The sequence below is a fragment of the Ananas comosus genome, linkage group 3 (genome assembly GCF_001540865.1).
Source record: "Ananas comosus cultivar F153 linkage group 3, ASM154086v1, whole genome shotgun sequence".
Taxonomy (NCBI): domain Eukaryota; kingdom Viridiplantae; phylum Streptophyta; class Magnoliopsida; order Poales; family Bromeliaceae; genus Ananas; species Ananas comosus.
The window spans coordinates 4,308,951-4,381,039 of NC_033623.1; the positions used below are offsets into that span (position 1 = coordinate 4,308,951).

Consider the following 72,089-nt stretch of genomic DNA (forward strand, 5'->3'; position numbering starts at 1 on the left):
AGAAGAAACCTGTATCAAGCATTGGGTTCGCGCTCCCTTATGGTAGCATCGCTAGATCCACCTCCGAAAGCCACAGCGGCGCGATCTATGGGAAAGGTCTATTCGGGTATTGGGTTCGTACTCCCTCACTGTAGCGCCCAAACCCGAATCTGCATTCAGCAACGGAGGCGGGTTGAAGTTGTGCGCGGACCAGCTCAAGCGAAGACCCAGTCCGAGACAGAATTGAGCCCACGATGGCCCATATAGTTTAAATGTAATTACATTCTTACCTCTGCCCATTGTAACTCTTACAATTTGGTCCTCACGATTAGTAGAGTATAAATAGCAAACTCACGCTGTAATGGAGTAAGCAGAACATTAATAAAACCCCTATTCCCCAAATTCTCTTCTCTCTTCTCTTATCCTCTTCTCTCCCCTTCTCTTCTCCTCTCCTCTACTCTATCTCTATCTTCTCCCTCTCCTTCTATTCTTTCTATATTCTCATCCCTCACAAGGTTGGTGCTCAATTGAATTGGATTCGTGGAAGTTTCCCATCATCTCCAATTCTACTCTCCCTCGGCATCATCCTGCTTCATTTAGGGAGTAACTGGATCAGGTATTCCAAATACATCATCCCCAATAGTCGTCCATACTATTCCAGTGGTTGCTAGTGGGTCAGTTTATTACATCCTCCAAAGAGGCAAAAACCCTCGACATGCGGATTGGGGAGATCTCTCTGGGTTAGGGACTTGCTGGGGGTGTTAACGAAGGAGAGGAATCTAAGAGAGAGAGAGAGAGAGGAGCTGTGAATGGTAAATGACTGGAGCGACACGGAGACGAAGGGAAATGGACGGGTCGAACCGGTCGAACTGGTCCGGTCAGAGTCGGGCCCGAAACTTAGGCTTGTAGATTTTGTGCCGAATATGGACCGAAAAATTAATTACCCCAAAGGCCTGGATTTTTCGAGTCTCCATTTTGTCTATAATCATATCCACGCAATTTTTATTTAGAAAAACTTTAAATATCAACCTTATAATTTCGGACTTTTTTACTTTAATACTCTATAATTTAAAATGTATCACTTTTGTATTCTTTGGTTTATTTTTTTTTCTTTCCGTTACCCCCTTCGTTAATTTTTTCGTTAAATCAATAGAAAGTTAAAACCACATCGTACTAAACTAAAAATTTAGTAAATCATAAGGGGAATATCTAAAGTTTTTTTTGTATATAATTTAATGTAGAGTTAACAAAACGTTGACGTAAAATAAAAATAAAACCACAGGATGCTCAAGTGATANTTCTCTTTTTCTTATCAATTTCATTATTTTTTTTTCCTTAAATCAGTAATAAAGTTAAAATTAAAGGTATTAAAGTGAATATTTGATAAATCATAGGTGGAATATCTAAAGTTTTTTTTGTATATAATTTAATGTAGAGTTAACAAAACGTTGACGTAAAATAAAAATAAAACCACAGGATGCTCAAGTGATACACTTTAAAGCACAGGGTAGTAAAATGAGAAAGCACGAAATCACAGGATAGTATTTGAAGTTTATCCTTTTTATTTTGGTAAAAATGTATAGATGCCCCTCAACTATAGGAAATTTTGGAAAGACCTCTCAGAGTTTATTTTTTCATTTATACTCCTCATCTGTTGATTTTTTTTGGAATTAAATAATTTTAGTTGAAAAAATTGTAGATTTTTAAAGCTAATTTGCTGACGATTTCACTAAATTTAATAACTTTAAGCACTTTATAGTAAATAAAATTATTAATCGTTGATAACTAATAGAGTTATTAACTATATACGGTATAGGGGAAATCTTGTCCGTTCGGCGCTGTCGACTTGCCCGAACCCGACCAAATAAGCGGCGCACGGGGCATGACAGTGATAACACAAGTGCCATAAATATTTCCAAAAATCCTGTTTTACACTCTAGAACAAAACATAGTGAACTGCAATATCACTTTTTAAGAGATTTAGTTGAGTCTAATGTTTCTCAACTTGAATATATTTCTACAGATAATCAACTTGCTGATATTTTAACAAAGCCCTTAGATCAAAAACGTTTTCTACATTTACGAAAGGGTATTGGTATGAATCTCGAGATCTAGAAAATTTATTTGGGCCATGGTATATGCACAAACATTTTGTTTCCTTACATTTTTTGAAAGTGGTTTTGACATGATTATTTTTCATTTCTTGTGACTCTCATGATATGGCTTTGATTGATTCATGATATGTTTTACTTAGTCATTTTCTATTCTTTTCTCATATGTCATTTTTTTTGAACGAATTTACTATTTAAATTCTGTTTTGGCATACTTTGTTAAATTCGACACCTCATGCATTGAACTTTAAATATTGTATCTGTCTTGTTTGATTATTTGCTACAATATGAAGAGGGACTTCTCTATTTCTTGAATTCTTAATACTATTTTCAACTTGAGGGTTGCACTAATTTAGGGAAAGTTTTTTCAGTATTTGACATTGAAAATTAAAAGATGTGGAAAGAGTTACATCCCTTCAGGGAGTGTGAAAACTACCATCACATGTAGGAAAGGGCTACCACCCCGGTCGTCCGGTTAGTGTGTGCAGCTACCACATGTTTTTGCATCTCTAAATAAAAAAAAAAAATTGATGAATGAATCAAAGAAGAAACGTGAAAATGTATGGAGATGTTTCGGAGATGATAAAATTCAAGCATTTCTTAAATACATCTCTGAGGTGATATAAGATGGATTATTATAAGATGCTCAAAGAGCCACTCCCTTATTTAAACATTGTGCTTAACTCAATTTGATAATATTATTTTGATTTCAATTTTTGGGATATTTTTATTCATTATTTTAGTAGATTTGATAATAGAAAGATCCTTTTTTTTTTATAGATCTTGGTTTGATGTGTTAAATTCAACATTATACCCATCTAGAATTTATTAGGTTTTTTCTTTCAATTCATTTTTGACATTTTTGAATTTTTCTGAAATTGACTTTGTTTGACGTATTCTTGAAATTTTTGTTCAAAAGTCATTGGGATTTCATGTATATTAAAATTGAAGTTGGGATTTTTATTTCAGATTAAATAAAAAAAATTTTGGATTTGAATGCTACGGGGACCGGTCCCTTGCTGGAAGGACCGGTCCCTCCGCCCGACTTCAAATATGTGATTTCATTAGATCTTTCTCAAACTTTTTCTTTTCCTCTCAAACTTCTCCTACGCGCTCCTTAGGGTTCCATAGTGATTTTGCCTCGATTCTTCTTGGTTTTCCACTCATTTTCGGTAAGATTTTCCAATCTTTCGTATTTCTTCGTAAATATTCTGAAAATGTGGATATTTTTGTGATTTTTGGCATTTGATCTATAAATCTCGTTGGAACTCTTGCTTTTTTTTTTGCTTGATCTTATATCTGGACTTGTTAGGGCATATCATATTGCATTTTTACATGATTTTATCCATCTATTTGCTCGGATTTGTTCTGTCTCAAAACATCGAACACATTATGCCTATTTTCTAGAAAATGTTTGATTTTTGACTGATATTTTGTATTGTTTAGCATTGTTTTGTGCTAGAATGTGTTCATTCTTGGATATATATGGCCCTAGGATTTTCTAGATATTTTCTGCAATTTTTGTGAAAATTCATGAATAAGTGTTTTTAAATGATATATTTGTTTCAAAATTGGTATGAAACTGGGGCTTTCTTCCAAAATGTATTCTCTCCTATTGGTTCTTGTGTTTATGATGGTTGGTAGTGACCGTGGAAGTAAACGCCGCCGCTCTTCTGCTCAGCAACCTGCTGAGGATGTGGGCAGTGAGTATGGCCCTGGAGAGGAGTCAGAGACTGAGTCAACTGACTAGGAGGCTCTGGCTCCTGAGGTTATGTCAAAGAAAAAGGGAAAAGAACTGACGACTCATGAAAAACAAAAAGGAAAAGGAAAAGGAAATGAGAAATTGCCTTCGATTCGTGGTAAGAAGAAAACTAGCGGAGTTGAGATTCGTGAACCGACTTCCGACTCTCCGCGTCGCAGTGTTCAACAAAAAGCTCCAGTTGACCCGAAACGGCATTCCATGTATTCGTCGAAACAGTGTGTTGGTGAGCATGATGTTGGGGCTCAAAACTTGATTGAGCACGTGCTCGCTTTTGAAGCTCTTTTTAACAACGACGATCTTTATGAGATTTGCAATTTTCTCGAACAGACAGGTTATTGTTTGGAGTTGATACGGGAATTCTACATACGGGCGGGTTATTTGGAAGATTCTGACGATGGCCCGTATGCTTTCAAGATGTCTGTTCGTGGCGTGGCTTTGAATATTACGCCGGATGTTGTGGCTTCTGTTCTTAACATGGAGGCTAGAACTGATGGTGTAGATTACTTGTATATTGGTTTTGATTCAACTCTGGACTGGCGACGGATCGTGAATGGTGTTTGTGTGCCCGGTACGGCCTCCACTGGTGTTTCTGTTATGTCCAAGGAGTTGAAAGTGGAGTACAGATTTTTGAATTTTGTTGTCTGTTACAACATCTTGCCTTTGATGAATACGAAGGTGGTTAGATGGGAGCGACTGTTATATATGTATCTGCTGGGACAACCGGATGAGGTACGTGCCTAGGGAATTAATCTGAATGTCCCTTTCTTGGTTTGGCGACGAATGGCGAAGGACATCAAGACTTCTAGTCAGAATGAACGGTTGCCTTATCCGATGATCATTATGCGCATTTTGCGAAGTCATGGGGTGGACACTAGATGTGCTTCATATGAGCATAGTCTCGGTGTGATCAGTGAGACTACATTCATCAAGTCCTCGGTTGTCACGCCTCGAGCCCGGCCTATTTGGTCGGTTCGGATACGTCGAACAGACGCCGAACAGACAGCACCTCCCCTGCCAGCCTAAGGCTCAACAACAAGTACAGAGGAAGTATATAAATTTGCACCGCGGAAATATAAATATGCTTGGCTTGCATGAGGGCAAGCGATAGCCAAAGTGAGAGTACTAAACTAACAATATACAAGTACAATGATCAACTTTTAATCACATACATGCATACAACTTATACATGTACATTCTTTTCTATAGAATCATTTCTTCTCTTTTACATCACATGATATCTCAAAATATAACTTTTTTGCATTCAAATATAAATTCTTTTACATCATTCATGTTCTTTCATTTAATCATCTATAATCGTCAAAATACGAAAGATAATATAAAAGGGTATGTAACTAAACCAAAATATAAATCCACTCAGGTGGTCCCTGTCTATGGCGCGATACCCTTACCGCGATCGTCGGCCGGCTCACTTGGTCCCGGCTCTGTAGAAAAATAGGGGGTGAGAATTACAACAAAGTTCCCAGTGGGTTCGGCCGCCGACCTCGCCAACTTTCCCACTAGGTCTAAATCAGGCATAATAGAGAAAAGAATAGATATTAACCAACTAAACAAATACAGCTAATATGCCTGAACAAGATATAATCAATAGTATGCTCAACTAGAATGCTCATGATGTATGCAAAATCACAATACCATTGCTCAATCTCTTGGCTAACCCGTAGGCTTCGCCCTCAACAAACCTACCAACTCAAATCTCTACTATCGGGGAGATGCTCGCTACGACCCGACTGGACCGTCCTCTGGGGAGATACTCGCTACAACCCAGTGATGACTACTCCGAAGCTTATCGCTCGAGGGGATGCGACCGCCCTTAAGCCAAGACTTATAGGTGAGTATGATCAATCCTTAACTTTAAGGATTTCGAACCCAATCCATTCCTCACTACGAGGATGCAATGCTCATATGACCCTTAACTTCAAGGTTGTTATTTCATAATGTCACTATCTCTCTTTACTTGCATTCTTTAACTTTCACTAGTGTCATATACACTACTTTGTTTTTTGTACTCATTCACTAATGCCACACACTCTAAGTGTTCAACTCTAGCATTCAAACTCTTTGATGCTACACTCTACATTTATGTCATAATGTCATTTGTTCTCTATGTCACTAAGTCCTTTGCCCTTTGCTAGGTTATTGTCATCATACATGCATACATAGGGTTTTACAAGTTCTTACTATTTTACTATCATTTTCCATGCATTTGTCCTCACAACATGCAACATGTGCTCTCAAATCAATCCTACTATGCACAATGCTCAATACATACGCATGCTCAAAAATTACACTTTAGACATAAAAGAAAATTCATCGATTTCGGAATGCACCACCCACCTTGTATGGTTGCAAGGGTGTTACGGTTCAATTCTTGAAATTTTTGGGCGCCTATTCTCTCGCCTGCGGCAAAACGAAGCCAAATTAGGCTTTTTACCCAAAATCATTACTTAGACTCGTCGTATCTCCGAACCGAGTTCATATATTAGCTAGAAATATTCCGAATTTGGTTTCTACAAGGTCAACTTGCCTTTAAACCACTCTAGGGTAAAAGCCTCAATTTCGGTGCCCTAACAATGTTATTTGTCCAATCTTTGGGTTTGATCTCTAAAACAAGCAAAAGCAAGATTGTTGAACTTCTAGGAACTTATCTAGAACTTTTTCTAAGCCTTTCAAACCATTTCTAGGGCATACAAACCGAGCCTTAGAAATCCACCATGAGAGCACATGAAGAAAGCTTGGTTTTCATGTGTTCCATGGCCTCTAGAAGGTTTCTACTCTTGTAAGAAGCTCAAATCCAAAGATCTAGGGTATAAAATCCAAGCCCTAACCATAATCTTACAAGAAGACCTCACATTTGCCCACTCCAAGGTCCACCTTATAGGAGAGACCTAAACCTTCAAAAGCTTCAAATCTCCTCCACAATCCTTCTCCAATCTTTCCTCTTAGCTCCTTGAGGTGATCTCTAGAGAGAGAAAGAGAGAAATGAGAGAGGAGATGGGTTTTGCTGTTGTGAACAGGTGGGAGGGGTGTTGGGGTAATTTATAAGGTGCTACAATAGTAGCTAGACCCCTCATCTTTTCATATTTGCAGCACACCAAAGTCTGTTGCGAAGCAGACTTGGTATCGGTACAAGCCGGGTTTGTTACCGGTTATACGATTTCGCAGAACCAAACCCGAGAGCTACTGTCTCGGGTTTTACATATGGTATCGGTACAAGATATTTTTGTCACCGATTCAACAGCCTTTTTCTTCTTTTTTTTTTCTCAAACCCGAGAGCTGTTTCTCTCGGTCTGCCTATTGGTACCGGTACCAGTTCAATGTTAAACCGGTAACAAAAGTTCCAGAATTCCAATTTCGCTTCGTTTCGATTCCATTTCGCACCGATCGATGCTAAAACCTTTCTAACTCTTCTAGGACTCACTTTTAACCCTTCCAACATTGTTGGAATATTAATTTGACTTTGTTCAACTATTACTTTCGCATACTTTAGTCAATTTGGCTAAAGTCCGGCATACTCTACCGAAGTTTCGGTATATTACATCGGTTCAGCTTCGCTCTCCAACCCGGGGTTCTCCTCCACGTCGTTCTGCTCAACAGCGCTCCACTCCACCTCCTGTTGCTCCAAGTCCTTCCGGGCCTTCTGAGGACGTTTCTGAGGATATGTCGGTTTCTTCCGTGTATCGTGAGCAACAACGGTTATCTACTGAACAGGAAAGAATTTCAGCTGAGTTGCAGCGGATTACTACTGAGCAAGCAAGGATTACAAAGAAACTCGGCAAACTCTCCAGGCTCATGAAAGCTATATTTGACAAGATGGGGTGTTGCAGTGCGGATATCCCTCCGCCGGGTGCCGACTAAGATTGAGTACTTTGGGTTTCCCTCCTTTTGTCGTTTTGGCGTTTTCTGACAAAAAAAGGGAGACGATGTGCATTGTTTGCATTGCTTAGTTCTTACTTGATACTTGATTTATCTTGACTTTGTTATGATGTGACTTGCTTATCTTGACTTTGGCTTAGGATGCGAATGTGAATGCTAGATTCTTGTTTAGGTCTTGATAATAACTGTGACTATCTGGTTATCTATTATCTATTACATTATCTTGATTGTATATTCTGGAGAAATTTTTTGCAGAATTTTCAAGACTTCAAGACTCCATGCCTTGCCTAAGTCATAGAGTTTGTATTAGAATGTGAAAAATGTAATTTTTATTTTGTTGGATCGATCATGCAGGAGATTGTCGTTGGGTGATTACGATAATCTTCCATTTCTTATTTTTGAGATTTGTATGGGCATTGTATTGAGTTTTGTCGCGAAATCGCCAAAGGGGGAGATTGTTAAGGATTTTTCTAAGTTGGCGGATTTCGTAATGTCGAATGGAGTCTTGAAGAGTTGAAGACAAAGGCTGAAGAGGCGATTTGAGTAATTTAAGATCAAAGACTCGTTCGTGATGCTCGGAATCTCAGATATGAATATTAATAATTTGTGGTGAGATTCATTGTTCATAAATGTGTTTGGAAGACTTATGATGGTTTTAAAATGTAATATCTGGACAAAACTGAGCTTTCCAATGTTCAGGGTCCGGTCCCTGGACTGAGAGACCCTGTAGGTCCTCTCTGCGTGAAGACTACGAGGGACCGGTCCCCTGGAGCAGAGGGACCGGACCCCGTAAGTTGAAATTTCTGATACGCAGAAAGGGACCGGTCCTTGGAGCGAGGGACCGGTACCCGTAACTTAGTTTCTCTGATACGCAGAGAGGGACCGGTCCCCTGGAGCGAGGGATCGGAACCCGTAGCTTGGTTCTTCTGATACGCAGGGAGGGACTGGTCCCTGACTTCGACGACCGGACCTTGGAGGACCGGACCCTTCGGGAGGACTGGACCCGGAGACCGTCGTTTGTTTTTAAAACCGTGTTTTTGAAAACCTAATCTATCTAGAAGTCTTCTAAACCTATAAATATGTTATGAGGAGCATCATATGTGATAAGCTTAGAAAGAAAACCTTTTAGAAACCCTAAAACTTGTTTCTATGAGTTTCGATCTATGTTTTGAAAAACAAGTTTTTCGTCCTTGATCGCCGATTCGATTCTTTGATTCTAAATCTTATGGTTCTTTGGGAATCGACTCGGTGATGAATTAAAAGGGTTCTGCTCGTTTCATATGATCTTTCTAAGTGTTTGAATCACCACATATCATTAATCTCTACGAGCTTCGAATGGAGCGTGTGCACGTGGATTTCGCGTGAAACCGAGGATTCGGTGGACGCATCGTGGATTCGAGGCATTGTTGCTGCGAGGACTTGCGGCGTGATCGGTTGGAGGACTACGATCGATTGAGGACCGGTGCAGACGATCTACAACGAGGATTTTCGGTAAATTAGGTCGTGTATTTTGGTAAATCACTTGTACTCAATTTTTAATAGTGGATTGTTTCGTGTGATCGGTCCCGTGGGTTTTTTACTCCGAATTGGAGTTTTCCTACGTTAAATCTCGATGTGTAGGTTTTATTTTTCCTCAATTAGTTTAAATTTGCATCGAGGATTTTGGTTTTATCGTTTATTACACCTATTCACCCCTCTCTAGATGTTATTTATCTTTTAGATCTTTGGGATCCATATTGTGCATCATATAAAAGAGACATAAGTTTTTGTAGCTCAAGGACAAGCATCATATACTGGAAGTAATTGGACAGTGTAGACCAGAAACAAGGAATCACAGCTAGTATCTTGAGCACACTTGTTAGGCAATTATGCGTAAAAGACGAATAGTTGGACTTTCATGTTCTACAGAATATTGAACTGATCAACCTATCTGAACTGGCTAGTAAATTGGCCTCGCTAGTTCCAAGATAAAAAGATTTCAGCATCAGTACAGGAAGGGCAATAAATTTGCAAAATCAAGTTTGAGAAATCACTTATATACTTTATTTAGGATGCATCTAAATAGATGTAAGAAAAACAATGGTGACAAATGCCAAGTTCATTATATGTACTTCAGTAGTAAACTAGTTAGTTGTCATTGTCATTAGGACTGAAACACTTAAATTCGAAACTTTTTTCAACCTAGGAGTAAACTGCACCACAGATTCTCGACCTTCTAGCATAGTTTTACTTTGGTCACGAACCTTTCAATTGTTAAATTGGATCTCTAGCATTTGTGTTGTGTCCCAATTTTATCTTTTTCACTTAAATTCCTCCATCTTCTCACGTTCATTATTACCTTATACACTCAAGAGTATAACAACATAAAAAAAGAAACCAGTTCCATTAAACATCAAAGATCGCTAATTCTCTGCGATCCAATGCTTACAACATCACAATCAACTAATCCGTAATAACTACAACACAAACCCAAGTCACACACATCCACTGAGAAATAAAGAGGGGAGATTTACCAAATGCAAGATGTTAATCAAGGCGCCATCTGCATCCGGGCACTTGGACACCGCCAACGCCAACTCCGCAAGAAGCATCACATCGGAAGTAACCTGAAGCCCACCCAAACCAGCGGTTCCCCTCTCAGAAACAACGAATCAAACACGAAGTGTGGGAGATGGGAATCAACAAATCAAACGAATCAAACACAAACCAGCGCTTCCCCTCGCTCTTGCTCTCGCTCTCTCTCGCGTCCTTGCCTCTCTCTCTCTTTCTCTCTCTCGCACTCTCTCGCTCGCGCTCTCCTCTCTCTCGCTCGCTCATAGGGCACAAAGCAACAAAGAGGGATTGTGAGGGCACAGAAGAAAATAGAGGGAAAGTGTGAGGGAAAAAAAAATGGGGAGTGACTTTCTCATTCTTTTTTTTTTATTTTCTAAATCAAATTAATCTCAGCCATTAGATTTAGAAGGTGTAGGATGTACAACCCATGTAGGGTTGTACCAGTAGCATTACTCAAATTTTATTTAAAAAATAATTAAAAATTCGGAAAAGATGGGGGTGCACGGCTGACGTGTTGCGCATTGTTTAAGACATAAGAAATAATTAAAATGGCAGTAGTGGCATCTCCTTCCTCTCTCTCCCTCCTCCCCTCCTCCTCCTCTCTTTCCTTTCCCGCCCCCTTCGCCCTCCTCCTTCGCCGCCACCTCCGCCGCCGCCCCTTCGCCGCCACAGCCGCCTCCGGTGACGCCTTCTCCATTTCCGCTCTCCTTGGTTCTTTGTGTGGAGAGATTAGAGAGCCCTATTGTATGCGCATTTGTGTTGCTTCGGGGGAGTTGGTTTTGGAGTAGGAGATTTGGATGCTTTTCTTGATTAGTATTATGGCTTAGTTAGATGTGTTGGTGATTCATTGGATTGACGGGGAAGTTATAAAAGGGGAAGGGTTTTGCGGTTTTTTTGTGTATCAACTCAAATTTTCATGGAATCAGATGGGAAAAATTGGAACTTGATTGAATTCATGCGGTTGTATCCACCATGTGTTTGCCGATTGTTCTCAGTGAGTAAATTGGTATCTTAAGCATAAACAACAAAAATAACAATCTTAATCATAAACAGATAACATATTCTATTAATACCAACAAACTATATTGTCTCAAATGCAACATTAAGAAAATGCTGCAGAACCGACCGTCCCTAGAGCAAGTGGCAAAGGGCTTGGTGGTTGGTACCCGAGATCCAAGTTTGAATCCTAGTTGATTCACATTTCTAGCTAAGTTTATTTCTAGATGAAATAAATGAAGCGGGTAGCGTGCTACTTATCTCTCTCAAAAAAAAAAAGAAAATGCTGCAGATGCAGTAATCTAGGCCCTTGTTTGGTTGGGGGTTAAGGGGTGGAATAACCCCTTAACCCCCATTTTATCTCCAAACACCCCAAAAAATAGGTGGGGTTAGCTAACCCCACCTAACCCCACCTCAAATAAATTATCCCGGGTTAGCTAATCCCACCTAATCCCACCAAACTCCAACCAAACACTATTTTCTATTCATAATAATCCACTATCTTTCTTATCACACCTACTCCAACCAATCATTATCCTTCTTTATCAATCATTATCTTCTTATCCCACCTACCCAACCAAACACTATTTTTTATTATTCTAGACTAACTCCAACCCCCAACCAAACACAAAAAAACTTTAACTCCACTTTAACCCTGAACTTAACTCTATCCCTGGAATAGCTACTTTTTTCTTAACCCCGAACCAAACGGAGGCTAGGGGTTTCAAGATTCAACTAAATACAACACACATAGTGAAGGGGTTCATAAAGTTTGGGATCATATACCACATGATTCCCAGAAGGGCTTTTCTTTTGCAAATTGCAAATGAGTATCACGTGTAAAGGTTTCAAGTCCGCTGAGAACACGAAAGGTACCAAAGGGCATGGCAATCAGCATAAATAATTTTACAAAAGAAATTCAACAATACAATAGACAATACCAAGGAACAGTTCATGACACCAACTATTCATTTCGGCTCTGTTTGACACTAAATATTTTAGTGGATAGGATAAGGTGAGAGCGAAGTTGGGGGAAATGAAGAATTTAGTGCCTAAGAGGCATTTGGCATACGGGATCGGTATCTGGGGTCAAGTCACATTACCGAGAGGTTGGGTTCAAAAAGATTGGATTCAATGCAAGGATTTAAGTGCCGTGACACGGGATCGTGCCGGAAACTTGCTGACACGGTGCGCATAGATGCGTGTCGGTCACAAAAAAATCATGTGTGCCGACATATAATAGCATGAAATGTTTATTTTCTTTAGCAATAAAATATTCTAATTGTTTATTATATATTTTTATCAAATCTTTTAAATTTTATTGAGCAAATTACTTACTAATTTAAAGAATAGAGTATTTTAAGCTGTGCCATCGGCATGGAGCTTGTATCGTGTGGATATCTAGTTGGTACGATATGATACGGTCCATACCAATGGCACTTAAATCCTTAATTCAATGGAGATTCGTCATCTTAATATCTTATCAACGTTCAACTCGAACAAAACCAATCTACTAATTAAGCAAACACCAAGCAAAAAATTTTGCCAAATAAGTTACAAAATTATTTCAGAAAAATTAAATTTTATTTAGATTCTACCACGCTATGCAATTTTTAACTGAAATTAACTTTTAAATTAAAATATAATTTTGTAAAAAATTATTTCTCCAAAGATTGGGCTATACACCCACTGAATTTGATGCCGAAATTGCTTTTTCATTTTTAGAAGGAAAACTGGTAGTATTTCTGGTTCGGCATAAAATGAATCAAAAAATCATTTTCGGTAGAAAAAATATTTTTCCGCTTGTTTGATTTGACATAAAAATAATTTTTTGTAATAATATTTTTACGAAATTGGAAAAAAATTGAAGTTTTTGTTTTTATATATTTTTTGTCCGAAAATGAAAACTCAAGCTGTGCAAATTTTTTTCATTCTTTTTTCCACCGAACCAAACAAACGTGAATTATTTTCTTTCAACCAAACAAATGTGGATGAAAAATTATTTTTTTTTCTATAAATTAAATAGTACAAAATGTGAAAAAAAATTCCTTTTTTTATAATTTTTTTTTTTTACGATATTTCATTGACTCAAACGGACCCCAAACTCGACTAAATTTGATGCCAAAATTTCTTTTTTTTATGAAGGGCGTAAACGCCAAAATTTCAGGCATGTTGGCAGAAGGCCGCTAAATTGGCCCGGGGAGAGTAGAGATAATGAGACGTATATATATAATAAATAAGAAAGAAAATGGTGAATAACTAGGTAAAACTGGCTAATTGGCTATAGGAAGATGGAAGTTGGAGGAGACGATTACGATTATGGAGCCTTCATTCAGCGAATAGAGCTGCGACCAACACCTCGTGCTCCCGAAGAGCCTTCACTCCCCCTGCAGGGACTCACTTTTGCAGTCAAAGATATGTATGCTCTTCTTCTCTTCTTCCTCCTATCTCTCGCCACTCTTTTCTTATGTCTCTCCTTTCTTTAGTTGTTTTCTCTCTCACGATATCTTTTCTTTGTTTATGGTTCCTACTACATTTTAAGCATAACACAATGTCCTATTAATCTCAAGCAATGTTCTATTTATCGATTCTTCTGCAGTTTTTATCTTATGCTCGTAGTTTCAGAAGGTGACCTCTAGATTTACACAATTTTGGTTCGACTGCAAATCAAATTGGGTGAAGTAAACATATTAGGCCTTGTTTGGTGTAGTTGCCATTTTTGCAGTCTCTTCAAACACAAATTATATATTATTGGATATGCTGGTGACAGCAACGATACCAGACAAGAACACCATGATGAAAGATCCGCCATCTATTCATGTGGCTGATTAAATTGTTTTCACTCGAAATATCTCTAAAGTCGTAGCCAAGGCCGGGGGACAAAATTTCTCAATTGTTATGATCGTAGGCAGAACCGGTATTCCTTTACTAATTAGATTTACAGCCGAACTGTGGTTACATCAATCCAAAAGCCCCCTCTGCAGAATTTCGACTTTGTTTGCAGATTTGATATCAACGGCTATGTCACTGGGTTCGGCAATCCTGATTGGGCGAGGACGCATGCAGCAGCTACTTCGACATCTCCTGTTGTTCTTGCAATTCTGGCAGCGGGTGCTATTTGTGTTGGTAAAACTATCATGGATGAAATGGCCTACAGGTTAGATTATTGTATATCACCCTTTAAATCATTTTGGAGATTTGAATAGAATATCTTGAAAATTTCTGCCTTCTTTATGATGAGTTCGTCATTTAGAACTACCTTTCACTCTTGATTTTTTTGTATATTGTGATCGTTTTGAAGCTTTTATGCACAGTATAAATGGGGAAAATAAGCATTATGGCACGCCCACTAATCCGTGTGCCCCTGATCGAGTTCCTGGAGGATCATCCAGTGGATCTGCTGTGGCAGTCGCGGCGAAGCTCGTTGACTTCTCTCTAGGTTTTTGTCCTGCACGCTCCTTTTTTGCTGATTTTCTTTATTTTGTTGTGATGGTTGCTGCAACAGCTATTTTTTGTACTACTGTTTTACAACCACGTGTAATTTCTGCTAGCATATATGCTATTTTTCTGCAAGCTGTGGTGATTTCATTTGTCGTCTTGCAGTTTGCTTGTCATTTTCTGGTTGATCCTCCTAATTTTTTCTTGGTGTCTGTAATAGGTACTGACACTGGTGGAAGTGTTCGGGTACCTGCTGCATATTGTGGCATTTTTGGGTTTCGGCCTTCACATGGCATTATTTCTACTATGAATGTCATTCCGATGGCTCAAATCTTTGATACTGTTGGTAAATTCTTAGCACTGGAAACATAAAAATATAAAAATCCTTGGTTCTTCATTTTCTAGAATTACTACAATCTGTTATGTTGAACTACAAAATTTTCTACTTCAAAATTACTAGCAACTTAATGTAATAAGTGTTACATTAACCTTTAAGAAAGTCAACTTAGAAATTATTTCATATTCTTTAAACTTGCTACTACACTATAAGGATACGCTAAAGAAAAGATTCTATGCATTTTCCACCAGTATAATAAAGCTGGAAAGATCAATGATCTAGCAAGTACTAGTAAAGTACATTTTCTATCAGGTTAGTTTGGCTGGTGTTGTCTAAAAGAACTTTCTTTCTGATTTTGGCCCAAAAAGAAAATACTTTTATATTGTATTGCATTGCTGCCTAAGTCTGATATGTTGAAGTCAGATTTTGTACTTGCATAGAGGCCAGCTGGTTATATTCGGTCATAACAAAAGTGCTATCTCTAAAAGCCGAGAAGAAACCCTAACACTAGCCTTGGTGACAACTTTGGAGTTCACAGGAGCATCTGTCACTAACTTCTATTGTGCTTCTTGATCAATATCTTTTGCCTTGCGAACACCATCCAAATATGAATTATATCTTTTCACTACATGCGCACACTAAGCAATAAGAAGTATAATACTTATTATACTTAAAGGAGAACTTCAAATCATGCACGAAACAAAAAATTTATAAGTATAAACTTTGTGGTTAGAAAGTTACTAGCCAACCCAATTTTTTTCATTCTCTTTCTCATTATTAGTGATAGTTAGGCTTCGTTTGGGATTGCGGGAAGATTGCGTTACGTGCGGTGAGAAAGTATGTTGGAAAAATATCCTGTTTGTTTTCGTATGTAATATTGCGTTCCCAATATCACGATGAGTCGGTTACTATGTATTTTCTGCGGTCCCACCGGAGAACGCAGAAGCATATCTCTATATGCTTTTTCCTCAACTCAATTTTATCTAATAGCGTTAGATAGACCTCAATACCAAACTAAGCCTTAGAATATGAAAGGTTATATGAATATAATCTTATTTGTTATTGGCATGATTTTTTCTCCTTAGTCCTCCATCCTTTCCATTATACCGACTGCTATATCTTATTTACTACTCTCCTTACTACCGTTTGCCTATGGCTATCACTCCGCTCACTTCCACTACTCCTTTCTTGCCTCTTTTTCCATCTCCTATGGACATTGCATCCTCGATTTCAATTTGATTCGGTTTGTATCTTTCTCTTTGTGGTTGTTAATTCCCCCTCTTTCCTTTCCGACTTATTTCTCCTTTAAGTCTCCTTCTCTCTCTCCTTTTATGGAACACACCTTATTTCCTACTCTCTCGTATGCTCTACCTCTTCTACTCTCTCCAATTCCCCTCTCCCCTTCACCCTCTTCCCCTTCCCATTATTCTTTGTCTGTTTTCTTTATTAGCCTGTCTAGGTCATAGGACTTGATTATCTAAAATTTTTTTTTGCTCTTACTATGATATGATTAATCAGACAAATTGTAGCATACTGAACTTCTGAAGTTATGAAGTTACGGTGTATGCTAGCTTGGAAAGCCATTGGAATGGGTCCGGTGAAGTTCGGGAGCATTCGGGTGTGTTCGGCGCGCGTTGGGCGCGAAAAAGGAACCCGAAGGCTATGTTGGACCGTGGACTAAATCCGACATAAGCGTGGATGAAGAGATGATGTAAATACGCTCAAAAATATGTTTTGGGGATCTCGGTACGATTAGAAGTGAATCGAAGACCCACGGAGCGAAAATGGACCAAAACAGAGTGAAATCGGCGAATGCTAAAATTTGCAGTTTTTCGGGACCTACGGGGTCCGGACCCCGAGAGCGAAAAACACCCAATTTGGGCTGTGCATGAATGGGAGAGTTAAGGGTTTTCAGCATTTTGTGCAAATAGGATTAAAAGAGAGGGTTGCTTCTCTTTCTCTTTTCTTCTCATTTCTCTCAAACCCAACCCAAACACTTCCCTCTCTCTCTCTAAGCCTCCTCATCCTCTCTCTTCAAGGAGGAGAGCAAAAGAAGAAGAAGAAGGAGAAGAGGTTTGAAGGAGGGATCATCTACCTCTTCTTCTCCTTCCTTGGCCATTGGAGCAAGCTTGGAGGTATGCTTTTGGAACTCCCTCATGGTGATTTCTTAGGGTTTGATTTAAATACTCTAAGAGTGGATTTAGTTGGAACCCTAGGAGCTAGTAAGATGCTAATTGCTTGAATCTAAGATCCATTTGAGGTGCTCTCGCAATAGTGAACACCTAGGGCTCCAAAGTGGGGGTTTTGTGAAAGATTAGGGTTTGATCTAAATTAACCTTGTAGAAACCTAATTGCTAGATATACGAACGCGTCGGCGAAGTCGGTTCGGCGATTCGTCGAGCCTACGCGAAGTTATGGGGAAAAAGGACTGTTAGAGCTTTGTTTCCGCCTGGAAGGCCGAGGCGACGTCCAAAAATCACAAGAACGGATCCGGAGCACCGTGGCGGCTAGCTGTAGACCTTAAATCTTCGGATTGCGGATTGGTGATCGTTTGGTGGCCGACTGCGAGTTTGAGTTGAACCGAGCGGCGGGTGCCGCGGGTGGCCGATTGCAAGTGACTACAAGCAATCGGAACGCGATAACATGTGGGTTGTGCTTACCGAAGCGACTAGGTTGCCTCCATGTCGAAGTGGAGTATAAGTTCTTGTTGATGCATATGTATGGGCATGATGGCATTGCAATTATGCTAGACAGAAATGTATGCATGTAAACCTAATTACTTGGTTTAGAGATTTATGCATGTGAATTTGCATGCTAGATGGAGAATGTATATGCATGATAGCATCATATGAATCATAGTAGATGATAGTTGATTATGCTAATTGATAATGGCATATTGATTCATGGAAAATATATGCTAGTGATAGTTTCATGTTGATATGCAATAGAACATGCTCGAGCATATAAGTAAATGGTAACATGTTATAGATCATGTTAGAAGGAACATACATGTTGGCATTGTAAGCATGTGATAGAGAATATGTAATTATAGAAACTCGATGTGGACAATTAGGTGTCGAATAGATTGAGTGGCATCGAACCTAGTGTTATTAAACATAGGTCGGGTATGAACCTAGTGTCGTGAATCTAGGATGGATAAGAATGATATAGAATCTAGTGTTATGGAACATAGGTTGAAAATGAACCTAGAGTCAAATAGATCTAGGTGAGTGGCATTAACCTAGTGTCGTGAACATAGGTTGTGGATTGAGCCTAGAGTTAAGAAAACCTAGATTATGTGGTAAAGGCATTGAACCTCGAGTCAATTGGATCTAGGGTGGAAAGTACATTGGACCTAGATAGGTCGATATTATAGGGTTTGAGACTACCCTAGAGACTTGGAAAGTGGATTCCGGAATCCCAGGATTGTGAACTCGATAGTTCTAGAGCAGTGGGGGTTGTGTGGCATGTTTCCCTCCCACTGGAAGAACTTCGAGGATGAGCGTGAGGTTGATTCGAGGCCGCGGGTTGTGTGTGGCAGGTTCCCCTCCCGCTGGCAGAATCATGATTTGCTAGGGTGTGTGTGGCATGCTTCCCTCCCTATCGGGGGTCTTGGGCCGCGGGTTGTGTGTGGCATGTTCCCCTCCCCCGGAAAGATCCCTGACCATGGGTGTACGCAGCTCTGAGCGACCCGTCGGTGGCGTGGATTGTGGATTGAAGGCTGAGGTGTATGCGAGTGTTCCTTCACCTCGAGCCAGACAGAGCGCGGATTATCCGCAGTTGATTGACTCGAGACCGAGTCGGGTGGCTAGCTTGAATAATGTAGACGGAACCTTAAGGGCTAGTTGTGAATAGCATGATCTAAGGTAATAGAAACCTTAGAAGCTAGATGGATGTGAGCTAGATAGCAAGATAGAAGTAGAATTGGTAAGTCTATTTATGATGTTGCATTATTGCATGACTCGCATGTAGCATGGCATTATTGCATTTGTGAGGCAAAGTATGGTATTGTTAGTTGCATAATTAAGATGTTATATCTATCTGCTTATTGAACTTAACATGTTGTTGCCTCTTTTGGACCTGTTGGTCGAGCTTCTCCCTTGGGTGGCCGTACCCATTGGGAACTATGGAGTTAGTTTTCACCCCACGTTGCTTTGGGGTGTTACAAGTTTGCACGTGAGCGGCGCGGCGACGCGAGGAAAGGGCGTAACTCCGTAGGTAGCGCCCTACCCCGAGATCAGAGATAGCGGTACCCCGAGGTGGTCTAGCTTAGGGGTTAGGAAAGAATGAAACAAACTTGTAATAAATTTGTAATAGATCCTGATTGTATTTGGAAGTGGAATGTAAACTGGTGAATGCATGTAATAACTTAGCTGTTTATGTTTTTGATACTTCCTTATGCAATTTGTATGTTGAATATCTTTCCTGGTTGGAACCTCTTGTATTGTATTGATTGCGACGCCTAGAACGTATAGGGGAAACTCTGTCCGTTCGGCGGTCTGTCGGCGTACCCGAACCCGACCAAATAGGCGGGGCACGGGGCGTGACACAAATTGAGCTACAAAAGCGTTTGATCGTAGCTGCTTCTTTCTCTCTAGCTGCTCTCCCTTTACCTCTTGGTGATGATGCCTCCGCATCTTTGGTTTCTTCTCCTGCCTCGTTAGATATTGATTTGTTGAAGTCTTTGTCAGATGATGCCTTTCATCAGATTGTTAGGGATTTTGTCTTGTTCATTTTCAATGTCTTCTAATCATTAGATGCTTGCTCGTGCCAATTTTTCAGTTTGTGGCAATCCTGCACTGGGGTTTAGCCGATTTTTATGTTGCAAGGTGGAGATAATGAGAATAGCCTTTTTTGGTTATTTTTTAAATTTCTTTATTATTTTTCTTCACTCTAGGCAAGTTGTTGCACAAGGAGAAGCTTGTGCTTTTACTTTTCTAAAGTAGTACCTTGCTTTATGAGGATGATGCCAAATGTAGCTTTTTAAAGGGCATATTTTGGACAAAGGTGACGTGTTGACCTCTTGGGACTTTTTGAGAGAGTTTGTGACTTGTCATCTTTTTTGCTGTTAGGAGCCTTTTTTTCTTGTAACTTTCTTTTCTTTGCTTTTAGTAAAATTTGTGTTATACCTGCTAATTCCAAAACAAAAAAAATTTCCTTTCTTTGGGTTACTTCATACAGGTCCCTGCAAACATAGTGAATTGCAAATTATATCTCTACAAAGTTCAACTTTCATATGTTGTCCCTGCAAAAGTTCTAATGTTTTCAAATATGTCCCTCTGGTTTGTAACTATTAAAACACTATCTATTTTATAAGCGAAATGACCTTTTTGCCATCACAAATATGTCCCTCCAAAAGTCCCAACTGTTAATTGAAGAGGGGTAAAAAGGTCAATTCACCTCATTAACTAACTATGGTTAAGTATTTAATCTATGGTTAACTAAAATTTTCTAACGGATTCTAACGGCAGGGACATATTTGAAAATATCATGACTTTTGCAGAGATAATATATGAAAGTTGAACTTTGTGGCGATATATTTGCAATTCACTATATTTGCAGGGACCTGTATGCAATTGACCTTATTTTTTTTATATGTATATATATATTTTTTTCCCGAAAAGCATGGTCAATAAACAAAATCAAACACGCGTCCCTTGGTCATCATAGAAAATGTGCAATTGGGAGCTTGTATCACCAAATAAAATTCCACTAATTGTTCATATATGCTCATTAAACACCTTATTTACCATGCCATGCTCACAGATTATGTTTACTTTAAATCTGTTTGATACTTGTACATACTATCATTCATTGTCAGGGCATCTATATATTATCTGTGACGCCCCAACTTCCCAGGGGGTCACCCATCCAAGGACTACTCCCGTCCCAGCACGCTTAACTCTCTTAACCTCTTGGGCCTTGCCACCACCCAAAATGCTTAAGTTGGGTTAAGAGTTTAGCCCTATTATATTTCATATATAGGATTATCTGGGGTCTCACAATCTCCCATCTTTTAAGCCCTGACGTCCTCGTCAGGCTCAGACTCACAAGTACCAGGCGATGTGAGACTCGTCTCGCTAGCCCGTCATCCAGACTCTGGCTTAGCCGAGACTCATCTCACACTTCCGGCTGGTAATTGGCTTTGATATCATATATGACGCCCCAACTTCCCAGGGGGTCACCCATCCTAGGACTACTCCCGTCCCAGCACGCTTAACTCTCTTAACCTCTTGGGCCTTGCCACCACCCAAAATGCTTAAGCCGGGTTAAGAGTTTAGCCCTATTATATCTCATATATAGGATTATCTGGGGTCTCACATTATCTAATAATTGTAAAGTTTTCTATTCCATCTCCTTTCCTTTTCAAATATTTAAATGACCAATATATTCAATCTCTCTTTTACTATATCCCATCAATCTATACGCCTGTCCTTCCCATATACCTACTCGCTTGTGTCCATGGAGCTAAGAGGGCTCGAAGTTATTTTGGTTTTGCTACAAGAAACTAAGTATATGTCACTTTGCCATAAATCTGCCTGGTGGTTCGTCGACATATGCTGGATATGTGTGAAAAAAAAAAGTTTGTCTATTGTACCTCTTATACAAATTACAAATTATGATTCGATACATTAAGATCAGCTTTTGTTGATAATTTTTTAAAGCATAGAAATAACTTCAAATTGTACTTGGATAAACAGTGCAGTAGTTATACCTTTCAAATTAAATTTAGCGGTTAATACAAAAGGCTGAGAAACAGGTTGAGAACGGGAGATGTAGGAACAATTGGGAAGATACTATTATTTTATTCCTTCTAATAGTGGGAAAATCAATTCCTTCAGACCCTTTGTGATTGGTGAGTCATGTGTTTCCAATCATCGAAGTACTTCTAAGCAATGGAATTAACATAAGATGATAACACAATTAGGGATCCTGACAAGCTTATTTTCGTACTTGATAATTTTGCAAATCTATGTGAAATCCTGCTACTTTCAATTATCAACTCAGTGAACATAAGGAAAAGTCCAAGAGAGCAGCGAAAATTTTCAACCACTTTTATGTTATGGAACAGATAAATAAAAGACAAAATTAGATGGTATGACAGTTTAATTTTCACTAATGTTGTTTAACTTATGTGCTACAATTGATAATTTCTTTTCTTGTATTGTATCAGTATGAAACTACAAGATGTTGTCTTTTTATTACATATTTGCCAATGCGGTGCCAAATTGGATGGAATGCTCAATGTAATTCATGTTTGTTGGTTAGTTTGGCAAATGAAGTGATAAGATGTATGGAGAGATAGGAGAGTATAAGAAAGATAATTGATGGAACACATAGTGGGTTAGAATCATGTAATGATCAGCAAGATTTAAAATATCCACCGTACCGGTTGGCACGGGGCGATACGTATCGTGCCACCAATTAAAGGGCACGATCATAGTGGGTTAGAATCATGTAATGATCGGCAAGATTTAAAGTATCCACCTACTGGTCGGCACAGGGCGATACGTATCGTGCCACCAATTAAAGGGCACGATATAAAGGGGGTCTCTCTTAGAACCCCTGTGCCGCGATACCCAAAGGGTATCGTGCGAGAGCAAAGTGCCCCTACAGCAAAGTGCCCCTACATGCCTATAAGGGCACGCAACGTTTTAAGTTTTTACCTTTTTTTGGCTTTGGGTTTAAGTTTTTACCCTTTTTTTGCTTTGGGCCTACTTTTGGATATTTTTTTTTTGTGTGCCTTACACACATCCCTCTTTCTCGTTCTTTTCTACCTTCTCTTTCCCTCAACTCGCTCTTTTAGTCTTTTCTTGTCTTCTCTCTATCTCTCTCTCTTTTTTTCTTTCTATTTTTCCTCCCTTTTCTTATTATAACTTTTTCTATAATTTCTTCTTTCAATTTCTTCTATTTCTACTTTATTTTCTACTTTGATCGCTTTGATCTTAAAAGACAAGGCAAAGAAATAGCAAAGTTAATCGATTTTTTATTTTTATTTTCTATGAGCTATAGTTATATTTTACTTTACATATATAAAAAATCTATTACTGTATTAATTGCTGAGTGTTGTAAGCTATATATAGGCAATATTTATAATTATTTTTCTAAATCTTTCAAAATAGCCTTATAAGAGTTTATTAGGAACTTCTCTAAAAACATAGAGTTTATTAGGAACAAAAGAATTTAAAAAAAATCGTGCCAAAGTGTGCCATTAGGAGGTCATGCGTATTTATCTGCACACAAGAGTGCCATGTATCGGTACGGAGGCGTGCCTGTGCCGTATCATGCTAGGCAACAACCGGCACGCTCCTATATCACGACACTTTAATCCTTGATGATTGGTCTCTATTTTAAATGGTTTCTCGTTTTTACCTTTATTCTAATTGTTTCATCCAGGATGGTTTGCTAGAGATCTCACTACTTTAACTCAAGTAGGCAGAGTTCTGTTGCCATTGCCTATTGAAGCTACCAAGAAAGCTAGTCGCATTGTAATTCCTACGGATGGCTTTGAACTTTTATGTTCTTCAAGTGACAAAACTTATCATATCCTTAATGCATCAGTTGAAAAGATATTTGGATGTAAGTGCTTTTTCCATCTATAATACTAATATTTCTAATTTTCTTGCTTTTGGGTTCACTAATATGTTTTATCTGGAATTTTGATTTTTGTAGGTGATATAATAGACAATGAGAACCTTGGTGAGTACATCTCTAAGAATGTTCCGAGCATAGGAAATTTTATCAGTAGTGTCCTTGAAAATCAGGCATGTAAAATACCAGCCTTGGCAGCTCTTTCACATTCAATGCGGTTGCTTCAAAGGTGACACTTGTCCAACTGATTTTTTTATGAATTATGAAGTCATTTAATTGTTTTTATATGGAGTTTTGCGTTTTGGCATGCAATAGAGCATGTGAACTAACAAAAAACTAGACGATTCGTGGAATAAAGGCACTTATCTCAACACTAATGAGTTAGTTGCATACACTTTTGCTAGGATGGCAACATAAGATTTGGGGTGGGGGATTTGGGTTGTGGTTGGAGGCGGCCATATGTATTTAAATATAATTGATAGAATGAAACACAATCACTATAAAGATATAGCGTGATTTTTACATGGTTTGACAATTTGCCTACGTCTGTGCAAATTCTTCTCTTGGTATCATAGTAAGACCAAACTGCTATACCAAAATTAAGAGCTCCTAGGAATATGATTCACTCAATGTCCCTTAAATACAACCTTAGCACTCAAAGCTTAAAAATTTCACTTAGTTCACTAACTATTTTAACACTAAGAGAATTTGACCACTAAAATCATTATCTATTAATGTTCCAACAATCTTCTTAAATGAGATCATCAACCCCATATCCAGAGTTGTCATAAAAGACATTGTTTGTTAAAATTCGACCTCACAATCTACAAAAGTATCAGTCTCCGAAATCCTATCCTGCATGACTTAAAGTATTGCGAAGTAATGGCTAGTAATACAATTTTTCTTATTGGCCATTCCATCATACTACTGCTATGCAATTATAGCTCAACCTGGTCAGCAAGTTTAAAGTGCAGTGGCACGGGGGCGTGCCGTTATGTCCCTGGCACGGTACGGCACAGGCACGCTTGCGTGCCGACACGTGGCACGCTTGCGTGCCAACACGTGGCACGCTTGCATGCTGATAGATACGCATGACCTCCTACTGACACGTTTTGGCACGGACTTATTTCAGTTTTTTTAGTTCCAATAAACTCTTATAATGTTATTTTGAAAGATTCAAATAAATAATTATGAATATTTATTATGTATACCTTACTATACTCATCAATTAATATGCATGTAAGCTTTTTGTAAATAAAATACAATTATACCTGATGTAGAATAGAAATTAAAATACAATAATAAAATTCACAAGTACAATAATTATTTAAATTTACATCTTTATATAGAGATAACTGCTTAATTCGACATAGATCGTCGCGCTTGATCATATGGCGTATTGTCATCTGTAGATACAAGATTTATTTAACAATGTTGATATAAGTATTGCTGGTATTTGTGAGAAAGTCATATATTTCTAATATTATATCCATATTTTTTGTTCTTTTATTCTTTTTAAAAATATATGATCAAAATTTGTTTAGGAGATCGATTTTTGTTCCCTTGATTCACCGAAAGCTTTGCGGTGCGACAAGTTTTGACAAAATATTTTGCGAAGAAAAAATGGAAGTCAGTGGTTCGAGGGGGGTGCGGGGGGCGAACCCCCCGACAGTATGGATTAGATATGTCAATTAAAATTTTGCTCCTATATTGATAAATAAAAAGTTAAAAAAAAGGCATCCGCCAAAAAGCAAAAAAAAAGTTGAAAAAAAGACAACAAAGTGAAAAAAAAGACAAGATAGGTGACCCGGGGGGGAGGGGCTCGATACCCTAGAGAACAAAAGAAAAAAGAAAAAGCCAAAAAAAAGCCAAAAAAAAAAATGAAGTTGCGGCACCGCACAGTGCTGCGGCACCCTCACACGTGCCGCTTTGTCTCGTGTGGCACGTGCGGGGTACCGCGGCACACAGGGGGGGTCCGAGACCCCCCCTATACTGTGCCCCTTTCTTAGGGGCATAGAACGTGCCGCACCATGCCGATACTTTAATCCTTGCTTGTCAGCAGGTTTGCTTACATGGCTTATGAAAAACCATCCATGCTGACTCTTGCATGGCAACAATGTTTAGTTGTAGTGGCTACTAAACATCCTGTTGGGCCAACAAATTGTATTGTTGGTCTAAGCAGTACAAGTTGTGTTAGGCAAAAAATTTTGCTCTGGACTTGATGTCAAGCCACCCAAAATGTTCTGGGTTTCCACTTCCATGTAGGACATTTGATCAAATTTTAGTCGGTTTTCGCACTTTAAAATCTGAAATTTCTAAGTCGAACTTTGGCTAATTGAATTTGGCCATAAATAGTGTACATAATGGCTGTAGGTGTTATTCCCCCAAAAGCAAGCGAGGGATGTGCTAAGACTCACCACATATATAGGAGGATCCCCGTGCATGCATGACATCATAATGCTGAGCGTTGAACCTGTTTATGATTTGTATATAATGAACTAGTGATGGTGACATAGGACAAGTATAGAGAAACTAGATAAAGCATGCAAATTTGATATTCTCAACATTTCGGATTCATTCGAGTTTCGAAAGCAAGTTATTTCAAAGAATAAGAAAATAAGAATAATTAAGATAAATACTAATGAAAACGAGTTTTAAAGAAGAGAAGGATCGAAAATTATGTTGCATTGTTCCATGAGAATCATTTTGTAGTTATGTGTGTACTCATGGATTGCTTGGAAATTCTTGAAAAGTCATTTGTTGCTTCTACGATATTCTAGAGTTGTAGGTTTAGATTAGGAAAAAGCATGATCAAATAGTAGGACAATTTTGGACTTGCAGAGAAAAAAGGGGCGAGATAGGATAAGATCTAGATAAATTGACGTATTCGGAGAAATCAGGACAAAATCTTGTTTGAAGTGTTAAACATCAGGATGAAGAATAGGCAGAGATTAGCAAACGTTGGAACTACGAGGGACGTTTTAGATGAAACACAAAAAAAGGCCAATATTCCTCTTGTATGGCATATTAGGTTTTCTTGTTTTCTTTTTCTCTTTTTAAAATTTTTTCTTCTTACTTGTTCTACAGAACCCAAGGAACGAAGTGCCGCCCCGTGCCCTACGGCACGGGGCGTGCCGTACCGTGCCCTCAAGCAGGGGGCACGGTATTGGGGGGTCTCGCACCGAGACAAAGTGGCACATACCGTGCATGCCGCTCATTTTTTTTTTCCTTTTTGGCTTTTTTTTTTTGGCTTTTTCTTTTTTCTTTTGTTTTCTGGGGTATTGAGCCCTCTCCCGGGCCACTTATATTGTCTTTTTTTTTTTTTCACTTTATTGCCTTTTTTTCAACTTTTTTTTTGCTTTTTGGCGGATGTCTTTTTTTTAACTTCTTATTTATCAATATAGGAGCAAATTTTTAATTGACATACCTGATCCATACTGTGGGGGGGTTCGCCCCCCGCACCTTCCTCGGATGTCAGTGGTGGGCTATGGGCTCGGGCTGACAACGCTTCTACCACAGACATTCATTTTTTCTTCGCAAAATATTTTGTCAAAAATTGTCGCACCGCGAAGCTTTCGGTGAATCAAGGGAATAAAAATCGATCTCCTAAACAAATTTTGATCAGATATTTTTAAAACGAATAAAAGAACAAAATATGGATGTAATATCTGGAATATATGACTTTCTCACAATACCAGCAATACTTACATCAATATTGTCAAATAAATCTTGTATCTGCAGATGACAATACGCCATATGATCAAACGTGACGATCTATGTCGAATTAAGCAGTCATCTCTATATAAAGATGTAAATTTAAATAATTATTGTACTTGTGAATTTTATTATTGTATTTTAATTTCTATTCTACATAAGGTATAGTTGTATTTTATTTACAAAAAGCTTACATGCATATTAATTGATGAGTGTAGTAAGGAATATATAATAAATATTCATAATTATTTATTTAAATCTTTCAAAATAGCATTATAAGAGTTTATTAGAACAAAAAAAAACTAAAATAAGTCCGTGCCAAAGCGCGCCAGTAGGAGGTCACGCGTAGGGGCTTTTAGTGCAATAGTCTCCCTTTAAAATTTTATTTTAAAAATAAACCTGTTAAATTTTTATTTATAAATATAGTCTTACAAAAGCGGTGAATGATTTACCGCTTTTAAAAGCTGTGAACCATTCACCGCTTTCTTTTTTTTTCTCACTTTTTTTTATAATTATACGATGGTAAAAGCGGTGAATGATTCACCGCTTTTATTATTTTTCTACTTCTAAACAGAAGTTATGAATGTGGTGAATCATTCACCGCATTTAAAGGTCTATTTTTATAATTATTTTTTTAAGAAAACTATTTTTACAATTATAAAAATCGATAGGATTAGTTATAAAAAAAATTCTCACGCGTATCTATCGGCGCGCAAGCGTGCCACGTGTCGGCATGCAAGCGTGCCTGTGCCGTACCGTGCCAGGGACATAACGGCACGCCCCCGTGCCACGACACTTTAAACCTTGACAGAACCCGTATGGGATTCTAGAGTCCTTAAAGGCCTTTAGCAGTTGTTCCTGCAGGTGACTCTTGCGCGGATCAAATGAACATTTTTGTTTTTCCTAACAAAACCAAATCTAAAGATTAGAAAAAAAAAATATAGAAAAGTATGAAGAGAAGCGAGAAAAACTGGACTTACTTCGGTGCTGGGCTCACTCCGTAGTGACACTCCACAAATTTTTTTGATATCCAAGTTAATGGATACGGTGTACCCCAAGACTTTATTTATAGATTGCAAATCAAATCGGCTTCTATATTGAGCCATATCTATTCCTAAAACTAAAATAAGCCTATCTGATAAAACCGCATAAAACTAAATCTACAGAATAAAAGAAATAATACTAAAATTTGAAAATAAAAAAAGAGAGATAAGTTTCCAAAACTAAATCCAAACCAATGATCGAGCCACCATCAAGCAATGTCGATCAAAAGTTTCGATCTTATCTATGAGGTGGGAAGTACGTCCAGAAACCTTTTGGTTCTACATCATTTCTCCCCGGCTTGGCAAAATTCGACTCCAGTAAATTTTGACTAATATATGTCTCCTATAGCTTATGGTTGTGCTGTTGAAGTTCATCTTCAGTTACCTAAGTAACATCTGATGAATCTTCAGTTACCTAACTAGCATCATATGAGGGCCGGTATAATCATTTCGCGAGAAATGTACGGTCCCCACTTGTTCGCAGTACGGTGCAATGGTCCAGATTTTGTTCAATCTCATCCCATGTTCTCTGCAATGATGGTCTAGATGGTAGTGCGGGTGAAGATGGCATAGTAGAATCTGAAATAGAATGGAAGTACCAGATGGATCTGTGTAAAAAGTAGTTAGGTCCTTTACACTAAAGGTATTATGAATTGCAATATCATCGTCTAACCTTTAAGGCGAGAATTTATAGAGAGTAAGCAGTTGTTGTAGTTCATAACCATTTTGCTCCATTATCTTCCTTGCTGCTTGAATGGGTTTTTTTTTTTTTAAAAAAAAAAAATCTTTTAACTTGCTGTTCAAGTGTTTGATATCTGATATTTGGCATTCAATACACACACCTGCCATCAGTAAGAATGATTTTTGTGTAGGAAGAAAGTACTTGATAATATGCTTAATGATGTCATTTGGGACATCCAGTAACATTAAAATCTTTTTATTGAATTGCGAAAGCACTTAACAAGATTCTTTTTTTCCCGTTCTGTAGTTGTTCTGTTTCTAATGCTGCTCCCTAATTTTCTTAATGCAACAATGCATATTTTCAGGTTTGAGTTTAAAGCTAATCATGGAGAATGGATTTATGCTGTGAGACCTAACTTAGGTCCTGGAATCCAGGAACGAGTATCAGAAGTTCTAACGACAAAATATGAAAACATGGAGTGCTGCTATGGAATAAGAGCAGAACTTCAGGCTTGCCTGACTGGTCTTCTCGGGGTAATATTGCTGTCCATTTATATTGTTAGTTTTTTGTTTTTCCATACCTTTTAGTTTTATCCACTAGATTCTTCTTTGGTTTTTATTTTTTTGTTCTTAATGTTCTTTACTTCACATGCACTCTGTGTTTGAATTGCTCTTCGTATTTTCCACCCATACTGATCGTCAAATTTTCGTGCAACCTAAGATTGTGTTATAGATGTGGAACTCTTGCATATTATTTTAACTAGTGATGAATTGACTTGCACGTTGGGATAATTTATATTATAGTTTTTCACCTCCATGAAGTTCTGATCATATATGATATGTGCACAACTTTGACTGCTGCAATGAAAAAAAAAAAATCTTATCTGGATAAAGAGTTAGCGAACATGACTAATGTTACATGTGTCTGCATCCACTTTTATGTACTCAAATGTTTTTAATACTTAATATATTTCTGTCCTTTCATAGATTTCCTTGAATCCTTGGTTATTTCATCTTTCAGTATGTTGATGTTGTTATCATTGACCAAAATTTAGATCTCTTGCTTGTAATTGAATGATTTATGCAATATAAATGGGTGATAAATTTGGCACTCTTTAGAATTAACACCAATAACCCAATATTGCTAATATATTTCTTATCCTCGAGTGATTTTTCATCTTATTTTCTTGTGATTTCTGACTGATATATAATAGAAAGTAGAAACGACTTACATAATGGTAAGAACATTTTCTTTATTTCTTAGGTTCATGAAATTTTGCAACCTACGGCCACTCAATTCACAACGAAGGTCACTTCGCAGTGTTAAGTATGCAAAACCGATCTATTGTAAATGACCGTGTTGTCTTAGAGAAGATGGAATTAGAGAATCGGCAATAGGTTAGAAACTCCCAATATATTTTAAACATATTGCATATTTTAGACATACTATGCTTTTATGTACAATCGCTTTCGTAATCACAAGTCATTTTCGATGACAGAGCTTTCAAATTGAACGATCTATATTGTTACACACAGTTAGGAACATTTAAACATTTTAGGAATGGAATTTTGTAATCTTTTGACATCATCTACTTTACGATCAAAAACTCTCAAAATTGACAATTTTAACTGGTGGTATGGAGTGTTTTCTAGTTTAATTGTGTAGAAGGATTGGAATGGATTGGATTTTTTTATAGAAAATTCTACTCACTCTCTAGATCAAGATCAATTACTTCGATCTTATATTGAAAAACTTGATCCTCTATTTTTTAGAGGCCGTTCGATTTTGACAATTCATTTTATACCCACTTGATGGACTTTATTGTAATTTCGAAAAAATTATGAAACTCGGTTTCTAAATACTTTAATTGATTTAGATCATGTTTACAATATGAATCATCGATGTTGGAAGCTCTGTCGTCGAAAACAACTTATGAGTACGAAAGCTTCTGTATTTATAATATATATATATATATATATATATATATATATATATATATATTATATATAGAGTTCCGGCCCCTACTATACTCTTATGAGTTACGGGATTCGCCTCGTACTCATAATTGTTTTCAATGATAGAGCTCCGAAACGACGATCCACACAGTTAAACGTTATCTTAGAGCATTTAAAACTGCTAGAAATTAAATTTCATAAATTACCTTACGATCAAAAGCTTACAAATATGACAATTTTTTACGTTCGGTATGGATACTTGCTAGTTTATACGGTGGAAAAGATCGAATAGTTGAATTTTGATAGAAAATTCTATTAACTACCTAGATAAAGATCAATAACTCGATCTTTAATTAAAGGATCCGATCATCCATTTTTAGGACGTCGTTCGACTTTTACCATTCATTTTATGCGCATTATGGACTTTATTATATTTCTCGAAAAATTACGAAATTTATTTCTAGAAGTTCAAATACTCTAGATCATTTTAAACGGAGTGATGTCGATTCGGAAGCTCCATCATCGAAAGCAACTTATGAGTACTAAGGGCCCACTACTCATAATAGTATAGTAGCCTATCTCTATATATATATATATTATATATATATATAGAGTAGGGCTGGTATGCTTATGAAGCATGGAGCCCTCCGTGCTTCCACTTTGTTTTCGATGTTCGGACTTTCGAATCGACGATCGGCCTCCGTTAGAGTTGATCTGGAGTATTTGATACCTAGAAAATAAATTTTGTGATTTTTCGATTCATTTGCCTAGTGATTCGAAGGGCTCAAATCAATAATTTTAATGGCGTGTGAGCCGGTTGCAAGTTTAACGGTGTAGAAATATCCAAATCGCATGAAATTTTGATAGAAAATCTTTATACCATATAAAACAAAATCAATAACTTTGATCTAAAATTTTAATGTCATATCATCATATTTTGTAAGATTTTTATTTTCAGCTGTGATTTTGAGCCACTTCGATCACTAGGCAAATGATATCGAAAATCGCAAAATTTATTTTCTAGATACTCAAATATTCTAGATCAAGTCTAACGGAGCCGATCTCGATTCGAAAGTCGAACATCGAAAACAAAGTGAAGCACGGAGCGCTCCGTGCTTCCATAAGCATACCAGCGCACTCTCTCTCTGTCTCTCTCTCTCTCTCTCTCTCTCTATATATATATATATATATATGTATATATATATATATATATATATATCAGTAACAAACGGGCTCTGTTGCTGCCGATTTGTTTTTGATGATGGAACTTCCAAATCGACAATCGGCATCGTTGAACATGATCTATACTACTTGAAGTATCTAGAAATCAAATTTCTAATCTCTTCGACATCATTGACCCAATGATTAAAGGATTGCAAATTTTGAAATTTTAATGGTTTGATATAAGGCGTTTTCTCGTTTAACGTTGTAAGAAATCTAAATCAATTGAATTTTGGTATCTATACATTTGATCTTAATTACGAGACTCCTATCATAACTTTTTGCAGGATATTTATTTTCAGCCGTACATTTTTTTGTCCACTTGATGGACAAGAGAATAATATCGACAAAGCATGAAATTTGATTTTCAAATAGCTTAAATCGCTTGGATCATGTCCAAAGGTGCTGATCGTCGATTTGGAAGCTCCATTATAGAATATAAATCGTTAGCAACAAAGCCCATTTTATCGATAGTGTTCTAGCTCAACTCATTGTGTGTGTGTGTGTAGAGAGAGAGAGAGAGAGAGAGAGAGATTGAGCTAGAGTGCCTTTTGAAGCACCAAGGGTTTTGTGCTATAGAGAGGGGGAGAGAGAGATAATTGAGCTGGAATGCTTTTAGAAGCTCTTAGGATTTTGTGCTATAGAGTTTTCGGTCCTTAGATCAAAGACTTTTAGCCATTAGATTGAAAGTCAACAATGGTGGCTCATAAAGGGACCGCCTAATGTGCAAGATCCAATGGCCAAAAGGATTTATGCGAAGGCCAAAAAGGCTATAGCATCAACTCCTTGGTGCTTCTAATAGTATCCTAGCTATAGAACGGCTTCTGTGCTTTTAAAAGTGCGGAGGCCTTTATACTTCCTCGTTATTTTCGATGATGGAACATCTGAATCGACGATCGGCCCTGTTAGACTTAATCTAGTGTTTGAAAAGGCGCGAGGCGCAAGACTTACCGGAGCCTAGGCATGAGGTGCACAGCGAGGCACGAGCCTTAAGAAATCGAGGAGCACATTTACTAAGCCTAATTTATTTTGATGTTGTACATTAAAAAAATCCCAAAATAAACATACAAAAATAAAATAACCATAAAAAAGTAAAGAAAACACATGCATATAGTTTAATTTGATGTTTTTGCTGACATTGCTGTTGTTTTTGCTGCCGCTACTAGTTTTCCTGCTACCGCTGCTGCTTCTTGCTTGTTCTGGCCACCGTAGCTTGCTGCCGCTGCTTCCTGCTGCTAGCGCAGTTGTTGTTGGATGCTCGACAAAGAGAGAATGTGGGAGAACACGAGACAGAGAGGAGGGGGTGAGCGGCTGGTTTCCTAGGGTTTTTTTGGGTTTACTTCAAGATTTTTCAAGTATCTTAGTGGGTTAAAGTATAAATTCAAATTCAGGACCCGACAATCCGAAAACTTGAATCCAAAATCCCTATCAACTTAAATATTGTGAGGCACGCACCTTAGCAATAGCACTGCGCCTTGCTATTGCTGAGGTGCTAAGGCGCGCGCCTCAGGCATGCCTTTTCAAACAGTGACTTAATCCATACTATTTGAATACTATATAAAATACTTAGAAACTAAATTTCATAGTTTTTTTAGTATCATTTACGTAGTGATTGAAAAGTCTCGAAAATTAACTATTTTAATAGTCTATATGAGGCGATTGCAAGTTTAACGGTATAGAAATATACAAATTGGATGAAATTTTGGTAGAATTTTGTTTTTACTAGCTAAAGTTAGATAAGTATCTCTAATCTAAAATCCAAGCCCTCTATCATTTCTTTTTATGAGATTTTTATTTTAAACTGTTCATTTTGGAACCACTCGATCACAAGATAAATGATGTCGAAAAATTAGAAAATTTAACTATTAGATACTTTCAAATAGTGTAGATCAAGTCTAACAATGCTGATTGTCGGTTCGGATGTTTCATTATTGAAAACAAAGTGGAAGCATGGGAACCTCCATGCTTATTTGTAGCCTCACTCTATACATATATATGCATACATATATGCATACATATATGTAGCCTCACTCTATACATATATGTATGCACATATAGGGTCGAGTTAGAATGCTATTAATAGTTNAACGAGCTGGAAGCACGGAAGGCTCCGTGCTTCCGATAGCATATAGGCTCATATATATATATATATATATATATAGAGTCCGGCTACTATACTCTTATGAGTACGATCGCCCTCGTACTCATAAGTTGTTTTCAATGATAGAGCTTCCGAAACGACGATCCACACAGTTAAACGTTATCTAGAGCATTTAAAACTGCTAGAAATTAAATTTCATAAATTACCTTACGATCAAAAGCTTACAAAATTGACAATTTTTTACGTTCGGTATGGGATACTTGCTAGTTTAACGGTGGAAAAGAATCGGAATAGGTTGAATTTTTGATAGAAAATTCTATTAACTACCTAGATAAAGATCAATAACTCCGATCTTAAATTAAAGGATCCGATCATCCATTTTTAGGACGTCGTTCGATTTTGACCATTCATTTTATGCCCGCTTGATGGACTTTATTATGATTTCGAAAAATTACGAAATTTATTTTCTAGAAGTTTCAAATACTCTAGATCATATTTAACGGAGTGGATCGTCGATTCGGAAGCTCCATCATCGAAAGCAACTTATGAGTACTAAGGGCCCACTACTCATAATAGTATAGTAGCCCTACTCTATATATATATATATATATATATATATATAGAGTAGGCTGGTATGCTTATGGAAGCATGGAGCCCTCCGTGCTTCCACTTTGTTTTCGATGTTCGGACTTTCGAATCGACGATCGGCTCCGTTAGAGTTGATCTGGAGTATTTGAAGTACCTAGAAAATAAATTTTGTGATTTTTCGATTCATTTGCCTAGTGATCGAAGGGGCTCAAAATCAATAATTTTAATGGCCGTGGTGAGCCGGTTGCAAGTTTAACGGTGTAGAAATATCCAAATCGCATGAAATTTTGATAGAAAATTCTTTATACCATATAAAACAAGATCAATAACTTTGATCTAAAATTTTAATGTCATATCATCATATTTTGTAAGATTTTTATTTTCAGCTGTTGATTTTGAGCCACTTCGATCACTAGGCAAATGATATCGAAAAATCGCAAAATTTATTTTCTAGATACTTCAAATATTCTAGATCAAGTCTAACGGAGCCGATCGTCGATTCGAAAGTCCGAACATCGAAAACAAAGTGGAAGCACGGAGCGCTCCGTGCTTCCATAAGCATACCAGACGCACTCTCTCTCTCTCTCTCTCTCTCTCTATATATATATATATATATATATATATATATATATATATATATCAGTAACAAACGGGCTCTGTTACTGCCGATTTGTTTTCGATGATGGAACTTCCAAATCGACAATCGACATCGTTGAACATGATCTATACTAGAAGTATCTAGAAATCAAATTTCAAATCTCTTCGACATCATTGACCCAATGATTAAAGGATTGCAAATTTTGAAATTTTAATGGTTTGATATTAGGCGTTTTCTCGTTTAACGTTGTAAGAAATCTAAATCAATTGAATTTTGGTATCTATACATTTGATCTTAATTACAGGACTCCTATCATAACTTTTTGCAGGATATTTATTTTTAGCCGTACATTTTTGTGTCCACTTGATGGACAAGAGAATAATATCGACAAAGCATGAAATTTGATTTTCAAATAGTTTAAATCGCTTGGATTATGTCCAAAGGTGCTGATCGTCGATTTGGAAGCTCCATCATAGAATATAAATTGTTAGCAACAAAGCCCATTTTATCGATAGTGTTCTAGCTCAACTCATTGTGTGTGTGTGTAGAGGGAGAGAGAACGAGAGAGAGAGAGAAAGAGATTGAGCTAGAGTGCTTTTTGAAGCACCAAGGGTTTTGTGCTATAGAGAGAGGGGGAGAGAGAGAGATAATTGAGCTGGAATGCTTTTAGAAGCTCTAAGGATTTTGTGCTATAGAGTTTTCGGTCCTTAGATCAAAGACTTTTAGCCATTAGATTGAAAGTCAACAATGGTGGCTCATAAAGGGACCGCCTAATGTGCATGATCCAATGGCCAAAAGGATTTATGCGAAGGCCAAAAAGGCTATAGCATCAACTCCTTGGTGCTTCTAATAGTATCCTAGCTATAGAAGGGCTTCTGTGCTTTTAAAAGTGCGGAGGCCTTTATACTTCCTCGTTGTTTTTGATGATGGAACATCTGAATCAATGATCGACCCTGTTAGACTTAATCTAGTGTTTGAAAAGGCGCGAGGTGCAAGACTTACCCGGAGCCTAGGCACGAGGCGCACTGCGAGGCACGAGCCTTAAGAAATCGAGGCGCACATTTACTAAGCCTAATTTATTTTGATGTTCTACATTAAAAAAATCCCAAAATAAACATACAAAAATAAAATAACCATAAAAAAGTAAAGAAAACACGTGCATATAGTTTAATTTGATGTTTTTGCTGACATTGCTGTTGTTTTTGCTGCCGCTACTAGTTGTCCTGCTGCCGCTGCTGCTTCTTGCTTGTTCTGGCCACCGTAGCTTGCTGCCGCTGCTTCCTGCTGCTAGCGCAGTTGTTGCTGGATGCTCGACAAAGAGAGAATGTGGGATAACACGAGACAGAGAGGAGGGGGTGAGCGGCTCGTTTCCTAGGGTTTTTTTGGGTTTACTTCAAGATTTTTTAAGTATCTTAGTGGGTTAAAGCATAAATTCAAATTCAGGACCCGACAATCCGAAAACTTGAATCCAAAATCCTATAAACTTAAATATTGTGAGGCACGCACCTTAGCAATAGCGCTGCGCCTTGCTATTGCTGAGGTGCTAAGGCGCGCGCCTCAGGCACGCCTTTTCAAATAGTGACTTAATCCATACTATTTGAATACTATATAAAATACTTAGAAACTAAATTTCATAGTTCTTTTAATATCATTTATGTAGTGATCGAAAAGTCTCGAAAATTAACTATTTTAATAGTCTATATGAGGTGATTGCAAGTTTAACGGTGTAGAAATATACAAATTGGATGAAATTTTGGTAGAATTTTGTTTTTACTATCTAAAGTTAGATAAGTATCTCTAATCTAAAATCCAAGCCCTCTATCATTTCTTTTTATGAGGTTTTTATTTTAAACCGTTCATTTTGGAACCACTCGATCACAAGATAAATGATGTCGAAAAATTAGAAAATTTAATTATTAGATACTATCAAATAGTGTAGATCAAGTCTAACAGTGCTGATTGTCGGTTCGGATGTTTCATTATCGAAAACAAAGTGGAAGCATGGGAACCTCCATGCTTATTTGTAGCCTCACTCTATACATATATATGCATACATATATGTAACCTACATATATGCATACATATATGTAGCCTCACTCTATACATTTATGTATGCACATATAGGGTCGAGTTAGAATGCTATTAATAGTTGTCGCTATCATACATGGACAACAGAGGGACCCACCATTGCTGACTCTTGATACAAGAGCTAAAAAGTTGATAGCTTGGTGCTATCTATAGCATTCTAGCCACCTCTCTCTCTCTCTCTATTATATATATATATATATATATATATATATATAGAGAGAGAGAGAGAGAGAGAGAGAGAGAGAGAGAGAGAGAGAGAGAGAGAGAGAGAGAGAGAGTACACATGCTGTACGGGGTTTTTAGCAATGTTGATTGCAGCCCCTTATTATCAGTATAGCATCAGTGGTCTCTTGTTTCATGCTCCAATTCCTTGCATGAATCTTTCAAAGCCATAATAGCTTGGAAACTCCATGAGCCATAGCTCTAAATTCTGCTTCAATGCTTGATCTTGTAGCAATTAATTTCTTCTTGCTACGCCACGTGACCAGATTTCCACCGACAAAAGTACAGTAATCAGATATTGACCTTTCTATGATCAAACTATTCTGCCCAATCAGCATCTAGAAAAGCCTCCATTTTCAGGTCTCCATTTTTTGAAAAAGAAAAAAGCAAACCTTTACCTGATAAAGATTTCAAGTATCTCAGTACATAATTTCTTGCATGAATATATTAAGCCATAATAGCTTGGAAACTCCATGAGCCATAGCTCTAAATTTTGCTTCAGTGCTTGTTCTTGCAACAACCATTTTCTTCTTGCTATGCCACGTAATCAGATTTCCACCCACAAAAATATAGTAATCAGCGAACTTCTATCATCATACTGTCACGCCCTGGGTCTCTTTTGTAAAGCCTTTTCAGAAAAGGGGTCAGTTTGAAAACATAGTTAGCAAAAAGTGCCCTTTTTTTTGAAACACAATCTTGCCCACGGGATGAAACAAACTTGCCATAAATACAGGAACTCTGTCTACGCGGATAGAGTCTCCGCTGCATTTGCACGGCGTACCACTGCAAGCACAAACCACAACACACACTTACACAAATCAGTAATCACAATGCACATACTCACATATTCAATCAGCTAGCATCCTTAAGATGATGCATGCTCTAAGCACTTCGTAGGCGTGATGCACAATACACTAATCAGCTCTATTATTTAAAAGTGTTTTTCATCCGTAAATTTTACTTTAAAAACCAAATATAGCGATAAATCTAGAAAATCTTTTTGAAAACCGTTTTCCATACGAAAACTCATTCTTTTGAAATTCGACTATCACGAGGGGTAGAAAACTATTTTGTCATAAAATCACAAGTACACGATCACCACTATTATAGATAGTAAACAAATTTCCCTATTCATTTATTCTCAGAATTAACCATTCACATGAATCAAACAATCAAATAACTGAACCACGACAAGTCTAATTTATTAACGAATAACAAATAGGGGTAAAGATTAGAATAACCAAAATCCTCACCGCCAAAATCACCTAAAATGGGGAGGTAAGAAACCAACAAGAGGTCTCTCAGTGGGCATCGCAAGTTGACGAGGGCGAGTGTACTCACTGGCAAATAGAGTATAACCAAAAGGACAAGGACAGTAGCAAATGATAAACAGCAGGAATGAATAATAGTAAAGTACCTATCGCCACTGTAAACAACAGTAGTAAGTGCATCAACTATATATGTAGTCCAAATACCCAATTACCTTGCCATATTGGTTTAAAGACCTCAGACGATGCCGCAAATTGCTCACCCACCGGTATATAAGCCCAGCTAAGCACCTCGCAAGGGGACCTGTCCAATTAGGTTGCATAGATAGAGATCATGCAGAGACACTATGGTATCGTTTGGTTCGGGGATGAGCAAAAAGTGGCTATTCCAAGAATAGGTATAAATTGAGATATAAGCGGGGATTAAATCAATTTTGCGTTTGGATGAAAATTGGGCTGGGAATAAAAAAAAAGTGTTTGGTTAGGTAAGATAGAATAAGAATTAAAGTGGGTAGTTATAAATAAAAAATAATGATATTATCTCTTTCTTTATATTAGAATTTGAATTTTTATATTTTATATTTATATTTTAGAATTTAAAATATAAACTTTTAAATTTTAAAATTTTAAAATCTCAAATTTACAATTTTAAAAATTAAAATTTTAAATTTTAAACTTTAAATTTAATATGAAATTTTAATTTAAAAATACAAAATATCAAATTCTAAAATATACAAAAAATTTAAATATTAAATTTTAAAATTCAAAATTAAACATTTTAATTTTGTAATTTTAAAAATTATAAATTTTAATTTTTTAACTTACGAAATTTAAATTTTATAATAAATAAAAAATTCTCTCTCTCTCTCTCTTTCTCTCTCTCTCTTCACGGGTGGAACAAGCTGGATTATCCCAGTTTGTTCCCCAAGACTAGTTCCCACCCGTTAACGGGCTATCCTAGAATAGCCCGTTAAGGTGGGAATTAGTGTTCTCACCAATTTTTTTTTGTGTTTGGGGGTTAAGGGTGGAATAAATCTTTATACCACCCTTACCTCCCCAACCAAACATGGCCTATAAGGCTACTATTAAATCATGATTTAATATTGAATAGAAGTAGAGAACACGAAATGCTAAGTCTAGTGGTGGAGTGCTCAACATGTAGTGTGTGTGAAATCAGTAAAGGAGTAAGGAAAGAATGTTACTGAGCTAGCACCACTATCAACTTCAGATCGAAGCATCCACCTGTAATCGTCGAAGCACCTAACACCCACAGTGCACTAGATTGTCGATCGGACCTACGAAAGATCCACAAGCAAGGTTTTAAGTGCCCATCGGCACGGGCCGTATCCACCGTGCCGTACCATGCCAACAAAATATCAGCATGATACAGATCCCGTGCCGATGGCACAATTCAAAACTCTCTATTTTTTAAATTAGTAAGTAATTTTCTCAATAAAGTTCAAAAGATGTGATAAAAAAACATAATAAATAGTTAGAATATTTTGTTGTTAAAAAAAATAAATATTTCATGTTATTATGTGTCGACACACAAGAATTTTTTTGACCGGCACGCATCGGCACGACTTGGCACGCACCGTACCGTACCGTGCCGGCAAGTTTCCGGCACGATCCCGTGCCACGGCATTTTAATCCTTGTCCACAAGTTAAAGGCTTAACCCTAGGTGGCTTGAATATACCAATGTCACAATCTCGAAACCAAGGTTTAAAGTGCCGTGGCACGGAGGCGTGTCACTCTTTCCCTGACATGATACGGCGTAGGCACGCTTCCGTACCGACACATGGTATGCTTGCGTGTCGATGGATATGCATAATCTCCTACTGGCACATTTTGGCACGGACTTATTTTAGTGTTTTTGGTTCCAATAAGCTCTTATAATATTATTTTGAAAGATTTAGACATAATTATGAATATTTGCTATGTATAGCTTACTATACTCATCAATTAACATGCATTTAAGCTTTTTGTATGTAAAGTACAACTATACTTGCTGCAGAATAGAAATTAAAATATAATAATAAAATTTACAAGTACAATAATTATTTAAATTTACATCTTTACATGAAGATGACTACTTAATTTCACATAAATTGTCGCGCTAGATCATATGGCATATTGTCATCTGCAGATACAAGATTTATTTGACAATATTGATATAAATATTGCTGGTATTGTGAGAAAGTCATATATTCCTGATATATCTCATTGTATTGTTGGAGATAATCTACATATGCAACTGGATCGTGAATGTAGTGAACAACAGTCATCTGTGGCATATGGACTGAAACATCATAAGGATAAAGATTGTACAGAATAGAAGAACTATAATATGTGTATGCATACGTATCAGTGGACGTAGATTCACCATATGAGCTTTCACTATGTGATGGTACAGATGGATAGTAACTTGATTGTTTTTGCTCCAATTGATGTGGGATGGATTGGGATTCACTCTGAGTGCCATGAATTGATGCATCATAATCAAATATCCCTCCATAAAGGCCATGTTGATATAAGAGATACAATGATACCGAAGTACTATCAAACTATATGTGCAAAGTATCAACATTTCGTGGATGTCTAGTTGATTCTGCTTCCAAACTTCTCATTTCCTCATATTCTTATTGTGAGGACCTCTTATCTTTTCTACGGTCATATACCACTCCAGATGTTTGACGTGGTCGAGACCCATGATCAGCATCTTGAGTGGCATGCGTGAATATTTGCTCTTCAGTAAATATAAGACCACCTCTACCCTCATGTTGTTTTGGTGGAATGAAGTCGCCGCCATTCTTATTGCTATCAGTGGTATCATCATCATCATTACTACATTCATCTTTAGACCGTGGTAATCCAGAATCTGTTGATGTTGATGTATCACTAATTCACTATCATCATCTTGTGGGAGTGCATTAGGTTCATCTAATTGACCCATCGAGGTCATTTTTTTCTCTTACCATTTCGGACAGTCATTGAAGGCCTCTTTGTGATATAAGATGTTTTCTCCTTTCCAGATTGACCCTGAGTATGACGTGAGCGATTATGTCCAGGTCGTTGCATAAGACGGTCAAATTCTGCATCAGAGTCATGTGCAGGATTTTGGGATTCTTCTTCCAAAATTGTTTGTTCTTGCACATTATTTTGAGACCTTACTATATTCTTGTCAGTCCATCTTTCAATATCACTAATTCCTACTTCCTCAATGATTATTCTGAATGATTGTGGTGGATCTCTAGGCTCATCGAGTAACAGGTCCTCTTGATTGTCTCTATCTTGTAGTCAATCAAGTATGGGGTCTGATTCATCATTGATAAGGTTTGTATCTGAGAGATCATAAGTTTTTAATTCCTTTTTCTTATCATACTCTTCTTTCACGTATCTTAAATGGAAGCTCATATTATAGTGGACATAAACTAGCTTCTCTAATCAAGCGTATGTTAATCGGTTACGCACTTTGGTTGTAGTAGTGCGAATGTGCTCCAGTTGCATTCACATCCACTAGACGTTGTCGTTTGAGATAAGACACGCACAAGTCTTTTTAAATGCTTTGCTGATCTACCATATTGTAGCCACCACTCAGCTGTACAATTAAAAGTTAAAAATATATCAAATTAGATTTATCGTCAGGTGTAAAATGTATAAATTATGGAGTTACTAGGATCGGTATTGTGTCTTCCGTTAATTGCACCCGCTTTTTCAAAAGTTTCAAAGGATTCACAAAATATTTTTTCCTTTATTATGATAGTATAATAATCAGCAATCAGCATATTAACATCTAGCAATTAATAATACATTGAAAAAGTCATTATACCCCATTTATGGAAAGGGCAGCATGTGTTGAATCCCTCTCCAATCTTTTGATGACGTTTGTAACGCCTTCAACAGTTCATCATCAAATCCAATATTATAACGATGGTGGTACAATAGATTAAGATAATAATCTATCATTAAGAAAGAAATTACTCCATTAACAATGCAAGAATACAAATGAACAATCACTAATAAATAGTTTTTTTTTATAATTTGTAACTTACCTGCTAGGTGTAGATCCCGACTTATCTGAACATCCCAACGTCTGTCAGTAATATTTAGATAAGATTGACACCACAACGGATTATTTTTTTTGATATATTATCTTTAGCCATCCTCAGTTTATAATAGACATGTCCTATTTGAGGTATTTTTTCCTGATCCACTAAACGAAGGACTATGTATAGCGGGTCCACAATATCAACAATCTCTTTCACATAATAATCTCAAAACTTGGCAGACATAATTATTTGCTCAATCAATTTTACATCAGCTATGGAGGTATAACGAGATGTTTGCCATTCATCTGATGCAAATATGGACTTTAATCCATTTTTATTTTGAAGGATACTGTTTAGAGCAATAAAATTTGTGGCAAATCGTGTGATACCAGGACGTATGAGTTATCGTCCTATGAATAAGGATGTCAATGGATATGGATATTCGAAATTTTATCCGAATTCGAACCCGAATGAAACGGATATATCCCATGCTAAATGGATATGGATTCGGACATGGATATCAAAAATAGAAACCCGACGGATATGGATTCGGATATGGATTTTGACTGTACCCGACCCGACCCAAACCCGAATTTATTTTGTATTATATATAATATATATATAAAAATTTGATGTTATATTTGAATTTGTATTTTAAAAATTTAGATTTAATATAATATATTTTGAAATATTGAAAAAAAAAATAATTGTTTCGGGTTCAAATTTTCGGGTTCGGGTTCGGGTTCGGGTTCGAGTTCGGGTTTCGGATTTTTGGTTAGGTTCGGGTTTGGATATGGATTTTTAAAATCTGTCGGGTTCAGGTTCGGGTCTCGAGTTTGGAGTCGGGTTTAGGTTCGGGTTTTTGAAAATCCGCCCCGAATCCGATCCGTTGACATCTCTACCTATGAATTTCACCATTAAAGCACGGACCGAAACATGATTATACAAATCCTTTGATACACATTGTGTAGTATCTATAGTTTTTTTTTACCCGATTTATCTCACCAAAGTTGGACATCATTAGATTTATCTTACTAAAATAAATGTGAATGCCTTTGCATTAGTAGTTTACTAGCTTTCTTGAAGTTTGGACCATTGTCCGATACAACTTGTACCACACATTTCTTACCAACCTCACCTAAAACTTGTTCCAATAATGCATATATATAGTTGGCATCTTCAAATCGACCGGTCGCATCGACTGATTTGTAGAAGTTCACGTTGCCATTACAACATATTAAAAAATTATAATGCTCAATTTTGTCGGTCCTGTCCAACTATCATACATCAAGGTAAAACCATACATCTCCCTCTGTTATTTGAAGTTTTTTATCCATGAATGAATGTCATTGACCTTCGCGTCAAGGTATTTGCTAGAGATCTCATACGATGTTAGGGCTTCAACACTTGGACCCTTCTTTTGTATGGTAGCGATCATTGATTTATAATATGAAGTGCTTGTCGCATGGGAAGGAATATGACTGAAGTGAAAAAATTTTGCTATTACTTGACCAATTCTGCTTTTTAATCTTTTTTTAGCTTTGTATCTATACACTGTTGTTGAGCATCTGGGCCAAGAAATGCCATTGGGTGTATATCTATAATATTTGGATGTCTTCCACTTTTTTCTTTTGGTCATTTTTTAAATCTGTCGAACATGCGGCTAACAGAACCACTTTGAGCTAAACTAAATGGTGCAGAGCCAGATCCAGACCCACCACGATATCAAACTGAGAGCGTCCAAATTGTGCTCTATGTCGTTGGACTTTATCTTGCTGCAATATTTCTTGTACAGATGCTTCTATGACAGCTCTAGTATCAGCATTCAATTCATCATCTATTCCATCATATGGTTCAAGAGGGGGATATTCAGCCGCTCGTTTATCTAGTTCATCTTTGATTGTCCCTTGTTTTCTTTTTTGCTACTTTTGAGTATTCTAACTCAATTTTCATTGCATGTCTTATCTCTTGAGGGACTTTAGGGCAGTTCGCTACTTCAGAAAAATCCTCAGTGATATGTTTCTTTAGGAGGGTGACACCTTCGTCCATTCCGATCATATTACAGTAATTGCACTTCCAATGAAATCTAATTCCCATTAATTATTTGTCCATGCGGCCAACCATATTTTTCTGTTCTTTTAGGTGACATTATGATCTACAATTATTGACATACCGACAACTAACATAAAATCTATTCCAGAAAAATAAGAAAAAGAACGATATGATGAAAAAAAAAATCATATCTATCAACTTCGAAAATTCTTTTGTTTTATCTTTTTTTAGAATTACAAAAATTATAACAAATAAAAGTGTAGAAAATTTTATTTTTTCTAAAAACTTTTCAAGATTTATATATTGATTTGATTAGAAAGCATATAATGACTATAAGAACCAGAATAGGACAGCAATTACATTCATAATTTTTTTCTTTTTGTTCTTTAAAAAGGTATTTGATCAAAATTTGAAGAAACTAATTTTTTAAAAAATTCTTAGAAAACTTATGAGAATTGATTAACTTTTAAAATTATTTTGATTTTTTATTTCTTTTATTCGAATTTTAATAATTTATAAAATACAAAGTTAGAGAAATAGTTTTCTAGAAATTTTAATTTTTTAAAATAATTTTAAAATAATTTTATATTATTTTTTAAAATTATTGTAGGCTCCAATTTTTAAAATCAAAAGACATCTTTCTTTTGATCGTATTACTATCTTTCTTTTATAAGATACAAAGAAAATAATTTTTAAAATAATTTTTTAAAATTATTTCAAAAAATTATTTTTTAGAATAATTTCAAAAAAATATTTTTTAAAATAAATTCAAAAAATTATTCTCTATTAATTTTTTTAGAAAAATTGTTAGATCATCAAAAAAATAGCAATAAATTAAATGACAAATAAATCTAAGTATCAATTGATTTAATTTTATCAATATTTTAAATTTTCTAATGCAACAATAAAATTTTATGACTGATGTACCTCAAAATTTGTTTATAAGATTGATTTTGTTCCCTTGATTCGCTGAATGCTTCGTGGTGCGAGAAATTTTGATAAAATAATTTGCGAAAAAAAAGTGGATGTATGTAGTGGATCGGATATGTCAATTAAAAATTTACCCCTATATTGATAAATAAAAAATTAAATTAATAATTTTTTGACTTACCTAATAAGAAAATCTGTGATTTGCAATGTCTTTTCCTTCTTTTCAAGCAACGGAAAAAAAAGAAGAAAAATAATTTTAGAAAGATACGTATGAACTAAGAAGAAAAGAAGAGAGAAGAGGAGAAAGTAGCTAAGCACCGGAGAAAGAGAGAAAGAAGAAAGAAAAAGAAGGGGAAAACAAAAGAAGGCGGGGCGCGGGGCGCATGGGGGGAGGTTGCATGTAGTAAAAAAGAAGTGCAACATGATAAAAATAAAAAGGAGAAAGGAGAGATGCTTTGGGTTACCGAAAAAGCAAACCAAAAAAAAGAAAAGAAACCAAAAAGCCAAAAAAAAGCATCTAGGTTGAAAAGAAAAAGAAAAAGTGCAACAGGACAAAAATAAAATGGAGAGATGAGGGAGGGTGTACCCGGATCCTTCTTGGTACCCAAAAGAACAAAACAAAAAGAAGAAAAAAAAAACAGTGCCGGCACAGCACAGTGCTACAGCACACACCTGCGTATATGTAGTGTGTGCCACGGCCGGGGGGAGGGGAGTGGCAGTGGTCTGAGACCCCCTTGGGCACGGTACGTGCGGCCGGGGTGGCACTTTAATCTTTAACCAAAACTACCAAAATTTTCAAAAAATCCATCAGAACACTTACGAAACCATTGAAGTACCCCGGAAAGTACCGATTTACCCCATAAACGACCAGCTGATCCGAAACGCACCAATTTAGGTGTTCGGGCAGCAAACACACTATGCTGTTATAAATAACTTTAACAGAAATAATACTGTTCCGGGTTCTCGGAAATGCTGTTTTTGACACCGAAATCCTCCCCCGTTCATTTGCTTTCTCCGAACACCCGGGACAGCGAGGGCAACCAGCCAACAAGGTTCAACGGCAATCCTGGGGCATTCACATTAATAAAAAGCGAAACCCATATTCTTAACCGCGTTCCGTCAGCGGTTTTGCCGAAAAACGCACTAGAATCCAAATCAGACTTCGTGAGGGCCGCCGGACCTTGGACAACCAGTCCAGGGATTAGAAATAGTGATCTCACGCTGCCCGAGGCAGCCACCATGGCCAAAGTTGCATAAAAGTCCCTATTTCCAATTCTAATTGCAACAATATAAAGAAAATTAGGCTTTGGTTACTGAAACCCGCGAGGTTTCGAGACCAACCAGCAACACCCGCTGATAGGTCTCGATGCGCTGAAGCTTGTGCTCGCTGTCTGGAGCGCGAACGGAGGCTGAGGAGCTCATCGGGGCTACTTGAACCCTGGTTCTAAAAGTCATAGGGGGCGACAATGTCGGATCCGCCAATTGGGGCTTCTCCGACAGCAACGAAGGTGAGCACACAGATTAGTGATACCTTGAGGTGACCGCGCTCACCCTCCGAAAGATCGGCGGTCTCTAGGATGGCTGGAACAGAGGAGTTGGCAGCCAAGAGAGACCTAAGCCTGAGCTAGGGCTGGAGCTAGGTTCTCTTCTCGAGCTCCAGTGGCCCGAGGGTGCAGAGGCTGGCCAGGGGAGATTGTTGCTGTCGGGAGGAGGCCAACGGTGATTGTGACAGTGACGGTGGCCGGCAACGGGATGCGACGGCAGTAGCACTGGAGAAGCCACGGCCAAGATTAAAGGGGATTGGGCTAGGGCTCTTGATTCGACCAAGGCAACTGTCGGAGGAGAGTAGGGAGGCGTCGGCGGGTCCTCGAGAGGCTAGCAAGGCCAGCGGCGACGGCGTTGGACCAAGAGCGGCAGCCGGAACCTCCCAGGATCGGGCTCAGGGAAGGTTCTCCGGGCGCGGCGGCGCACGACAGCATTGAGGCGGCTCGGAGGGTGGTGCTGGACTCCGGGGAGTTGGTGGCGCGGGTCCCAAGCGGGGCCGGCTGAGAGGAAGATGGTTAGGGTGAGATCAACTTGAGAAGGAGAGAGAGAGGGATGAGGAGGTGGATTTGGTGGAGGTTGTGGCCAAGCTCCGGTGGCCGGAAGAGGTTGCCGGTGATTAGAGATGCAGCACAGGTGGGAGGAGTCTCCTGTGGCGGCTAGCTTTTTTTAGGGAAAGAGGTGGAATAGTGTTAATGGAAACCTATTATATAATAATCAGATTTGGCAAAAACGCATAATAACCCCTAAAACCTTGAAGTTTTCATCTCAGTCCCTCACGACGTGCGTAAGACGCACAGAGGCCCCTCCACGTGTGCAGAACGACGCATAAAATATTAGGGATTTTTATAAAAAATCCAATTTCCAATTTGACTCCTCGCATTTTATGCTTTTTTGCGCAATTATCCACCGGATCTCAAAACGGACTGTGCCGACACTTCTGGCACTGTCGGACCATTAAATTTACGTTTTTGTTTTGTTAGAAACGGTCGTCGATTCACGAGAAAAGCCTCCCTCTCTTCTGACTTAGAAATTTGAATTTAAACAAATTTCAAGTTCCAGAATCCCAGATATTACACATACTATGCTGCCCAATCTGCATCTATGAAAGCATTAATTTTCAGGTCTCCATTTTTTGGGGAAAAAAAATCAAACCTCAACCTGGTGCAGATTTCAAGTATCTGCTTCCAAATGTGATGACCTGGGATCATGCATATATTGGCTGACAAACACTAACTGCATGTGCTATGTCAGGCTAAGTATGGGATAAGATAAATTAATCTTCCTACTGGCCTCTCATATCTCTCTGTTGACAGCTTCTCCAACAGCATTTCTCAGATGACGAATAACCTCCCTGGGTCAGTCTGCAAGTCTACACCCTAACATTCATGTCTCTTGAAGCAAGTCCATCATATAATTCCTTTGGGATAAAAATACTCCACTATTAGATCTAGCAACTTCAATTCCTGACAAACATGAAGTTTTCCAAGGTCTTCTATCTCATACTCACTCGCGAGATACCTCTTACGATTAGTTCTAATTAATCATCCCCAGTTACCACAATGTCATCAACATAAACAATCAAATTAGTGATTTTGTTATTTTTATGCTTGATGAACATTGTATGATCTGCATTGCTTTGTTTATACCTGACAATGGGATCCAATCGCCACAAAGGTGAACTTGGAAGATGGGGTCCGATTGCTTAATCTAACAGGCAGTAGATAGCGATCATAATAGCAATCAGGCCCTTGATGATTCCTCTTTTCCTTTTTTTCCCTTTTTTTTTTAAAAAAATCTTAATCCCTTATCCTTAAACAATGTTTAGATGCTCCGATACCATGTTAAATAAAGTGAAACAACTATATATCTCCAAAAGCTTAAACAACGGTAGAATAGTGTTTGAATATTTTTGTATTCAACAGGCCATTTATCTCCAATAACTTAAGCTACTAGACAATGGTGTTTTAATATTTTTGTCTCCAATAACTTGAGCACTCTTTGTTGGCTTATACCTTACTATCTTGTTCTTGCAATAACTGTTGTCAAGTTATTACCAAATTCTTCGAAGAGTGCTGAATCATAGACGAAGGAATTAGCTACTTAGCTGAATTATTGAAAATGTGAATTGCCTTGGAGTTGTATATTTGTTGTCTTCAATACACGGAGTTAATTTAAATTAGGTATTGTTAAGAATATGCCTTCTTTTGAATCTGGGTTGAGTCAAATTAATTAACCCATTAAGTTGGTTCATAAAATATATCAATTGGTTTTGAAATTGATTCTCATTGGCGGAAGATACGTGCTTATCTGTATAAGATTGAACTATATCTTTACCTCGGAAGGATAAAGATATATTAGGATCGCACGTATTAGAAGCATAGTCGGTTTATGCTTCTCAAGCCGAGTCCAATTGATTGCGGTTGACTTCTTGACCGGGCTAATGCATTATATATATGCATGCGTTGTGAACCGTATTGTGTGGCCAAAATTAATTAAGTCTTGAGGGCCATACGACAGCAAGAAAAAGGGAGGCTAATTAATTAAGTTCTTGAAGCCTACGGAAGTGCTTCAAGGTGTGCGGCTTCCGCATGCATGCAACGTCGGATTGTTGTTGGCGGCGGAGCGGCGGTTCTCAACCAATTGCCTGAGCGGTTCGGATTCTTCGAAGCAACGGCATAAAGGAATTTGGTTAGAGTTTCTATACTTCTCTAATTTGGTCTTCTCGGTTTTACGAAAAGCTTTTTCGGTATTTTCTTGGAGTTTTCGTTGGAACAAGAAAGGTGGGATTCACCATAAGGTTCTTGGTTTTTTATCCGGAGAAGACATAAGGTGTAAGCTTGTACTTTTATTTCTTCATATAGTGGAATACATTTCTCTCGCTCTCCCCGTGGACGTAGGCAATTGCCGAACCACGTAAATCTTGGTTTCTTCTTTCTGTATTTATTTCTTTTACCGTTCGGTCGATTTTCTCTATTTTTCGTGCATCTTTGTTGGTAGCACATGACGGACGATCCATCCGGTTCCCGACAGGTATTACATGGAACAGTTCAAAATTGTAGTTGACCCCCTAAGTTGCAGTGTACTGATCCTGAGAGATAAACTTGGCCTAGCGTGACAAGCACCATATGATGCGATTTCAAAGAAAGTGAGGAGTGTTGCCCTTCAGTATCAGTTCAAAGCTCGCTAGCTATTTGCTCTTCGCCACCTTTATTTGATTTCTTGGGAGAATTGAGAAGAGATGCAAATTGTCGTAACTGGCTTAAAGAACGGTGGAACATAATATTAGAAGGCACAACAATTTTCACAGTGCGTCACAAACGCCAATATTTTTCCTGCTGCTTGCCAGACCTTAGTGCTTCAATCACTATTGTTATGATGCATGACTACCATATCAGCTGAGATTTTCCTTCTTTTTCCTTTCTACTGACATTCTCTTTTTGAACACTGTTATTTTCCTTTTCAAGAGAAACATATTTTGCCTAATGTGAAGTTTTCATTTTCTTTTTCAATTTCATACAAATATTTAATTTTTTTTCCCCTCATGTTTCAGAAGAAACATATTAATTTTTTTTTTCTCATTTTTTGTTCTCTAGGATTCTGGCGTCTTGGCAATCCCCACAGTTCCTGGTCCTCCGCCAAAACTCTCCATGGAGGCAGCTGCGCTAGAAGACTTCCGTGCTCGGGCATTTTGCTTGCTTTCTATTGCTGGCATGTCCGGATTCTGCCAGGTACCAGTAGCCACGTTGACTAAAATTGTTTATCAAACTGTTCACCATGAATGCAAGTTGTTTACTAAAACTATTTTATTTTTCTTGCTTTCTATCCGACTAAACTTTGCAGATTAGTATTCCACTTGGAATGCACAATAACCTTCCAGTGTCAGTTTCGCTGCTAGCAAAGCAGGGTGCGGACCATTTTCTTCTTAGTATTGCAACTGAGCTTTACGCCGCCCTAAAAGAACAGGCGAGCATGGTGTGGGAATCCGACAATTCAACTGCTTAAAAACGTGCTCTGTTGCAGACTGTAATATTCGTAACATCATTTGTGTTCGCTGAATACGCGTCAAAGGACTAAGAGGGATACTGGATTTTAGTTGGTGGAGAAGGCAAAACTGGCTTACAAGCTTTGTACCGAAAAATGTTACTTCCCTAAGTATGCCTTCCTTGTATCAATTGAATATGTACAGTAGTTTCTTCATTCATGTTTGCTGATATTTAGCCACCTCTTGTACTTTGTAATATTATGATGTGAAACTTCGTAGGTATGCTGAGGGTGCAGCAACCAAACACCTGTAATTTTATGTGTACCAAAAATTTTACTTATTTAAGTAAAAATAATCTCTATTACGGTTATTATTGTGATTATCTGTGTGGATTTGCCGTCAAAATGTTGTTAATATAGAGCGTACAGCATGTGACAATCACATAACTCACTGGACCATTGAAAATAGCCACCGGTGCATAAAATTGAGGATGTTTGTTAGTTGTGTTGACTGGTTTATTAGTGACAAAGTTTCGGTAAGCAATAGGAACATGCGACATTCGGTGGTGTGGTGTTGTCATCCACGGTTTAAAAATCTGTTTTGGGGTTTGGTTGATAAAATAAGTAAATATAGAGTTTTGAAAGGTTAGGTTGTAAAACTTACGCATATAGTAGGTGTTTATGTAGCATTGCTTGTGGAATAAAATGATTTGCTAAATTAAGAGTACCATGAATCTGTTTTATTGGCTAAAACTTTCTAGTCTCACCAGCTCAACAGTGCAAGTAATTGTCGGATGGCGTTAGCAACTGTGGCTATCATAGTTAGCTAACGCCTTGATGGTTGTGTCCTTGAGGTTCTAAGTTTAAAGTCCAATTGCTTTATATTTTTAGTTGAATTTATTTTTTATAAAAAAAATTGGATAACTTGCAACCTTTCTCTAAAAAGAAAGAATAGAATCAAATGTACTCCAATTGGCTCTAGGGGTTTTCCAAGTTCTGCTTTTATACACTCGCAGGATATTATAGTTGTGGAATACTATTCATTTGAGTGTTGGAATAAATTGTTTTCTTTTTTTTTTTTAGTTTATTTTATTGTATTTTAAAGTTGCTCGTAAATTTGGATGTTTCATCACCGAAAACGATGCAGATGTAAATGGGCCTCTAGGAAGTATTCTATGTTTTCAATTTATTTTTTTGCATTTTGAAGTTGCTGGTAGATTTGGATGTTTCATTGCAAAAAAATGATGCAGATCGATGTAAACAGATTTGTAAAAATGTTCTATTTTAGTATATGTATCTATACTATATATTATATAGGGTCGGTGGATAAATCTACATTTTAGCTAGAAACAAACACGTATCTATCATAAAAAAGAAAAAAAAAAAATCAATGTAAGCTATATAGATAACTAACTTGGAAACAAATGATGTTTAAAACTATAACAATAATATAATTTTCATTTTATCTCTTGGATTAGTTTTTTGGTGCTTATCTTTTTATCTCCTTTATAATAAGTTGACAGTTCAAAGTACCGTTGTGATACATTCCCTAAGTAGGATATTTTACACCAGGAGAGAAAAAGCAAAATACATGGATAAAACAAATTATAATTTGTGGGAAATAGTTGTTGTCTTGATAACACACGAAACCAACACTCACTATATAAATTTATATAAATTTATTGATACAAAATATAATCTCACTATCCTTGGGATTACAATATTTACAAAAATATATTCTATAAATATACACATTTAAATTCAAATATTTTCTATTTGAAGTAGTTGACATACTTGAGAGATTGTTATTTTCGAGTTTTCTCAGTTGATCATGATTTGAATGCTTGTCATAGTTAGCAATTTCTTAATGTTTGGAATTTGATTCATCTATAATCTTTAGACTATATAATTTGACAATACCTTCAAAATACATGGCATGTCTATATTTGCCTATTCCACGTGGCGGGTTCTCAATACTTGTCTTCACTCTCTCTCTCTCTTCCCTTCTATAGGTGGCCCCACCTTTCTCTCTTTTCCCCTCTCTCCTTTCTCTCTCTTTCCTTCTACAGGTGGCCTCACTTCTCTCTTCCTCTTTCTCCTTCTCTCTCTCCCCCCCTCTAAGTGGCCCCACCTTCTCTCTCTTCTCTTCTCTCTCTTTCCTCCTACAGCTGCCCCTTCCTCTCCCTCTCCGCATCTTCCTTACTCTCTCTGCCTCCTCTCTCTGTCTCTCATCCCTTCTATCTCTCTTTGCTCCGCTAGACAGTCCCCCTCTCTCTCCATCTCTTTTTCGTAGTACCCGCACACTCTTTCCCTCTTATGTGAGGGAATTCAAAGTAGGCTTCAGCGGTTTGGGCAGCAACGACGGCGGTAGCAATAGATTGGGCGGCGACAGTGACGGTCACCACAGTGACGGGTGGGGGTCACGGCTGCGACGACAACTTGGGCGGTGTTAGTGGCTAATGCGGCATCGTCGAACACAAAAAAAAAAACCACAGCTCTATGTCCTTTTCTTTTTTTCCCCCTTTTTTAAACTTTTCTTCTCTTTTTCTTCTTCTCTGTACCTTTTTCTTTTTTTTTTTTACTTCATGTTTGATGACGGCGGCAGCAGTGCGGGACAAGGCTTAGGGACGTCGATTTGACCTTGAGGATGGTCAAGGAAGTGGGTGTGTTGAGGTTTTTGATTTTTTTTTTCTATGATTTTTTTTTGCAATTTTTCAGCGTTGAATCAGATTTTTTTTCATGAAATTTTTTGTGTTTTTGTGAATTTTTTAGGTAAAAAAAAATAGCAATAATATATTTGATTTAAAATTTGATTTTATATAAACTTTTTCACCTTTCTTCTCAATTTTTTAGTATAAAATATTTGAGAGCTATGTCGCACTTCAAAAAAAGTATTTTAGAAAATCATCCTAAAGAAAATAAATTTTCACTCCAAGAATTTCATTGTTTGATGATTTCTCTATTTGACAGCAGCTATTTTTATAGTTTAATCATTTTTCTATTTGAAAGCTTTGTCGTACTTCAATAGTTTGATTTCAGTATANAAAAAAAAAATGCGAAAAAAAAAAAAGAGAAAGAAAAAGATAGAAAGAGAGAAAATTTGAATAATGGTGTATGAGATGATCCATGAACTAGGTGCATGGAGAAATTTGAGTTCAAATTTTGAATCTGATGCATAGGTTAATCCATGCACCAGGTGCATAGACTACAAAAAGTGGGATATTCTCGTAGGCATGAATGGGTATAACAAATAGCAAATTAGTCATTTCCCTTTTATATATTTGCAAGATGCTCATTCAAACATATAATATTCTGTTATTTTAACTAAGGTATAATATAAACAAATGGGAAGGACTAATATGCAATTTAATACCCATGATCCCATGGTCCTATATCGTAACTTCCCACAAACCTCACCATACGCACGTTCTCCCAGATAGTTAGACTAGTTCCATAAATATCTCTCAATGAGAAAGGAAAAAGAGGAACGGACACAGTTGTTTTTCAATTCTCAAATCCATTCCTAAAAAAAAATCCCACTACTCCTGTTTACGAAAGAGAAAAAGAAAGGTTAAAAAAAAAATAAATTTTTTTCTCTCTTCTCCATTGATGCCACAATTAAAGATCTCTCTCTCCTAAAAAAAAAAAAAAAAAAAAAAAGAGAAGCCCTCTGTATCTCCTTCCCTCCTCTTCTCTTCCTCTCTCACAAGAGAAAGGGAGGCGAAAAGGAGGAGAATATTTTATTTTTTTTAAAAAAACGAGCAATAGCGACGACGACAAAGAAGAAGTCGCGGTCGCATGTGACGGCGTGGGCGGAGCGGCATCCAGGCGGCGCGCTCCCGTTGCTCAGCCTCGGCGGGCAGGACGTCACTGACGCCTTCGTCGCCTACCACCCCCGCCACTTCCTCTCCTGCTGCAGCCGCATGCTCGGCCTCGCCCACCAGTCTAACCGCGGGCACCTCGGCGTCGAGTACTACGGCCGCACCGTCACCGTCAAGATCCTCCCCGTCGGCGTCGACATGGCCCAGCTCCGCTCCGTGGTCGCCGCGCCCGAGGCCCTCGCCACGCTCCGCGACCTCTCCCTCGCCTTCAAAGACCGCGTCGTCCTCCTCGGGGTCGACGACGTCGACCTCTTCAAGGGCATCGGCCTCAAGTTCCTCGCCATGGAGCGGCTCCTCGAGAAGCGCCCTGAGCTCCGTGGCCACGCCGTGTTCGTCCAGATCGTCAACCCGGCGCGCAGCCACGGCCGCGACGTCGAGGAGGTGGCCGACGAGGCCGTTCCATCACCCGCCGCATCAACGCCCGCTTCGGCCGCCACGGCTACGACCCCATCGTCCTCGTCGACCACCCCGTGTCGACCTTCGAGAAGGCCGCCTACTACGTCGCCGCCGAGTGCGTCGTCGTCAGCGCCGTCCGCGACGGCCTCAACCGCATCCCCTACATCTACACCGTCTACCGCGAGCCCCTCGCTTCGACCAGGCGTTCGCCGAAACCGCCCGCCTCCTCGCCGACCCCTGCGCCGCCGAGCCCGCCCGCTACCTCGTCGTCATCCTCTTCCTCCAACGGCCGAACATGGTGGTCGGCACTTTCCTCCTCGACGTCACCCTCTTCCTGCAGCGACCGAGCGTGGCGGTCGGCGCCTTCTTCTTCATCATGCTCCTCTCCTGCTTTACCCCCTCCGCTCACCAGGTGTTTGATCTGTGTCCACAATGAGCCGCGACATCAGTCCAGGCTGCGGCACTCAAGGTGGAGCACGCTCAGGCCGCGGACGCGCTGCAGAATGCGCCGACGATTGGTGCGCGGCGGCAGGCGGCTCGTGAACGTGCAGACCAATCTCAGCAGGCTCGTCAGCAACAGCATCAGCCTTGCCGCCTACAAAGCTGCCTAGGATATTGCTCTGACGGAGTTGGCGCCAACGAATCATGCCTACCAATTATTTGATGAAATGCCTAAGATGTACTTTTGACGGTGAACCCGATTTGTACATAAAGAGAGAGAGTGGTGCTCTTCTCTTTATAAAAAATGCCTTATCAAAAGAGAGTGAGCGGTGCTCTTCTCTTTATAAAAAATATAGTATCATCGAAAGAGGGAGAGTCGATGGGAGAGAGCGGTGCTCTTCTCTTTGCAAAAAAAAATTATATTGTCAAAAGAGAGAAAGAGATTACTTCTCTAATTATGAAAGAGAGAGGGAGCTTTGTTACAAAAAGGGAGGCAAGGAAGGAATTTTTCTACCTTAGTTATCCCATGAATGTAAAAGAGACAAAGAAGAATTATCTATCTTTGTTGTCTTATATTTTCAAAGGAGATAAAGAAAAAAAAAAGTGTTTTCTTAATTCTCCTACAATGAAGAGACAAAAGAAAATTAGTCGGATTACCGATTAATATTCTTTTCAAAGTCGAATCTTTCGATTTGGCCAAATTCGACCAAATTGAGATTGCATTGGACCTTTTATGTGATTAATGACTAAGAATTTGACAAATAAAAAAATGCATTCGAAATTTTTAAGCGATGAATTTGATTCTGAATCTTACAATCTCATATGATCCTAAATTAACCACCTCAAAACAATGGACCAAGCCCGTTCTCACCTCAAATCTCATAACCCAAGCTCAACATGACCCAAGTTCAACCCAAACATAAATCTGGGCCCAATTCTATGGCTTGCTTAAAAGACAATTTGGACTTACGCTATACGGGCCTAAATTGAGCCTGAGCCCACATATAATTCAAGCCTCAACCTGAATCCATAGTAAACGGGCCTAAACTGGGCCTATGCCTATATCCAGAACTTAAAATTTAATTCAGGCCTCAACTTGAGTCCATACCATGTAGGCCTGAATCTAGTCCATGTTTGAATGCAACTATATGGACCCGAATTTGGACCATGAATGAATCCATTCGAGAATTGAACCATAACTTGAAGCTATACCTAGCCCAAGTTTGAATTCCAAACTGGTTCATAAAAATGCCCAAATCGAATAAAATCTAAATTGAGAACCAATTCAGACCAACATCAAACCCAAAAATCTAACCCAAACCAAGACCTTAAATCATGCCTATCAGATCAAATATGAAACCAAATTTGTTAAGGTTTAATCCAATTCTCTAGCATATTAAGCTAGGGTCATATTGTTATCACATTCATATTAGATCAAATTCTAAAATATTTGTTTATAATTGATCAAACCATCTATTAGGTTTCATCTAATCAGATCAATTGAATTCTAATACATTTACTTAGAGTTCAAATAAATGAAATTGAATTAGACTCTAATACATACACTTAGAGTTTAATTTTGACTAATCCTAATATATATAACTAGGATTTAGTTGATATTTCACCTCATGGTGAATCCAAATTAGACTCTAATACATACACTTAGANTCAAATTCTAAAATATTTGTTTAGAATTGATCAAACCATCTATTAGGTTTCACCTAATCAGTTCAATTGAACTCTAATACATTTACTTAGAGTTCAAATAAATGGAATTGAATTAGACTCTAATACATACACATAGAGTTTAATTTTGACTAATCCTAATATATATAACTAGGATTTAGTTGATATTTCACCTCATGGTGAATCCAAATTAGACTCTAATACATACACTTAGAGTTTAATTTAAATTACATTTGACTAATCCTAATATATGTAACCAGGATTTAATTGATATTTCACCTCATGGTGAACCCAAATTAGACTCTAATACATACACTTAGAGTTTAATTTAAATTATATTTGATTAATCCTAATATATAATTAGGATTTAGTTGATTTAGACTCTAATACATACACTTGGAGTTTAATTTAAATTTTGACTAATCCTAATATATATAATTAGGATTTAGTTGATATTTCACCTCATGGTGAACCCAAATGAAACTAAATTAGACTCTAATACATACACTTAGAGTTTAATTTAAATCAAATTTCGACTAATCCTAATATTTATAATTAGGATTTAGTTAATATTTCGCCTTATAGTGAACTCAATGTGAGGTGTAATTAAGCTCTAACATAGAAGCATAGAGCTTAATTACACTAGACTCTAAGATATAAAATTAGAGTCTAATTCGAAATATTTGGGCTAATCCTAACACATACATTTAGGATGAAAGCTTAAATCAATTTAATCAAATCAAACTCTAATGCACCTAACTAGGATTTAATTTGAATCAAATCTGATTAAAATCCAATGTATATACATGGAATTTAATCAACCTTTCATCTTAGGGTGAACAATATTGTTGAGCACTGAAACATATAGAGCCCAATCAAATCAATCTGATCATATACTTTGGTTCAGAATCAAATTCAATCAACCGTCATATTCATGTCGTTGAACTAATCATTTTCATGCACACTGGGAGTATGCTCCTGGTTAAGCTATGTAACTATACAATGGATTATGTTATAAAATCCACTTTTTATTCAATTTCAGTTTATTTCAGCATTACAGAGGTCTCTTAATCGAAGGAGCCCTAACACTTTGAAGGGATAATTAACAATAGATGCTTGCGTTTATTGGAAGCCATGAATCCACAATACCTGATAACCATATATATATATATATATATATATATATATATATATATATATATATATATATATATATATATATATATATATTTTTTATTATGTACTAGTGGGNATATATATATATATATATATATATTAATCTGAATCATGAATACTACCCCACGGGAGAATTAATTTTAAGATTAACCGTGAGAGGTGCATCATTCGTGGTTGCGGACTGTACTTCAATAGTTTGATTTCAGTATAATTTTTTTTCTCTAAAGAAAATTATTTTGTATGGTTTTACGATCGATTTATTTATATCAAACGTAATCTACTTATCCAGAGCGAAGCGCGGGGTTTTCACTAGTTAATTCTTTAATTTTATGATCACTTGATCGTCCATTGGGCCCCCTAAAGCTAATGGGAGGGCACACACCATTAGCTTGTCTTTGAGAACCATTAGTTTGTCCTTGAGAAATTTGAATCGATGAGAAGATAGTCTTTCAGTAAAGATGTCAGTAATTTGATCTTGCAATGCTACATATTGAACATCAAGATATTGTCGAACAATCTTTTCTTATACAAAATGATAATCCATTTCAATATATTTTGTTCAAATATGAAAGATAGGTTTATAGACAAGTCAGATAGCACTAATGTTGTCACAATAAATAATAGATTTGAAATGTAGAAATTATGTGAATATCTTTAAGAAGCAAGTGTACCCAAGAAAGCTTGGCAGTAGTGTGGGTGAGAGCAATATTCGGCATCCGTACTAGAACAAAATATTGTAGGTTGTTTTTTGTTTTTTTGTTTTTGCACACCAAGATACTAAACACGGGCTAAGAAAAATACCAAACCCACTAGTAGAGCGGATGATCATTGGGATCTCCTGTCAGATCGTCATCGCAATTGGGATGCAAATCAAGATTGCCAATTCTAATATGGCGTCCATGATCCACTAATCCTTTGAGAAATCAAAAGATTCTTTTGACAGCAATTAAATGTTTAGAAATCGATGCATGCATAAGTTGACATGTGAGACCCCAGGTAGTCCTATATAAAAGATATAATAGGGCTAAACTCTTAACGTGGCTTAAGCATTTTGGGGAGTGGCTAGGCTCAAGAGGTTAAAAGAGTTAAAGCGTGCTAGGATGGGAGTAGTCCTATGATGGTTGACCCCCTGAAAAATTGGGACGTTACAATTGTCATCAGAGCCAATTACCAACTGGAAGTATAAATTATGGATTGAGCCCCTTTCAATTAAATAACTCCAAACCCATTTCTTCATTTATTTTTCTTTTCTTTTTTTTTGTTCTCCTTTTTTTTCTTTTATTTTCTTTCTTTCTTTTTTTTTTTGACTAAGGGAGAGAGAACCCAACTCTCTTTCTCTCTCTATGTACGAATCCGAGAGAGTGGGAGAGGCGGGCCCTCTTCCTGACGCTCCCTATCCCCCTTTTTTTATTTACTTTTTTTTTTTCTTCTTCTCCTCCTTTCTTTCTTTTTTTTTTATTTATTTATTCATTTATTTTTTTTGTCTAAGTACGCAGATTTGTTCCTGTTGAGCCGATCACGAAGATAGTGATTTGATCAAATATGAGCCTATCACGAAGATGATAATGTAGTTGAATCGATCCGTGCCTACAACGAAGATGGCGAGTTGATCAAGTCGAATCGTGCCTACCACGAAGATGGCGAATGATTTGAACAATGCCTATCACGAAGATGGCAAATTAATATGTTCATCATTTTTTGTTATTTTTCAAAAAAAAAATTTTGTTCAAATGTGCGGGTTTAATCGTGTCGAGCCTATCACGAAGATGGCCGCTCGATCAACCTTTTAACCGTGTCGAGCCTATCGCGAAGATGACTGCTCAGTATAAGGATTGGTGATGCATACGCGGGTTTGATCGTTTCGAGCCTATCACGAAGATGGCCACTCGATCAACCCTTTAATCGTGTCGAGCCTATCACTAAGATTGCCACTCGGTATAGGGATTAGCGATGCATACATACGGTGAAAGTAACGATTTAATATCGAATTTGATAGATTCGAGCCTATCACGAAGATGGTCGTGTTGATCAAATCGAAAAAAAAATCGTCCTTACGCCATTTGTATGCATGCATTACTCTTTGTTGTTGTGGAAGTCATCGCGATCATCGTCGTCGCCCGATAAAAAAGCCGAAGCTCTTTTTTTTTGTGGTACGGACAGAGGAGAAGGAGGTGCTCATGGCAACCCCCCGGCCTCCAGCACGCCTGGGAGGAAAAGAGATTGGGGGGGTTGCCCCCTTGTGCATGCATCCCGAGAGAGAGAGAGAGGGGGAGAGAATATAAAAAAAAACCTTTTTATTTTCTTTTTTCTTCTTTGTTCTTTTTTTTTTTCTTTTTTTCGTTTTTTTTGCTCTAGAACTCTCTAAAAAAAATCATTCCAACCTCTTTTGCAAATTTGGATTATATTTTATAGAGGATTCAAAAGTGATTCCCTTTTGGGAATAATTTTAAAAATCAATCTATTAAGGAAAGAAATCTCAATCAACTAATTTATACTCCTTATTTTGAATACTTTCTCTCTTTTTTTTGAAAGGAAAGAGAAAGGGGATTCCTTCTCTCCTTTTTTGTTTCCCTTTTTTTTATTATTATTTTTTACCAATTTGAGAAAAGGAGGGAGGTTGGGATTTTTTTTTTTTTTTTGAAATCTTTATATCCAACCCTTTTTTTATTTATTTCTTTTTTTTTGAACTTGTTTTTTAACCCAAACAAAGTGCCCCCCACCTTTTGCTGTGAGCGCTTACGCGAGCAAAAAGGAAGTGCATATATTTTCTTTTTTTTTCTTACGAATAGTATTTCTTCAAAAATCGGTCGTTGATTGGCGGCATTGGTCTTTCTCCTTTTGCATTAATTAATTGATAAGCTCCTCCCTCATATACTTGTTCTATAATGTAGGGACCTTCCCAATTTGCATCGAATTTGCCCCCAGTATGTCTGTTTATAATTATAGACCGTCAGTGAACTAGTACCAAATCCCTTGCTTGAAAAGTTCGGGCACACACCAATTTGTTGTAAGCCCTTGACATTTGAGACTGATAAAGTTCTAGGTTCTATTGCGCAGCCAATTGCATCTCGTCCAGAGAATCCAGTTCAGCAAGTCTCAAGAAGATATTTTCTTCATTCGTCATTTCGTGTTGAACCGCCATCCTTAGTGATGGTAGCTCTATTTCCATAGGAAGGATAGCTTCCGTTCGGAAAACCAAAGAATAAGGAGTGGCTTGAGTAGGGGTTTTAAAAGTTGTTCGGTAAGCCCAGAGTGCATCTGAAATCTTGTCGTGCCATTCCCTCTTATTTTTACCAATGATTTTCTTCAGAAGTTTAACTAGAGTCTTATTAAAAGCTTCGGCCAAACCATTAGCTCTTGGATTATAGATCGACGAATATCGCCAGTCAATTTTATAGTGGGAGGCGATCTGCTGACCTTAAAACTTTTGAAGGCTGAGACATTGTCGGAGATAATTCGACGAGAAACTCCAAAGCGGTTCAAAATATTTTCTCTAAAAAATTTCATGACATTATCTGCTTTCACTTTTCTCAAAGGAGCATCCTCAGCCTATCTAGAGAAGTAATCTATTGCTGCGAGAATAAATTTGTGTCCTCGGGATGAGGAAGGATTAATTGGCCCTATGACGTCTGTTCCTCACATGTCAAATGGCCAAGAGGCAATTGTCGGGTGTAGAGGGTTGTGATGTTAGTGAATAAAATCGTTATGGACTTGGCATTGATGGCATTTCCTAGCGTATTCCATACAATCTTGAAACATTGTGGGCCAATAATAACCCAAGTGTTTAATCATGAGGCACATCTTGGGACCAGATTGGTGGGCGCCACATACACCCGAATGGACTTCATGCATAATCTATTTGATTTCTTTTGGCGATACACATCTCAGCCATAACTAATCGTAGGAACTTCTATAGAGGATATCATTCACGAAAGCGTACCGCATTGCTCTCTTTTTCAATTGAACTTCTTTTCACTTTTCTTCAGAGAGTTCGTTGTATTTAAAATAATTAATGAAAGGTTCCCTCCAATCATCGCCCTTCAATTTTAGCGCATTCGCCTAATGAATTTCTTTTGATTCTTCTTCAAAATTTAAGTTCGTAGGTGACAGGATCTTTCTATTCTTGATGGTCACATAGACTTCGTCAAGATTAGGATCAGCTAGCTCTTTAGCCAATCTAGCTAGAGCATCAGCCTTACCATTTACGGCTCGGGAGACCCTTTCCAGCATGACATTAGGTATTTCCCTAATGAGTTCTTGCACCCTTTTTTGATATTTGGTCAATTCTAGCTTGTGAACTTTATATTCGCCTATCACTTGGTTAATGATTAGCAGAGAGTCCCTGTAGATGTGTAGCCGTTGTATATTCATGACAACGACTACTTCTAATCCTGCAATTAAGGTTTCATATTTAGCTTCATTATTTGTATGAGGTTCAGAAAGTGCTAGAGAATATCGCAAAATTCTTCTCTCAGGTGTCACAAAAATTAGACCAACTCCTGCCCTTACTTACGGAATATTCTAGCTATATGCAGGTTGGATGGAAAATGCTCCATCGAAATACATCTCCCAATAAGGTTGTTCATCCTCAACAAGCAATACCTCTTCATCCGGTAGATTGCACATTAAAGGTGAGTCATCACGTACTGAGTGTGCTACTAAAAAATCATCGAGTGCTTGCCCCTTAACAGCCTTTTGCGGTATATAGGTAATGTCAAACTCCAGAAGAATAACTGCCCATTTCGCTAGCCTTCCAGTTAAGATAGGTCTTGTCATTAAAACTTGAGTGGATCGAATTTTGACACTAAATAAATTTTGTGCTCGAGCATTTAATGCCACAATTTCTTGACAGCAAATATAAGGGCTAAACAATGCTTTTCTATTGGTGAGTATGAATTTTCAGCTCTCACCAACATCCTGCTGAAATAGTATAGAGCTTGCTCCTTTCCTTCCTCATTATTCTGTGCCAAAAGTGCTCCCAGTGACCCATCGAGAGCTGCTGTGTATAATATCAAGGGTCTGCCGTGTATCGGGCAGCAAGTACTAGTGGATTCATTAAGTACCTTTTTATGTCTTTGAAAGCTACTTAGCACTCGGTGTCCCAGACAAATGGTGCATCCTTTTTTACCAGTATGGAGAAAGGCTTGACTCTACCAGAGAGATTCGAAATAAATTTCCTGATATAAGCTAATCTTCCTTGGAAGGATTGAAGCTGTTTTAACTTCTTTGGAGGAGGCATCTCCATGATAGCCTTGATTTTTGCCGGGTCGATTTAATTTCTTCAAATTCTTTGGAGGTGGCAATTCCATGATAGCCTTGATTTTTGAATGGTTGATTTCTTCTCCCGGGTGTCTGACAATGAACCCTAAAAATTTACCAGAAAAGATTCCGAACGCACATTTGAGCGGATTCATTTTTAACTAGTATTCTCTCAATCGGACGAAGACAGTTTTTAGATCTTGGAAGTGATTTTCTTTGTTCTTTGTTTTCACAACCAAATCATCGACATAGCACTCCACTGTCTTGTGGAGTAGATCGTCAAATATTCTAGTCATTGCTCGCTGGTATGTAGCTCTGGCATTCTTGAGGCCGAAAGGCATGACTTTATAACAATATATTCCTATAGGAGTTCTGAATGTCGTATGCTTCTCGTCCTCCTGTGCCATCTTGATTTGATTTTATCCTAATGAGTCATTGTAAACGAGAATATCTCACATCTCGACGTGTTGTCAATCATTAGTTCTGTTATTGGCAACGAAAAGTCATCTTCTGGGCAAGATTTAAAGTCATCTTTTGGGCAAGATTTATTTAAGCCCGGGAAATCGACGCATATACGAATTTGGCCATTCTTCTTCTTGACCGGGGCGATGCTAGCGATCCAATTAGCATATTTCTCCTCCCTTATAAAGCCTGCCTCAATAAGCTTTTTGGTTTCCACAATGATTTGCTCTTCCAGATCCACTCTCATCCTCCTAGGAGCTTGTTTGATTGGGTGAGCTTGAGGATTTATAGCTAACTTGTGAACAGCCACTTCTGGACTAAGGCCCGACATCTCTTTATAACTCCACGCAAAGCAATCTTTAAATTTTGTTAGCAATGTCTTTAGCTTCTCTTGTTCTTCCTTTGAAAGTAGTGCACTTATATAAGTGGGTCTGGGATCTTCTTCTGTTCCCAGATTTATCTCGGGAAGTTCATCTACAGTTGCTTGTCCCCCATCTTCAAGCTCTTGAGGTGCACCTTTTGGTTCAAGAGGTTTTTGTTCATCGACCAAATGTTCAGCAAAATCCTCGTTTGCATTGATCATATTACAGGTATAAATATCTTGATAAGTGGAACTTTTGTAATATCCTAGGCCTTTGGTATTGTAAGATTTGCCATTTGGGAGTATGGATCTTTTTTAAGGTGGATTCTACATTCGTTGAAATAATTTGTGGTCGTCCCAAGTGTTAGAGTATTGCGTACGGTAAAAACGCAGTGGAAAAAGAAATCAAACAAATTTGATTTTGAAAACTCTCGAGATCCAATATCAAAAACTACGTAATTAGGATCCCTCATGTTATTTAAGATTAAAGAAGAAAAGGAAGATCGAATCTTTACCTTTTTCGTGGAAAGATCTTCACCTCAATTTGATGATCGTGAAATTGGGTTCTCTTGAAGCCGCACACGTGTTCGGCCTCTATAGGTATCCACATGAGGTTCTTGATTTGATCGATGTCCTCACTGGGGTGCTAGCTTTCTTGCAAAAGGACGTCTTTTTGCTAGAAGATGGAAGAGAGAGGAGAAGAGAGATGACGGCTAGGGTTTTCTAAAAAGCTCCCGTATATTATATAAAGGAATATAATCCTCTTTCTAATAATATAATGACAATTAAGAATAAGTACAAATCTAAATTTAAATATATCCTTTCCTTAATTAGTTAGATCGATCAAATTCTAATTTCATTCAACTTGAACTTTATCTTAATTTGATCATATCAAATTAATAATACAACATTTGCACATAAGTCCTCTTATATTTCACTAACTATTAGTAAGTCCTCTCATGTAACATTTACACTTTAATACCACTAATTTGTAACAATTACAAATTAGTCCAATTATCAACATATTGACAATTAGGTCCTCCAGCGATTCAATAATCGCGATCTAGCTATCCAATCAATCACAACCTCTTATGTGTGTGACCCCATAGATTCTATTCTATCTGGTAGTAAGATATATTTTGATCACTATCAACAATATTACTGAAACTCCTTTCAGTGGATCGGAACAATTTCAACTCAGCCCAATGAGAATTATCGATCATATAAATAATTCTCATGAGTCTCACAATCCACTAGTGATGCCTAGCAGCTTGTAGTGGCATTCCAGTGAATGGAATACTGAACCTCTTTGTGCAGTTACCGTGTGATACAATCCTTCTATCATAAGTCCCGACTAGACGGAGGTTATGAAATAACTTGTCAAACCCCATCGTCTGTCATATGTTAAATTTATTCGACTCGAGTTTCTAATATCGGAAACCCTTTTCCGCTATTAACTCTGCCTTGGCCAAGGTCTTCTAAACTCGGTCTCATAAATCACATAGGACTAACACCCCTATCTACTAAGGGAGATAGATCTATCTAAGTGCGCACCCTATTCCTACAATGAATCTAGTGCAGCCAACATGCACCGTAAGGACCCGAATGGCTAGGGACCAAGTGTATGTACAGTCAAACTACAGTAACCTTATTGTGAATGGCTGAGGCACAGCAGGTCAAAGGACCAGTCACACTACTGCAACATGAGTAAGTCACTGACGATTGAGTAGACATCCAAGTGACTTCTTGCATTGGTCACACTCGGTACCCTTGTTCTCTAACAACCACCTGCATATTCGCTTTAGTGTCCCCACACTGTTGACTCGAGACCCGTCTACCCAAAAGGGAAGCGACCTATGCACCAATCTCATCGGATCAATCACCGTTCCCATGATGATCCATTGATCGGGAGCATTTAGGAATTAACTACCAATGACACATGTCTCAAATTCTCAACTCTTGAGAATATATGTCATCATCTTATTAATTCCTTGGATGATTCATGGACACATACACAACATGAATGGAAATAAAAACCCAAATACATTCATAATATTTTAAAATCAAATGCAAATTTAGATCCTAGAAAGAATATATGTGTCGGCCTGATTGGCTTCTAGGGCATACATCTAACAATCTCCCACTTGCACTAAAGCCAATCAGCCATATACCTAAGCCCCATCTTCTCAAGGTGGACTTCAGTCTTCTGTTGGCTAAGTGGTTTAGTCAATGGGTCTGCCACGTTATCCGTGGAGTCTACTCTCTGCATCTCGATGTATTTCTTGTCGAGGTAGTCGCGTATAATATGAAACTGCCGCTCTATATGCTTGGACTTCTGATGAGACCTGGGCTCCTTAGCTAGGGCTATGGCGCCATTGTTGTCGTGATAGAGTGGTATGGCATCCGATGGCATCACACCTAGTTCTGCGACAAATTTCTTGAACCAGAAGGCTTCCTTTGCAGCTTCAGATACGGCGGTTAAACTTCTACATGATGACATAATGATAGACCTTGGGTCACTAGCTTTTATACCATGTTTTAAACATGATGACATTGGACTTGAGACCGATGATTACGCTTGCTTGCCATTGTGCTCATTCGCACATGCTTGTGAGGGTCGCTCCCCACAAGCCGGCACTACGGATATAGCTATCGCGACATAAGCTCGCTCGTGCGAGATTGGGCGCCTAAATGGGATGTCGTGGGGGAGGCTCATTCTTAGGGTAGGAATGTTGACTACCACGGGGCCATTAGGCACAACGCAAGTCGGATTACCTTTGTGTAGGTCCTATATGATTGGAACAAAGTTGAACTTTAATGCAAAGTGGACATCGGACAAATTAGTAAACAATGACATATTACTAGTTATATTTGTGTAATGACCCAGCCCACTAGCAACAATAACTCGTTGGGCCCAACCACCGGCTCAAAATGCTTAAGCCCAGTTATTATTACTAGTGTCTAAGCCTCTTATATACCCAATCACATCCCTATTCCTATCCGATGTGGGATTATTGGGGTATGACAGACTCCCCCCGTTAAGGCCCTGACGTCCTCGTTAGTCCAATGACACACACAGCCCAAGATCACCAGGTAATGTGAGACTCGTCTCGCTAGCCTTGTCATCCAGACCCTGGCATAGCCGGTCACCTTGTCATACAGACTCTGGCATAGCCTATTACCTTGTCTTTCAGACCCTAGCTCAGACGAGACTCGCCACACATTTTCGGTTGGTGATTGGCTCTGATACCAAATGTAATGACCCAACCGACTAATAATAATAACTCATTGGCCCCAACCACCGGCCCAAAATGCTTAAGTCCAGTTATTATTACTAATGTCTAGGCCTCTTATATACCCAATCACATTTTCATTCCGATCCAATGTGGGATTATTGGGGTGTGACAATTTGTGGACATCATGTTATTTACACACATGCATATTTATGTTAGAATAGCATTTATACTTGTGGAAATTCATGCTAAGTAGAGGCATAGTAGTTTAGCAAACTTTAATCATATTTAATATACATGTTGTTCATTCCATTCAAATATTAGAACTTACTACTGTTGCCTCCATCGCCTAGTGGTGTATTTCGCTGAGGTCAGCAGCTTGCCCACCGGGAACTATTGATAAATAGTTCTCACGCCTTCTATTTTGTTGTTTTTATTACAGAGCCATCCGCACCGGGAGAGGCTTGGGATCGCGGAAAGGGGATCACATCTAGCTAGATAGCGAGGAGTTTCACGCTAGGTGGTCATCTATCTATTTTTGTACTTATTGTAGAGAGTGAGAGACTTTGTACCCATGGGTAGAGACCACCATTTTTGTATGTCTAGCACTTATATTCGAGATCTTGATGTATCTACTTGTGGATTATGTTAGTTATTTAGCTCCTCTATATTCTACTTGTCATTAGAATTTAGATGTTGTATGCTCTGATATCTCTAGATATATGTTCATTGTTGCTTATTTATCGCTTTGTTATAGACGCCTTATATGTTGTAGGCATATGGCGGGTCTGGGTACGCACCGGGCGGGCTTTCGCTGGGTCCCGGGGCGTGACTGTAAGGACCTGAATTCTCGACATGCGAGAGTTGGACCTCGCTCAAATCGACCTGTTGTTAGTTGGGTACGCTTTGGAAAGGCCGAAGGCGTCGTAAATGCATAAAGTGCATTGTAGGAGGTCTTCGAGAGCAAGTTGGAGCAAGTCTGCAAGACTGCAGCTTTTGTGCTCTCGGGGACCGGTCCCTGAGTTGGAGGACCGGTCCCCGTACGCGTAGAAAATGGACAAGTGCCCATTCTGTGCTGGACTGCTCTCGGGGACCGGTCTCTCAGGCAAGGACCGGTCCTCCGAGGTTCGGTCTCTCGAGCAAGGACCGGTTCCCGTACCTGTTGGAGTTGTAGCAGAGTGTCCTGCGAGAGAGCTGCTCTTGGGGACCGGTCCCTCTGGGGGAGAGACCGGTCCCCTTGTGCGAGAAAGGCTGGGGCAGTGCTCTAGGGGACCGGTCCTTGGTTGGAGAGACCGGTCCCCGAGCACGAAATCTGCCTAGTCTGGGCAGTGCATAAGGAGCAAAGTGGAGGGGGCTTTATGCAATTTGGACATATGAGGGGTTATGAGAGGGGCTTCTCTCTCTCTTCTCTCATTACTTCCTCACTCCCTCACCGTTCCTCTTCTCTCTCTCTCTCTCTCTAGAAAGAAGAAAAAGGAGAAGGGAAAGAAGAGAAAGAAGAAGAAGAAGGAGGAGAAGAAGCTAAGAAGATGGAGCTTTACCTTCATCTCCTTCCTTGAACCATTGAAGCAAGCCTCTTGAGGTAAGCTTGAGCTCTCTCATGGTAGATCCTTAGAGATGGATTTTTAATCCCTAGAATTGGATTTAATGGAATACTAGCATGCTAAGGAGTTGATCTATGCTTGAATCTAGAGGCTTTATGTGGGATTCTTGTATAGTTGCAAATTAGGGCTCCAAAAAGGGGGTTTTTGTGTATAGTTGGGTTTGATCTCAATTGGACCCTTATTAACCTAATTGCTAGGTATACGAACGCGTTGGCGAAGTCGGTTCGACGATTCGTCGAGCCGGTGCAAAGATATTAAAGAAACGGACTATTTAGCTTCGTTTTCGCCTGGAGGGCCGAGGCGACGACTAAAAATCGTGGAAACGGGTTTGGAGCACCGTGGCGGCAAACCGTAGACCTATAATTTTTGGGGCCGCGATTCGGCGCACGATTGGTGCGCAACTGCGAGATTGGGCCATGCCGGATACGAGTGATTGCAAGTGACTACAAGCAATCGGAGAGCGAATCGAGGTGGGTTGTGCTCACCGAAGCGACTAGGTCGCCTTTATGTCTTAGAGTAATGTTTATTATCGATGCATGCATATGTAGTGGTAGGTTGCATAAGATAATAGAGATGCACAAATCTTATTATGCTTGATGTTTAATGCCTACCAATGAGATATATATGTTGACACATTGAGGAAGATGCATAATGACATAAAGCTAATGCTAGATGGATGCAAGTTAACATATAGAGGATTATGTTAATTGAAATGTGCATGTGGACATCTATATATTAGATCGAGTGGCATCGAACCTTGTGTTAATAAACATAGGTCGGACATGGATGACATTGAACCTAGTGTTAATAAACATAGGTCGGACATGGATGACATTGAACCTAGTGTTAGTAAACATAGGTTGTATTGAACCTAGTGTCGTGGACCTAGGATGGATAAGAAAGACATATGAACCTAGTGTTGTTAAACATAGGTTGACATCGAACCTAGTGTTAAAGGACATAGGTTGGGGATTAAACCTAGAGTTAAAGTAAACCTAGGTTATGTGATAGAGACATTGAACCTAGAGTCAAGAGGGCCTAGATAGTAAAGAACAACGGACCTAGATAGGTTGATATTATAGGGTTTGAGACCAATCCTTGAGCTATGTGAAGTGGATTCCGGAATCCCTAGGAAAGATGGCTGCTAGTGCAGCGAATGAGATTTGCGACTGAGCGCAAGTGAATCAAGACTGTGGGTATATTGGTTCTCCTCGCCCGACAGTCATTCAACGGGTATGTTGGTTCTCCTCGCCTGGTAAGTGAATTGGCATAAATAGAATCCTAACTGCGGATATGTTGGTTCTCCTCGCCCGGCAGTGATTCAACGGGTATGTTGGTTCTCCTCGCCCAGTATGACATGAGCTTGAGCTTGAAATGGGTATGTTGGTTCTCCTCGCCCATTTAGCTTATTGGATGATGCCGCCTAGATTGACTTGAACCATTGCTGGGTAAGGGCGATGTGGTCGCTGCCAGATGACTAAGTCACGACTTGAGCCATTGTTGGGTGTGATGCGATGAGTTCGCCGCCGGATGGCTAAGTCATGACTTGAGTCGTTGTTGGGTTCGATGCAATGAGTTCGCCGCCAGATGGCTAAGTCAAGAGGTGCGGTAGGCTGTGACGGCAGCCAGGCTGTAGTAGAGATGCAGCTAGTGCGCGGTAGTCCGCGATGATTGACTCGAGGCCGAGTCGGGTGGATAGTGGAAACCCTAAAGGCTAGTGGTACATGATACGATCTAAGGCAGTAGAGACCTTAGACACTAGTTGAGGTTGAACTGTAAAATTAAGGTAACAAAACCTTAGAAGCTAGTTGAACATGAGCTAGTTAGCGAGATAGAAGTAAAATCGATAGATTTACTTCTTTGGTTGCATTGTTGCATAAGTTGCATATG

The 72,089-nt window shown here is 38.2% G+C and overlaps 1 protein-coding gene across 4 annotated transcripts; it reads left to right on the forward strand.

Moving 5' to 3' along the window:
• Positions 13,469–52,077, forward strand: LOC109707619 (amidase 1). 4 transcript variants are annotated; one of them, XR_002215550.1, is made up of 9 exons: positions 13,470–13,714; positions 14,300–14,452; positions 14,610–14,734; positions 14,954–15,079; positions 23,468–23,650; positions 23,744–23,891; positions 29,466–29,634; positions 30,365–30,498; positions 51,313–51,447. XR_002215550.1 is itself a non-coding variant. In XM_020229026.1 (9 exons), the coding sequence occupies exons 1-9, from the start codon at positions 13,587–13,589 to the stop codon at positions 51,719–51,721; spliced, it is 1,329 nt and encodes a 442-aa protein (XP_020084615.1). In that variant the 5' UTR covers positions 13,474–13,586; the 3' UTR covers positions 51,722–52,077. The 4 variants fall into 4 exon arrangements, 3 of the variants coding, with proteins under 3 accessions (XP_020084617.1, XP_020084615.1, XP_020084616.1); XM_020229026.1 differs by lacking the exon at positions 30,365–30,498 and adding an exon at positions 51,560–52,077 and having other exon boundaries at positions 13,474–13,714; XM_020229028.1 differs by lacking the exons at positions 23,468–23,650; positions 30,365–30,498 and adding an exon at positions 51,560–52,077 and having other exon boundaries at positions 13,469–13,714.

Coding starts and splice junctions, on each gene's coding strand:
- LOC109707619 (XM_020229026.1), top strand. CDS start 13,587: ATGGAAGTTGGAGGAGACGATTACGATTATGGAGCCTTCATTCAGCGA. Junction 14,735..14,953: donor GCTCGTTGACTTCTCTCTAG/GTTTTTGTCCTG, acceptor TGTCTGTAATAG/GTACTGACACTGGTGGAAGT. Junction 51,448..51,559: donor GCATGTCCGGATTCTGCCAG/GTACCAGTAGCC, acceptor TAAACTTTGCAG/ATTAGTATTCCACTTGGAAT.